At 39.2% G+C, this 71,818-nt stretch overlaps 4 protein-coding genes across 7 annotated transcripts in view; all 4 read right to left on the bottom strand.

The window, feature by feature from the left end:
* LOC121318001 (solute carrier organic anion transporter family member 1C1-like) overlaps positions 1-11,541 on the bottom strand; it is a 15,173-nt gene extending 3,632 nt beyond the window's left edge. Inside the window, exons 1-14 of one of the 2 annotated variants that reach the window (XM_041254153.1) lie at positions 11,475-11,541; positions 9,546-9,732; positions 8,079-8,220; positions 7,839-7,971; positions 7,176-7,297; positions 6,903-7,049; positions 6,718-6,816; positions 6,082-6,321; positions 5,824-5,988; positions 4,095-4,290; positions 2,675-2,837; positions 2,034-2,221; positions 1,561-1,625; positions 824-941 (exon numbers count right to left, since the gene is read on the bottom strand). In XM_041254153.1, the coding sequence (XP_041110087.1) occupies positions 824-941; positions 1,561-1,625; positions 2,034-2,221; positions 2,675-2,837; positions 4,095-4,290; positions 5,824-5,988; positions 6,082-6,321; positions 6,718-6,816; positions 6,903-7,049; positions 7,176-7,297; positions 7,839-7,971; positions 8,079-8,220; positions 9,546-9,662 (1,895 nt within the window). In that variant the 5' untranslated portion in view covers positions 9,663-9,732; positions 11,475-11,541. Of the gene's footprint in view, positions 1-823; positions 942-1,560; positions 1,626-2,033; positions 2,222-2,674; positions 2,838-4,094; positions 4,291-5,823; positions 5,989-6,081; positions 6,322-6,717; positions 6,817-6,902; positions 7,050-7,175; positions 7,298-7,838; positions 7,972-8,078; positions 8,221-9,545; positions 9,733-10,137; positions 10,171-11,474 lie in introns of those variants that run through there. The other variant, XM_041254152.1, reaches the window with a different exon arrangement.
* A 14,418-nt stretch (positions 11,542-25,959) lies between these two features.
* On the bottom strand, positions 25,960-42,476 carry LOC121317998 (solute carrier organic anion transporter family member 1C1-like). 2 transcript variants are annotated; one of them, XM_041254147.1, is made up of 15 exons: positions 42,282-42,476; positions 37,540-37,669; positions 36,699-36,840; positions 36,148-36,280; positions 35,371-35,498; positions 34,974-35,120; positions 31,980-32,078; positions 30,505-30,735; positions 29,980-30,144; positions 29,689-29,884; positions 27,952-28,117; positions 27,393-27,577; positions 27,048-27,112; positions 26,413-26,530; positions 25,960-26,314 (listed from the first exon to the last, which is right to left on the bottom strand). In XM_041254147.1, the coding sequence occupies exons 1-15, from the start codon at positions 42,371-42,373 to the stop codon at positions 26,089-26,091; spliced, it is 2,223 nt and encodes a 740-aa protein (XP_041110081.1). In that variant the 5' UTR covers positions 42,374-42,476; the 3' UTR covers positions 25,960-26,088. The 2 variants fall into 2 exon arrangements, with proteins under 2 accessions (XP_041110081.1, XP_041110082.1); XM_041254148.1 differs by lacking the exon at positions 29,980-30,144.
* Positions 42,477-44,888: 2,412 nt separating this feature from the next.
* Positions 44,889-57,879, bottom strand: LOC121318989 (solute carrier organic anion transporter family member 1C1-like). Its single transcript, XM_041256227.1, has 12 exons — positions 57,802-57,879; positions 56,448-56,589; positions 54,662-54,794; positions 54,020-54,138; positions 52,526-52,672; positions 51,993-52,091; positions 51,312-51,507; positions 49,516-49,681; positions 48,754-48,932; positions 48,147-48,211; positions 45,630-45,747; positions 44,889-45,262 (listed from the first exon to the last, which is right to left on the bottom strand). Exons 1-12 carry the CDS (start codon positions 57,877-57,879, stop codon positions 45,034-45,036), a joined length of 1,671 nt encoding a protein of 556 aa, XP_041112161.1. The 3' UTR covers positions 44,889-45,033.
* Positions 57,880-61,432: 3,553 nt separating this feature from the next.
* Positions 61,433-71,818, bottom strand: part of LOC121317999 (solute carrier organic anion transporter family member 1C1-like) — a 24,483-nt gene continuing 14,097 nt past the window's right edge. For both annotated transcript variants that reach the window (XM_041254150.1, XM_041254151.1), the window contains 5 exons: positions 71,691-71,818; positions 71,177-71,361; positions 70,112-70,176; positions 63,873-63,990; positions 61,433-63,357 (listed from right to left, as the gene is read on the bottom strand). The exon at positions 71,691-71,818 is cut by the window's right edge and continues 38 nt beyond it. In XM_041254150.1, the coding sequence (XP_041110084.1) occupies positions 63,132-63,357; positions 63,873-63,990; positions 70,112-70,176; positions 71,177-71,361; positions 71,691-71,818 (722 nt within the window). In that variant the 3' untranslated portion in view covers positions 61,433-63,131. The remainder of the gene's footprint in view (positions 63,358-63,872; positions 63,991-70,111; positions 70,177-71,176; positions 71,362-71,690) is intronic.

The following is a 71,818-nucleotide window of genomic DNA, read 5'->3' as shown; positions in this document are numbered from 1 at the left end:
GATCTCATCCGGCCCAGGGGATTTGTTTATTTTAAGAGCTCCTAGTCCCTTTAACACTTCTGCCTCAGTTATGCTAAAGTTATTTAAAACTGGATAGGAACTGGATGACATGTGGGGCATGTTGTCAGTATCTTCCTTTGTAAAAACTTGTGAAAAGTAATCATTTAATATATTTGCTTTTTTTTTTCTTCCTCTACGATTTTGCCATTTGTATCTCTTAAACATTTAATCTCCTCTTTGAAAAGTGTGCGACCAATAAATGCAGAATGTACCCATAAAGTATCTCACATGAAGCAAATCAGGGAACCTGGTTTGGAACATGTAATTGTAATTTTATGAGAATTGTCATGTATGTTTACTTTAGTATTAATATACACATTGCCTTCGAGTGCTTGACAGAATGTTCAGCATTGACATTTTCTGTAGTTTACAGAAAAGTGGATAAATATATTTATGTTTTCTTATTATTAATACAATGCCATTATGGCAAACGCTCACACACCTTAGACAGAGACATTTCATCAGCAGCTGCATTTCTATCTGAAGAACATGTGAACGCAGACATTGGACCATCTGCCCGTTCCATGACTCTCACATTGTTCTTAGCAAGAGTGACATGCTCCACCATGTGTTACCTGAATGAGACGTTGTTATACACCCTGCATGTTCCACCATGTGTTACCTGAATGAGACGTTGTTATACACCCTGCATGCTCCACCATGTGTTACCTGAATGAGACGTTGTTATACACCCTGCATGCTCCACCATGTGTTACCTGAATGAGACGTTGTTATACACCCTGCATGCTCCACCATGTGTTACCTGAATGAGACGTTGTTATACACCCTGCATGCTCCATGACCCCCACACTTCTTGGTCCCCCATTTTATGCATGTTGAGTCAATCAGGGCTCCAAAATAAATTGGAGCTGGGATCCCACCTGAATAGAAATCAACCGTCAATTCATTAACATGGGCCTTGATTCTCAAAGCTACTTCCTCCAAACTGTCAATAGCAAATGTCAAAGCATTTACTCCAGTCTTTATCTCGTATTTATTTATTTTATAAAAAAAAACATGTTAATGTTAGTAAATGAAAAACAAAACATTAGGAGTGCTTAAGAGCAACTGAAATGTGAAACTTGGTTGTTTATTTCTAGTTTTGTGAAATTAAGGTGCTTTACCGCTTTCAAAAAATAGCAATTAAAGACTAGAGTTGAAACTTTGAAAATATGTCCCTATGTTTCTTATTTGAGAATTGGTGTTTTATCTTTTAATTAGTATTTAAGACTTGGAGAATCTAGCCCATACTCTTGTTCATCTGCTTCCTTATTTTTAAATGGATAAAAGCATGTGTTTGCGATGGGACACTATTGATCTGCAATTAACAATATGTATTTGGAACATTGCAAAATAAATAAATCATATGAAGTAAGTAACATGGGCTACTGTGTGGCAGTATTAGAATGCATTTATAGATGTTAGTAATGTTCATGTTTTGAAAGAACTTCATTGCTACATTATCTTTCTTATTAGTAAACACAAATCAATGTAACCTACCCAGCAATCGGACTGCCATTGCGAGGATGCCCACAGACAATGATTTCAGGTCTGGATCAACACACCTGTCCATGTACAATACAGAGCGTTCGTTAGACTAACCTGAATCCAACACAAATACACTTCCTATGGACTGTACCAACAACTGCTATTGCCACAACTCCAAGTGGTACAAGATACACAGACATTACATTCTGATGCTGTTTGTGTTGCGTGCTAGTGCAACAGGGCTGAGCTGGGTACAAACAACAAGGAAGCGTCTAATTACAATGCAAGAGAGCCAGGTCTGTCTGCAAAATAGAATCTGGGAAACTGAAGAGCGGCTTCTGTGCTCAGGTCAAGGCCCCTTAACATAAAAAAAGCATGAAGAAGCAATCAGAATGATTGTAAATACCTTACAATGGCAACAGGACGCTGTTAATGAATCAGTTTGTAATAGTAGACATCACTGGGAGGAAGGAGGGCTGGTTTACCTGAGGGATATAATGTACAGTGGTGTGCTTCCCAGAGAGAAAATGAAGAAGCTCAAGGACTGGAACGCCAAGTAATATATGAACATTCTGGAACACTTCTCCTCTCGCGGGCACTGGCCCAGAAGTGCCGAGAAATTCCCAGATCCAGGCTTAGGAAAAGCTTCAATACACCTGCAGGCATGAAACGTCTACAGCAAGGGAAAGATAATGCAGAATGAAAGCATGTCATGAAGGCTTTCATTCCTTGCTTTCTGATGTGCTTTCGCTGCTGCAACTCATTCACACATCAGAACAGCAACATGGAACTTCCACTCCTGCTTTCAAGCTAACAGATGTGACCAAGCTCCTGAACCATGGAGGGGAATCCCAACCTGGACTGCTGGGGAGCCTGAACAGTAGAGGTTACTGAAGTATGAACGAACCCCAGGGAATTTTCCTCACTAAACCAGTGGAGGCACAAAAGCCATTGCACCGCTTCCTGTTGACACCCAGAGACCAGCAACCCCACTAGCATCGGATTCAAAACATGCTCCTTTGGCTTGTCCTTGCTTTACTAAGTGAGTCACCGTGGACCCCTAGACACACTATGGTGTAAGGATCAGATGGGAGCGGGAATGGAATACTGCGTAGGTTGGCCTCACCGTGTTTCTTCCACTTCCTCTGGATATGTTACAGCCAGCAAAGCAAGGGGAAATGTACGTCATCCCATTCTCTCCGCACACTGGCTCCCACTGGTTCACTGGGCAACCACAGCCAGAGTTACAGGCCACCGACACTCTGCTCTCCAAGTCTGAAATCCCTGTTCTGAAATATAACCATAAATAATTAACACTCAATAGGGTTACATTCAGAAACGCTAAAAGAAACGTAATCAATTCAGTGACAAACATTTAGACTAGAGGTCTTTTTCAATGTCTTCAGTTGAATGTCATTGATGTTTATTTATTTTTACATACAAGATTCCATTTGAACGATCGCCTCCCCACCCCCACGATAGATGATTCTCACCATTATTTTCCAGTTTCAAATAACCATGCGCTAATAATGCCTGAGGGGAAATATCGCTGCTCACATGAATAGAAAAAAAAACTGCCTAGAAGTAGTTGCTCTGTGCATTAATGATTCAGACAATTGCTTTCATCATCGATGACGAAGACGTGGAGTTCAGTGTTTAATATTAGACAGTAGACGTTGCAATCTGATTGATTACACTTTCCTGTTACACTACAATCCATATTTTGGATTATTTTTGTTTATTTAAAAAAAAATAATTAGATATTATTATTATTATTATTATTATTATTATTATTATTATTATTATTATTATTATTATTATTATTATTAATAATAATAATAATAATGCTACAGTGCTACTTTGGATGCTATGTTAATTTATTACTTCCTGTTGTGTTTTCACACCGGCCACTCTAATTCCTTGCTTAGAGATTATGTAAAGCCATTTATTATAGTGGATGGAAAATGTCATGTCTGTGTGTATATTATATATTTCTCAACTACAAATGTGGTTTGGCATGATGTGTTTTTGTACTGCACACTGTGTCTTTAAAGTTAAATGTTTGTGAAGATATTTGAAATGACAGAACAGTGGACATACTACAGCAGCTTTGTATTGTATTTCACCAGTCCAATATGTGAACTGCACTTGTTGATTCTTTAGCATGGCTGTGTGCTGTGCTCTACCTTTGAATTTTCAGCATGTCTAATTGTAAACATCATCTTCTTAATGTGAATAATGACCCTGCCTGAGCAAATGCCCACTTTTGCCTTAACGACAACTTCACGCCCCGTGGGTGTTGACGCGGCAGAATCTGGTTTATTTCCAGTTTTGCAAGTCAGCACATGTTAATCTTGGTTCAGTATAAGCAGCATTTTTAAAGGTGTTTTAATTTCGTCTGAATTCAAAACAATTAAATACTGCTGCTTTAATATAAAGAAAAATGTCAAAATGGTCAATTTCAAATCAAAAACATTTAAAAAATCTGTTCAATAAGGTTAGTGGTCATAAAAACAGTTCTAGATATTGAAAGCGAAATCACTCACCCTGCATAGGAAACTGTGAGTCCAGCGATCTCAGCATTGTGACAGGTTAATGCAAATAAAGGTAAGGTACAGAGGCAGCCAAGGGTGGCTGTACCCAGGGCTACCTTGGCAGCTCCCAGGAGATCTAGCTTAAACTTCTTCATGATAAGACCACTGAAGAAAATCCCCATGGAAAAAGCTGGCATGCTGGTAACACCTAAAGACCAAAGAAAGGAAAACACATGATTTCAGTCATGACACTCATGCGATAGATTTATTAAAACAGACTAGACAACACAACTACAATATACAGATTTTACATTATATTATTTGGCCTCTCCTTTCGAGGTAGCACAGCCCTTAAATGAGCTTGCAGATAAGTGGTGAGCCTGACCATAGGGAAGCCATGGGCAGGATGGCAGGATACTTGCCCTCCCCTGTTAAACGAAGCCAGAAGCAGGTGGAGGCTGGGGAGGAGGAAGTGAATTCTGACACAGAGTGGGGACATAATGGATTGAGCAAAGATTTGAATCCTTTCCTTGCCTATCATTGGATGTATTGTTTATCGAAGGCCAAATAAGATACTACCTATTCGACTGATGAATAATTAAGTGATTTGATCCAATGCTGAAGTGAGTTCCCTGCCAGAACCACCACTTTGCTTAATGGCCTTCAACTTCCAAAATGCTTGACATAGCTCTTGGAATTATCTGACAGGCACAACACACAATATGCAAGTTCTTCTAGGACAGTGTACATAGTTCTAGCATTGAATATATGGTTTGTATTCAACGCTGCGGAGCAAAATAAATATATATTCATACCCACACACACACACACACACACACACACACACACACACACACAGAGCACCAAAAGTAACTTATCACTTATATTTGGATAAAATTCACTAGATGTGATCGAAAAATAACAAACTGTTTTAGAGCATGTGCAGTCAATTTTTATTGTGCTGATTAACAATTGACATCAGAAGATGTTGCAAAATGATGTGTCAGTCTTGGGGAGGTGTTGTAACCCTTGGTCTCCCAGTTCCTGGCCGTTGATGTTGTTGACACAGTTTGTCTGGTTAGAACCATCTCGCCAGGTTTGAAATTGCTGGCTGTGAGCTCCAAAGATGGCGAGCCACAGTACGCTGCCCTCGTCCAGCCTCCAACATGCCGATTGCATGAAGGCGCTGCTCTCTTGACAGAAGCTGCATATTGTTTTTTTTTCTGTGTTTTTCTTTATTGCTTTTATTCAAGCTTGCAATTCAACAGCTGAAATTACTCCATATCCAGTGTCCAATCAACTATCTCATTAATTAGGTGATTAAGTGCATATGCTTCAGTCATAGTCACTCAAGTGTATCATGGTCAAGGATGAATGATCGAGTGATTTAAAAAACCCAAAAACATTTTGACAATGTCCATCATTTATATGCCTTATTTTCAAAAATAAATGTTATAATAGTGATAAGTTTCTTCTGATGCTAGGTTTTATATAATATATATCTTTTTCAGATCTCCTTTTAGAATTTTATCTTGCATTCATTCAAATCCAAATCTATTCCTTCAGCTCCCAATATTTGTGGAGGGCAATACACAATACTCCAAAACATTAGAACATTTTAATTGAGGAATTTAATTCAAGACTTAATGGTTATTTTTAATAAAAAACAAATTATTCTTATATTTTTTGTAGCTAAACACCTGTCAGAGTAATAGGGTCAGAATTGTATGCTGTACTTTACCTATTAAAAAGTTTGCTTTGGATGTGGATTCTCCAAACTGTTGTTCAAAATATTTTGGTGTATAAGTTATCAAAACAATGAAGGCATTGAACATTAGAATGTTCAAGATTAGATAGAATACATAGATCTTGTTTGTGAGCAGACGCTTCAAAGCTGGCAAAAAACCTGCAGGGAAAAAGGAGATTGTCATTAAAATACATAAATAATGTTGGGGGGGGGGGGGCACAAATACAAAATGTAAATATATATAAAACGTACCCTTTGCAACATCTATGATTTTGGGTTGCTCGTCTGTTGAGTCTGTTTGCTGGTTTCCTTGTAACAGATTTTGTTCTGCTGTAACGCTGGAATCTTTTTCCGGACCCCCTTCTTTGGGCAGAGTTTTGGGCAGAAAAAAGAATGGAAATGCAGAAACCAAGCTGGTTCCTCCAGCGACTATAAAGCCAAGCCACCAAGCACCGACCCAACGGGAATCCTTCATTGATATGGCAATACTTCCTGCAGGAACAACCACACAAGAAATTGTCAAGCCTACAGTAAATTTTATCAAACAAAAAGATAACTCTATAGGTATTTAAAAACATTTGTGTAAATGTAGCTAAGGTACAGTTTTAACTTGCTTTGTCATGCATCAATTATACATATTATATAATGACATACTGGGCATCCAATAATGTATTTATTAGGACTGTGCACATACTCAAACAATCTGTTTAATTTCCTTTAATGTGTTTGAAGCTGTTAGGTATTAACTAAAGTGGAACAAAACATCTTAATTACACAACACAAGCTTTACTGGAAGTAAAGTTACTAGAATGTTATGATACTGTTAACCGGCTGTCTAAGTACACAGTGGTTTTAAGCAATCATTGCAAACTCTTTCTTCCAACTTACCAAGATCAACAAACCCAATGTCTACATACAGCCTTGCACAAAACGCACCCAGCATGAACCCAAAAAGAGGTCCAATCAATGCAATGGTATGGAGGCACCCTGAAACACAAATCGGGAAAACAAACCAATGAGACTCCAGATCGGTTATCTAGATCACAGTTATCACGAGTCAAATGCAGAGTTACCAATGTAAAAGGCTGAGTTTTCTGGTCTGGCAAAATCATCAATGAATGAAATTCCCAGTGGTGCAATGGATGCTTCACCAACCCCTCGTAGCATGTTCCCCAGCAGCACAGCAACCCACATCAGGGAGCCTCTATCATGTTCACAACCTGGACAAAAGTGTGTAAAATAAAATCCATGAGAGGGTTACAGATGGAGATGCAGTTTCGTTTTTTTTTCTTTTTTTTTTTTGTCAGCAGAGGCTGAGCACAAACTAACGACCACGCATGCCTTACCAGCTATTCTGGAAGATTGTTGCTGGGCCTGAAGCTCTGTAAGCTGGCCTGGGTCTTGTGAACACGGGAAGCTCACTGTGCTGGAGTTAGTTGAAGCTGATATTGTTGTTTCGTATTTATAGCTGTGAAGAAAATCATCAGAATAAAAGGCATAAAATACAAAACAAGCAGAAAGCCAATTAGAATAACTTCCTTCTCTAGATACATTAAAGGTTTTGAGGAACACTTACAAGGAATAACAGTTTATTACAACATGTTCATAGTGACAATACTGTACCGGCGTGTGCAGTCTGGGATACTGGGGCTGCACTCTTAACCCAAAGCTACCTTGTCCAGACTTGCTACCTTGTCCCATTCTACTTCTTCGCTTTCCAGAAAAACTGCTATGGGTTTTATAGGGTTCTATAAATAATGAACTGATTCATTGGTTCAATTCAGTTAAAAGACCAGGAAGAATCTAGCCCTTGAAAACCAGTATTGTACACAACTGAATCACAAAGTTCTAAAGCAATTAGAATGATTCTTACCAATACCTTCGTTCGTGCTCTTTAACACTGAATTGCTACTTCTTTAATAGCAGTCTAACATTGTTTATAGCATCCTATAATATTCAATGTATTGAGCGTTTATAGAGCAGATATGTTTGATGCAGAGTTGACTTACTGTCCCATGAGGAAATGAGGTAGCGCTGTGAGTAAAGTTCCAATAGACATCAGCATGCATGCAGCACCGATTATTTTTGGTCTGTGAAACTTTGCTCCAAAGTAGCTTACCAATGGCAACACAAGCAAATTACCTAAAATAAATACACAAGCTGAGTTCTGGTCCCTTAAACCAAGCAGACATGCCCATAGGATACAGTGTAAAATTGCATAGGAAATGGGCTTTTGAAGTCATACGTACCCATTTCAAAGCTGCCATCAATAACCCCAATAACAGAACTGGGAATCTCAAATCTCTTCTCTATCTGGGTAATGGAGCTTTTCATGTAACTTCCAGATAATGTTTTGGAAAAGTATGTAAACGATAGAGCTACCAAAAACATCTGTCAAGAAAACAAAGATATACAAACAAATAAAATGACACTTTGGATTAAGTGTCTAACTGCATTGTAGTTGCACCAGCCGGGTTTCCACAAAATAAGTCTCTCCTTTCGGGTAGTGTGGGTTTCCATGCAGTTCTCTTTTAGCCAGAGAATCTTTTTCCAAATGGAAATAACTGAATGAATATAGAAATACGAGTGGGTATATATTTATATATCCAATTTGGCCTTGCATGACATTGTGCAGCTTTTTTAAACTGGCTTTCCACTATGTTTTTAGTTATTCATCAAAATCAGTGTACTATTTTGAGGCCGATAGTTTTTTATTTCAGCATTATGACATAATCTTCACAGTCCTGCCATGCGGTGTGCACACAGAACCTGCTGTACAGTTTAAAGCTCATCATTGATTGTATCGACCGCACTGAAGGCTACTGTGAATGTATTAGTTTGAGATGCGATGGCGTGTGCTACTGTGTGTATAACCTTGATCTCCCTTTGTGACACACTCATAACAAGCACACAGAGCAGCCTGTGGAAGCTGTGTTATAAAGTTCAGATCCGATACTGCACAAAAGAGCAGCTCCAGGAAGTATTGGGACACCCCTGCTAGTTGTGGTGATGGGGGGGGGGGGACATTTGTTGCCTGTTTCCCCCCCCATCGGACTGCTTGCTTACTAAATACAGATATTTATCTTCAGATCATTTTAATGAGTAAGCTGTATTTTACCTACAAAATATCTTTCTGCATCAGTAACTTCGATAACTGGGACAGGATTCAGTTACTTTTTCAGAAACCCATGTTTGAGGTAAGATGAAAAAACAAATATCCCAACCAGCCATTCTGTAATGGTAGAACATGGATAACATTTGGGCCTCCTCTGAATTTGCTTTTCCTTTAAGACAAGACAATTATCTAATTATACTAAGGCAGCTTGCTTGTGTGGAGGGATACAACAGCCATATACATTTTGGTGTAATAAGTGTTTACTGTTTGATACAGCCGCATTATAAAATCACAGGGCAGACTGATAGCACACAGTGCAATGAGATAGTTGGTATGCCTTTTTAAATTGGTAATATGCTAGACTTATAGACGTGATCAACAATTTGTTACAAAGGAACATGGAATGAATACGAGTAATTAAACCTGCATGAACTAACAAGACTGAATTCTAAATGTTACCATTTCAAGCCTTGGTTATTACCCTCTTGAGTTTCCTCTGGGTCAGTCAGTGTTCTTATAAAGAGCTCTTTTGTAGTGGTAATCTTTACAAGTACACAGCTACAGCACATACAGCACAATGACCAGGAACATTAGCACATACCTTTACATTGCGAGTGCAGCATGTTCTTGTTTTTGCTTCTGATGGATCTTCAAGAGGAGGCAGTTCTTTCTTTAAAGGAGGATCAGGAAACCCCTCTGGTCTCATCTCCACTGTCATTTTTCCTGAACAGGTTTGAGTTTTCTGTGAGCTCTCCAACTGACTGTGGCCAAATATGCTTTTACACTGGCTAGAAAGAATTATTAACAGCTGTAATATTACTACAAAAGCAAAAAAGCTAAATAACCTGACTCAATATCAAAAACTTTGTTTTCCTACTGTCAAACAGCGAAGGATTTTTTCAAATCTCCCATTTCACTGCTGAGATATTCCCTTCGCAATGTATCTAGTACCTCACGGTTCAAAAACAGCTCTGATCGACTAGCTGTGCGTTTCGCTGCTCTGGCCTTGCATGTATCTGTTGATGGTGAAATCTCAGTGATCACATTGTAGGGGAGGTCACAAGCTTTCCATTCATACCTTGACTTTGTTTGTAGCCTAATCCATTGAAGAGTAATCGATGTGCGTACGTAAACAAGACACATATTTACAAGCGAGAGCGCACTGTTACGCACATAGGATCAAGGTTTCTTACCGTTTTCTGATCATTTTTCAACTTGTAAAATTTATAAAATTGAACGAAATGGGAACAGTGTTCCAAAGCATCCCAAAAGAAGTAGATTCTGTCTTTTCAAAGTTTTGGAGGAGATGGATAATAGTGAAAGCGATGGCGAAAAATGAACTTTCTTGGTTGAAGAGCGTTGATTCAGCGTCTGTGAAGCAGCATTAGAAGATAGATTGGAGCCTCTTCAGGATTTGTAAGTATAATGGATCCACACTACATTTATTATTATTATTATTATTATTATTATTATTATTATTATTATTATTATTATTATTATTATTATGCCATATAAAAAGTTATACGTGTTTACTGTAAATGTTATTAGAAAATGCAACCATTTGACTCTCAAGGGGCACATAGAAATAAAAATGTTTTAACAATTTTTATTGCATAGTAAAGAGCAACACCATGTCTCACCTGCAAGCACTGGAAAAAAAATCTGGCTCTTTTCATGTGCTACAAGGTGAAAAAATGATGATAGAATATTTCTTTGTTTATCTCCTTCCAGTGTGGTACTGAGTAAGACTTATATCAAATCTGAGGTTTTAGTCCTACTGGCCAGCGGGTTACCTTGAATTCAAGCCCTGAACCATGCCTGTGCTGTGTATACCTTGGAAGATAATGTGATTTATTTAAGGTCATAGCCCTCCAGGCGGAAATTGCCTGTGGGAGGCTGGGGGTTTAACGGGTTAACTGCAGGCAGGCTAAACTGGAATCATCTCTTCAGTTACTATGCCCATGGTATTTCATAGCAATATACAAGTAGTGATACTCCATGTAAAACCATTTCACTATCCCTTCATTTACATTCATGTGAAAATTCTAGTAATGTATTTGTTAATGTATTAATTAATAACTAGAATGTATTTAAAACGATGCATTCTGTCAAATTTTTTAACAAAAGGCTGCACTGTCATTCAAGTTTAAGAGTTTCACATTATAAACACATTTTGGAAAATATTGAAATACTTTATACTGTAATGTTTTATTTTGTTTCATAGGATTTCTGTTTACTTAAACATTTAGTTTGCAACATTAAGTAATGCTTTACTTTTATTTCCATTAATAATAACCACAATCATATATACAAACGCACCATTTCATTCTAAATTCATATTGAGCTCATATGAATTACACATCAAGCAATGATTATGGGAATAAATCATTCTTAAGCAGCTACTGTGTAATGCTATTCTTTCTTATTGAAATCTAAAATAAAGCAAAACCAGACATGATTAAGACCGTCACCAGGAGAACTACACATCATCAGAATATAATAATATCATTATTTCATTTACAAATCTTACTATTTCAGTTGAGTCCTCTGGATCAGCCCAAATAAAGCTACTCCTGGTTCATCTGCAACAATACCTTCTAAGCTTTCAGAGATAATTAACTAGTATTGATATTTGCACTCCTATTTGTCTAGATGTCAGACATCAGGCAACATTATTAACCATACAGGATGATCCCTCTAAAAAGACCAGACTTGGAAAACCAGTATTGTGCCCACCTGGATTAAAGTTATAAAGCAAGTAGAATGATTCTCATCAATACCTTACTCTTAACAAGATTTAACATTTAACTAAATATTTAACTAAATCTTAAATCTCTTAACAAGATTTAACATTTAACTAAATATTTAACTAAATCTTAAATCTCTTAACAAGATTTAACATTTAACCAAATATTTAACTAAATCTTAAATCTCTTAACAAGATTTAACATTTACCTAAATATTTAACTGGCCAGCTAAATCTCTAAAAATGATTAAACGTTGAACTAAATATTTAGCTGGCCAGCTAAATCTGGAGTTTGTATACAAATGAGCTCCGCCCCCTTTGTTCTTTCACACGATTTGATCGGCTCTTGTAATACTGAAGTTTTCATATTCCGCCCCATTAGCTTTACGAGAGCCAATCAAATCGCTAAAGCACAACGTGGGCGGAGCTCATTTGCATACCAACTCCAGATTTAGATGTTAGCTTGCATAGTTCAGGAGCCGTGCAGCAGGGGGCTTCCAATTTCCTGTCAATTAGTACCTATTCTCTATTTAAGCCCTGATCACTTGCACCTTTGCTGTCTAGCGTTTCGTTTTTGTAGCAAACACTCGGACGCCGTCTTTTTGTGCTTCATCGCTAATCCACCTTTCGTTGCCTTTCACTGGAGGTCAATTCTCTGCGCAGTGCTCCCAAGATATTATCAAATATTTTCCTACCTGCTCTGGTGCTGCTTCTCATCATTCAGCTTCTCCATTCGGCTGCAGGAGCTCCAGCTTTAGTCTTTCCTGCTTTTCTGCCTCCAGCCCAGCAACAGCACCGTCCGAACCGCAGCTTCATTTCTCAACTCGTCCGCGTCTTTATTAGACAGACTGGCCCTCCACTAAAACTTCTAAAGCTCCTTCAACAAGAGGTCAACATTCCCGTGGTCAGTGTTTGTCTTGCCATAGCTCCTCTATTTAATCCACCATAAATATCTATCAGCTGAACATTTCTTTACTCTTCGCTCAAGTGCCCCTCCTCCGCTCCCAGAGCCAGCACAAATTACCGTTCCTTCATGGGATCCTGCCCTGGATTTCTATTGGCTACATTCAACGTTTTAGGGACCTGTTCATTCAGTTTCGTGCTCCATTTCGCCGTGTGGCGGCTTGTGCTTTCGACTCGTCAGAACAAGATCCAACAACACTGCTGTTCTGCAACTTTCCATCGGCGCCTCTCAGTCCGTGGCTACCACGGCACACCCTCATTGCCTCACTTGGAGATGCTGCGCTTTTACAAACTGCGAGGGCTCGTTCAACTTGTCGAATTGTGACATCTAAATACTGTGTTAACGTATTTATATACATGACTAACTGTCCTAAAACATGTAACGAAGATAATAAAATCTAAAAGGATAAGCAACTGTTGTTCTACACCAACAAGGATTTTAATCACAATAAGCAAATACCCAGCTATCACTCAAGCCAATCGTTAATTCCAATCATAACTGCTAGATGGCAGTATAACACCACTCATTTTATACAGTCTCTAAGCTGGTTTGCTATCACTGTGAAGCTCACCGCTCCAGCTTTTCTATACATTCCTGCAGTTTGTTGTCATTCTGACGGATTTGCAGGAGATCCCCTCCTCCTCAACCTTTTGTAGCAACTGACATTCTTCAACTCCAACTCTTCCCCTCTTCAAGGACCTGGTCATGAAGCAACCTTACTCAGTTGTTTTCGAGATGCTCAGTATCTACCATCATAGTAACATCCTGCTTTCCTGCATCACGTATCCATTCCTGTGACTCATTCCTGTTCCCAGATTTGTGTTTTCTCATCTGGTGCTGCTCTTCCAATCAGATCAGCTTCATCAAAGTCATCATTTCATCAACGCGAGCCGCTAGTCAGCCAAGAAACCATGTCCTACGATTTATCAACATTCCAGTCAATGTCCTCCTACCCCAATAGAAAATAAACTGCTCCCTACCAATCAATATGTTTTGCAGATGCCTCGGATCAACACATTCTTCAATGTCTCGGGTTCTGCAGTGGTCTCAAATCTCTGCAATCTTCATCTCTGCCCAAAAGCAGCCTGTGAGGCGTGTGAGTACAAATGGATTTTCCAGACAGTGATTTACGTGTAACAATTAAAATTTTATTTAATATTACACGAAAAAAAAAGAAAAATAATAAAGAAGGATGTGAGGGAGGGAGTGCGGGAGTAATCAAAAATAAAGGAACGGAAGCCTCTTAGTCCTCTTCGCATTCTGCTTAAATCCAGAAATAAAACAAAAAGGAATAAAAACAGAAAAGAACCAAGTTAGTAAGGCCATCCTTAATTTCACTTGACTCCAGTGGCTGGAATTTACATACTCGTACTTCCGCCCGTCACCAAGGTGCCGCCCCTCAAAAAGATGACTTTTGTCATGGTCACAAGACCTTGGTAAGGGAAATCCCGAGTTGGTTTGATGCCTTCTACTGTTGGGAGGCTGAGTTGCTGACCGAAACCCCTTTGACTCATCACACAGCCCCATCTCTGGCTCCATCTAAATCAGCCTTAGCACTGAAAGACCAATATCTACTGCATTCAGCAGATCCCTACTCTCTGCAGCAGACCACCGCACTCTACAGATGGTAGTCATCCGTTCTCTATTGCAGACCTCTGCTTCAGCAGATCTCTGCTCTCACAGCTGGGCCTCTGCACACTACTGACAGCACTCCATTGTTTTCTTCCTCAGACCTCTGCTCTGTTCAGCAGATCCTACCCTCTACTGTTAATTGCTCCTCACTACAGCAGATCTCCACTCCCTCTTCAGATCGGTTCACTACTGCAGCTGCAAAAGTCGCTCTAGTTTACTATTTAAGTCTACAGCTGCACTTCTCCAGAGCTCCAGCCTTCCTCCAATACGTAGATCGTGGCAGCATTCCCACAATCAAGGCTAACACTAATCTCCATCTAATCAAAATACAGGGCACTCCTTCAGCAATCCTATTCATCTCCGCTCATCCTCCCAAATGTTACAGCATTAATACTTGGTTTGAGACATGGTACGAGACTGGAAATCTGTCTTGATTATGAGTTAAGGATTTCCACTATTAAGAGAATGGCTGGAGTTATTCTCTGAATGTATGTTTACCTTTTCCATTTCAAGCAGACATGATAGTAGCAAACAGCTGATCGATCCTGTATTAACTAACACATAGGATGGCGGCATCTCATCTGCCCTCATTTCTAGAATATGGGGCGCAAAGGAGCCGTGCTTCCCCAGTAGCCGATTCATGTTCGTTCAGTCCAGCTGCCACCTCAGCCCTCAGTTCCAGCTCTTCTTCTGCCTCTACTTTCGGTATCCAAGTTCAGTCAGTTGGTCCCATTTGATTCCACAACCCCCATTCAGAATCCTCAGCTTCTCCAGATGCTATTTGACTGAAACCTACTCTCAGTAACTCCTTTCAATCTGCTCAGCATTACATGTCTGCAGCCCTCCACCTTGTTCAAGAGCTCCTATTCTACAGCCTGCTCAGTGTCTTCAATCCTCTGTGTCCAGATTTGAATAATCATAGCCCTTCAATCAAAACCTGGCTCTCATGGGCCGTGCTAGGGATTCTCTCCAACTCCCTCCAGTCTCTCCATATTCAGCATACCTTAAGAGCTTTCCGCCTGCCTCACCTTCCTCTGTCTATATCAACATATATTCTCCATTTGCTAATTCCCACTCTTCTGAAAAGCCGTTTCTCCCCCTACAATGATTTACCCATGGAGATCAGCTGCCTCTCTGCCACCTTCCATGCTTACTCCATCACTTGGCTGCATACCTCAAGACGGATCAATTCAGCGCGGTCGGTCCACTCACACGTCAAGTATCAAGTTCCCTATCTCTCTTTTCAAAGTATCTCCACAGCAGGAACCCCCCCCCCCCCCACTCCCCCCCTCAGACCATCTGTTCATTGATTCCTCTCACTCCTATCATCACTCGCCTCGTCTCGAGCAGACCTCCCTCCATTCCTCCTCCCTTACCTCCAAGCAGGCCTCATTCCTCTCCACCCTCGCCTCGTGAGTAGGCCTCCATCCTCAACTCCACCCTCTCCTCCAGAGCAGGCCTCCCTCCTCGCCTCCTTTCATGGCTCCCTCCTCTCCACCCTCGCCTCCTCGCAGGCCTCCCTCCTCTCCACCCTGCTCCTCCAGAGCAGGCCTCCCCCCCTCGACTCTCCCCTTCCCCCCCAGCCTGATCACGAATGTGGGGGAACTGGTCCTCCTCTGCAGTGGATTCCTACATTCATTCATCCTTCCCTGATATAGTTGCTGCTCCTTCTAAAAATGCTAGAATCATCTCTACTCTTCAGAAAGGCTGCTTCTCCCCCTATGAGGATCTACTCATGGAGACCATCTGTCTCACAGCCTTCTTTGACTTTCTCAGAAGCTCAGAATTCACAGTTCCCTCAGCTTCTTGCTTCCCCTCAGTGGATATTCGTTTATGTGACCTCTCTTCTATTTCCAACTTCTATTTTCTTACTCGGCTGAGCACTTCAAAGACAGACTAACTCCGGCGCGGTCAATTCATTCAGCTTTTCAAGGTCTGTTCTCTGCCCTTTTTCGGCAATGTCAAGGTATCTCTCATGCAGGAAACCCTGCCCCCCCCCCCCCCCCAGACCCTCTACTCATCAATTCTTCCAGATCTATTGTCACTTGTCTCTTGTTCTCAACCCATCTCTCCACCCTCCTCTCCAGGACAGGCCTCCCTCCTCAGCTATTTCACCCCATTCCTTCCGTATCGGTGCAGCCACCTCCGCTGCAAGGGCCAACATCAATCAAAGCCTGATCAAGACCATGGGGCACTGGTCCTCTTCTACAGTGGATTCTTATGTTCATTCATCTCCCTCCGACATAGTCCCATTCCAAAAATTGCTAGTATGCCTGAAGTGGGGGCTACCTGTCTGCTGGAGCCACTAGAGGTTTTCCCCTAATTAGCTTCAAGGGGTTTTTTCCTCTCCACTGAGCAGCAGGTATACACATAGTCATATCCTACTAAATTTACTAACCATTCTCCTGTTTGTCCCGTTTGTCTTTCTAGTCTTTTGTTTATGTTATGCGCTGGCATGTGCTCTTTTGTTTGTCTCACGGTGTGGGAGATTTGGTGAGGAGCCGGGGGTCCATCCTTTTGGGGGGCAAGTGACCATCACTTCCCCAACCTCCGGGCAGGCTTCAGCCTCCCTTGACCTTCAGGGGGGTTCTCACTGTGTGAGTCAGAGCGGACCCCCGGCCACACTTTGTTCTTTCGCAGCTCCTGCGCTTATCTTGCCTCACTCAAGGCTGTTCTATACTCTGTCTCAGTTCGGGACATGGCTACTCAAGCTCGAGTCCCATACTAACCTTTATGCCTTGTTCTTATCTCAGGTCCCAGGCAGCATGAAGTCTCGGTCAATTGGGGGTCTAACGAGTGCCCCTTTACAGAAGTCTTAGATGTTGGGTACCTCTCCCTCTCTATCTCCTTTCGTGTCCCGGTCTTCTGGGACCATCTTCCTCTGAGGGGCAGCTCCCCAAGTCATAACCCTCATATATGTTTTAGGTTGCTAGGTCCTGGGCTTGTGTCGGCATCGCCGCCATCAGTCAGTGATCACTTTCTGTCCTAGCTTCCATGTCCAGGTTCGCTGGTCTGCTACTAGAGTGGGCCTTGCCTGCTCTTCTATCCTAGGCTCGGTCCTTTCTAGCTGGCTCTCTGTCCTACTTACCGCTCCCTTCTGCTTCTTCTGCCCCATCCTTACACCCCCAGCTCATGCCTCGTGAACTGGCCAGTTAAATATTTAGCTCAACGTTAAATCTTTTTTATGAGATTTAGCTGGCCAGTTAAATATTTAGGTAAATGTTAAATCTTGTTAAGAGATTAAGATTTAGTTAAATATTTAGCTAAATGTTAAATCTTGTTAAGAGATTAAGATTTAGTTAAATATTTATTTAAATGTTAAATCTTGTTAAGAGATTTAAGATTTAGTTAAATATTTAGTTAAATGTTAAATCTTGTATTTTTTCTGCTTGTTGAAAGAACATCCCTGTTCTTGTACACGCCCTCTCAATGTTATCTGTCAATGTAGACTATTCTGCTTCCTCGCTGTCCTATCTATCTATCTGAATTTAGTATAGCAAATAAAGTAAAATAAATAAATAATTGAGATTAGGATTTGCTATCAGCGGCAACAGTAACCACAACAATAGCAACTAGTCTCCAGTTTGAATGACGAGTTGAAATCAAACAGCTGCACGCAGTCTGATTACTTTCAGCAACTTTATTTACGCATATCAGGCATGTCGCAGCTCTTCTCTAAAGACAGGAGGAGGAGGCTTTGACTTTATGAACTCACACTGTGAACAGGTTACACAACAGCTCGATTAACACTTACCGCAGATAACTAGATATTTGAATTACTAAAACTTTTCATTTTATTTATTTTGCTACTAAATATTAGGACCTAATGGTAACTTAAATACTGAAACCTACACACATACATGAACATGCACTCAAATCCATATGACAAATAATAGGTTATCTGTACTTGCATTCTTTACATGCTTTACAAACAGTTCACAATCCAAGAACCTGAACTGTAATTGAAATGAGTTTCCTTGAAGGGACTGGTGATTAACTTTGCTAGCTTGTGATTACACACAGTGTAGTGTGGGTGTAAAGATGCACAGAGATTGCAATGCAAGTAGGTGATAGAAACTTTTGTTATTACATGCAGTGCTAGACTGTGTCATGCATGCTGACATGCTGAGAATTCAGTATTGTTAAATACTAGGAGATAGAAACCTCTCCTGTTGTGCAGCGATTGTGCATGCGGTGGCGGTAAACTCCAGTCCTGCACACTGAGCCAATATGCTTCTGTTGTGCAGTGATTGTGCACATGCCGGCAGTAAGCTCCAGTCCTGCACACTATGAATTGTCCTATTATTAAGATCTACAATATGTTATCTACCCCAGTATGAATTGTTCTATTATTAGCTAAGGGCAAAGATGAGTGGTTTATTTTTAACACCATTAAAAAATATGTTAATATTAAAAACATGTTATTTGATGTTAAATAAACTTCTTTGTACAAAAGAAAAAATAGATTCATTCTTTTTCCTAAAAAAAAGTTTGAATACTGTAAGTGGCTTAAAACATACCTACTTTGAGAAAACGTAAATTATGCTGCTGCAGATTTGAATTGAGATATTGAAACTTCTATGTTGACAGTTTCCTTCAGAACTATTATCAAAACACTGTATCAGTTGAAAAGATCTGCCTCAGACACTGGTGAGATTGAAGTATCATCGTTTGGTTTAGAAGCAGGTTTGCAGTTAAAAACAAGTCGGGAATAAAGATACCACACCTTCGAAAGGCTGCTAGATTTAAACAGATTATAAATTGGTAGAAGCCGTTTTTGGCCTGTTATCCAAAAAACCCAGCTTTGAGGATGGACCAGGTGGAATTGTTTAAACAAGAGTAGATTTGTATCAGAACTGCCTGACCGCAGGTCGAAACAATGTTTCACAGACTTTACTGCCTCTCTGATCCGTTCAGTACCTGTCAAATAACAAAATACTGAGAATAGAGGTAAAGTCAAATTTGTTAAGAAGTATCAGGATACAAACCTTTTTCTTCTAAATAAATGAAGGGTTATCAGATACAAATCTCTTTGCTAGATTAACTGAATGGACATGAACACATTTTTCAATGAGATGGAACATTGTCATTGATATTGGAAATGCTTATAACAAGTTGGAACTGAAAAGTCCTCCAAGGAAATACTACGACCGAATGGAAAACTAAAAGTGCTTGAAATACCATGTAATGAGAATACCTGATTTAAACAAATTAGGACAAATTATCTATCAAATTCAAATTCAAAAGTGCTTTATTGGCATGGCAACATTAGCAGTATTGCCAAAGCAGATAAAGTTTAAGTATATAATATAAACAATACATAAACATTCTGAGCATCAAAATCAAAAGTAAATAATGAAAAGGAATAATTAAATAAAGAGGTAGGAATGTAACACTGAACACTGGTAAATAAATAAACAGACTGCAGCCCCGTCTCACTCCACAACCCACAATTCTGTACTTTTGTTACCAATTTTTACACCACACCTATTTTCTGAATCAATTAACTTTATTATGTCATATACTTTGCCTCCTACATCATTTTGTAGAATTTTACCAAATAGTCCGTTGTGCCAAATTGAAACGAATGCTTTATTTATTTATTTATTTATTTTTAAATCAATGAAACATGCAGATATGTTTCCTTTGTTTGGATGACTTGTTTGTTTATTAGGGTATGTTGAGTGTAATGTGGTCAATGCTCTGTAAGGAAGGTCAGTATTCAGGTGTTAATTATACTGCAGAACACCTTCTCCAGGTTACTGTTCACACAGATACCTCAGTAATTATTGGGATTTAATTTGTCTCCACTTTTATAGACAGGTTATTTGCCCTTGGTTCCAGATGTCAGGGAATCAGCCAGCGTTCTAGATGAGGTTAATCAGTTTGAGCAGGGCCTCCTGCAGCTTGGGGCTGCTGTGTTTCTGCATCCCAATGCTGATGCTGTCAGGTCAACAGGCTCTACCAGGCTTGAGCGCCTGCAGCATCTCCTTTAGCTCCTGCGGATTGATTGGAGTGTCTAGGGGAGTCTGGTTCTCTTCTAATACATGATTCTAATCTTTTCAGTTTTTCTTGAATACAATTCTGTTCTGCTGTTGGATCTTTCTCTGGTGTTTCACTATACAGGTTTTCAAAGTAGCGTTTCCAGATAATCCCAGTTTGAATTTGCTAATTCTTGAGTTTTGTTTTTAACTGATATTGTTATTGTTTGTTAATATGTTGTTGCTTTATTCTTTTTTCGGGTGTGTTTGTAATATTTTAATGTCTCACAGTAAATTTGGATTGTTTGGATGATGTTTCCTGTTTAATAACTGTCAGCTTTTCCCTCACAGTGTTACATTCATAATAAAACCATTTCCTCTAGGTTTAATTTGTAGGTGTTCTTTTCAAAGTGACTATTTTCAATATTGTTTTTAGGTTCTTTGCTGCCAGATTGACTCCATACCATCAGGTTGAAATGGTGTGCTTTGGAAAGTGCTTGTGAGATGTTTTATTTCATCAGTGTCAGCTGTGTTCTTGTATTGTATTCTTGCTGCTTGGAGCCCATATGTAGGAGTGATGAAGCTTGTACAACTTGCAGGGCTGTGCCTGTGTGCTGTTGGGCTGCTCTGTTCCTCTAATCAATTGTAATACTATTTGTAATGCATTAAACATGTTAAACGTTTGATGGAACCTGCTTTAATAACTCTAAAATGTGTTGATACAATTATTAAACCTATGTATCTTATCTTAAGACATTTCTAGATATAATATACTGTACAAACTTAAATGTTCAAATCACATCTAATATTTCTATATTATAGATAGGTTTTAACTAGCTTTGAGTAGAACTTGTTGGGTATTTATCAGAAAACTAATGATACTATGGATTATTTTGAAACAATACTTGTATGAATCTTTGATAATGTTTCTTAATATGGTGTAACTTTGTGTTCTTTAAATGCATGGTTAAATGAATATTAAAGAGGTTTTTTTTTCTCAATGGAGTCTGTCATTATTTTTTGGTTTGTGAATGCACTAGTCAAGTACTTTGAATGAGCCTTGAATTTATAAATAAAATTATATTATTATTAAGAACTTTTAAATAGATCCAGAAAGTATAATTCAAACGTAGCTTTAGCATTTATGTTAAAAACTTTTTTTTTTAATTTAGCCATGGTATTGCTATTAATTTTGTTGGAAAGAAATATGAAATATGAATGTGGTAGGCCAAATGTAGAATAATTACCACACTATGACTTGAGAAAGAATTTTTAATTTGAATTGTAATAATAAAACCATGGATATACAGAGCTGGTAATATGGCATGTGCAGCTGTGGCCAAAAGTTTTGCATCACCTAGAATTTTAGGAGAGTCATAATTAAAAAAAAAAAAAAATGAACATAATTTAAATCTTTTATTTAATATCATGTAATCAAAGAAACTACAAAATGATTTTGCAAAAGTCCACCGAAAGCCATAATATTAGTACAGTAGTTCATGTTAGATTTTGAAATGTCATATTTTTCAATGTTTGCCAGTTTTTCGGTACGTATATGGAATACTACAAAGCGACATGTAATTCAGTATGTTAAACTAATATTATTTAGCTGGTTTCATTTTCTATATCCAATTCTATGCTGTTTCAATACCATGAATGAAGCTTCCTTAAGGAATCACAACGTTGTGCTAGGCAATGCATGGTCACTTTTACTGAGGGCTCTTCTTAACAAACACACACACACACAGCCAGAGATTCCATCAGTACCTTGGCTGTATCATGTGTCACTTGCAATCACACAGTGCAAAGGCAAAGTCAAAATTCCTGAGCAATTTAACAAGCAATGGTTTACCTACCTTTCTATAGGAATTATTTCTTGCTAGTGTTATATGACACATTATTCTATTCACTCGTACAATTAGCTTTTGCCCTTTGCCTTTAAAAAGGGGGTACTTGAACTCTCTTTGTTATATCTGTCACCTCTCAAGGCAGCGGTATGATAGAGAGGGGCCGTGAAAATGCATTGGACGCTATGAAGAAAGGGTCACCACCTCATTGTTCAATTACAAAATCAATCAACAGCAAAGTAAACACTGAAAAAGTCCTCCTTGAATCAGTATTAGAGGAACTTTTTTTTTTTTTTTAAGTAAATGATATGTTCAGCCAATGTCAACAAGAGTTGGTTAGGAGAGTGCAATTTTTAATCATGTGCGTATTCACTGGCAGATCAAGCAGGGGCAGACAGCATTCAGTCCAGCAACACTACCGCAGAGCAACTCAGAATACCCTACTCGGGTGAATTAGAATAATACAGTCATCACAGCTTTGATAATGAGAAAACCACTTGAGGCAGATTAGAGTGTGACAAGTGACTTCCTGCGGATGATTCAGCCGGTTATTTATTTGTTACTTTGTTAGTTTGTTAGTTTGTTGTCTGGTGCATTTAAACTCCAGCACAGTTTCAAGTTAGTTGTACAGCAGGCAGCAGCATATATTCAGTGTTATATATATATGTGCCAGTAGCACTGAAAATGTTCTCTTCTCTGGGTCACGTTTTTAAAGGGGAAGGAACCCGAAGCTATGGCCAGCTTGATCACCATATATAAAAAGGCTGATACCATTTTTAGACCACATGTTTTTATTTTATATAAATTTACCTGCATTGATGTGAAGAAAAAAAACATTGGTCTGAGTGACGTGTAGGCTGGTGAATTTAATATCAGAATTACAGTACATATCGTTGGCACTTCCTGAGTTCTGAAGCCATTCTTTCTGAATTCAGCCCTGTTAATTCATGTGGGTTTAATTACTCGTATTCATTCCATGTTTAATTCATGTGGGTTTAATTACTCGTATTCATTCCATGTTCTTTTGTAACTAATGATGTTGATCCCATGTATAAGGCAAGTATGCATGCAATAATGAACACTTCTCACAATTCCCTGGTGGGTGAGTGAAAGTTGACAGAAGAAAAAAAGAATCAATGTTGTCAATCTCCCTCCCGATCGGAAAGGACGCTGTGCAAGGTTGATAGTAAGAACATAAGAATATAAGAAAGTTTACAAACGAGAGGAGGCCATTCGGCCCATCTTGCTCGTTTGGTTGTTAGTAGCTTATTGATCCCAAAATCTCATCAATCAGGTTCTTGAAGGACCCCAGGGTGTCAGCTTCAACAACATTACTGGGGAGTTGATTCCAGACCCTCACAATTCTCTGTGTAAAAAAGTGCCTCCTATTTTCTGTTCTGAATGCCCCTTTGTCTAATTTCCATTTGTGACCCCTGGTCCTTGTTTCTTTTTTCAGGCTGAAACAGTCCCTTGGGTCAACACTGTCAATACCTTTTAGAATTTTGAATGCTTGAATTAGGTCACCACGTAGTCTTCTTTGTTCAAGACTGAACAGATTCAATTCTTTTAGCCTGTCTGCATATGACATGCCTTTTAAGCCCAGAATAATTCTGGTTGCTCTTCTTTGCATTCTTTCTAGAGCAGCAATATCTTTTTTATAGCGAGGTGACCAGAACTGCACACAATATTCAAGATGAGGTCTTACTAGTGCATTGTACAGTTTTAACATTACTTCCCTTGATTTAAATTCAACACTTTTCACAATGTATCCGAGCATCTTGTTAGCCTTTTTTATAGCTTCCCCACATTGCCTAGATGAAGACATTTCTGAGTCAATAAAATCTCCTAGGTCTTTTTCATAGATTCCTTCTCCAATTCCTTCATATCTCCCATATGATATTCATAATGTACATTTTTATTTCCTGCGTGCAGTACCTTACACTTTTCTCTATTAAATGTCATTTGCCATGTGTCCAGTTCTGAATCTTGCCTAGATCATTTTGAATGACCTTTGCTGCTGCAACAGTGTTTGCCACTCCTCCTACTTTTGTGTCGTCTGCAAATTTAACAAGTTAAACAAATTTAACACTTCCCCATAGACAGGCCGACTTGACGGTGGGTGGAAGCAGGAAGTCGGCCATCTTGGTGGGGGCACGCAGCTGTCAGTACACAAAACAACTCTGCTGCGGGCCAAGCAGCGATTGGTTACACTGGGGGCCGGGCTGATTGCAGGGAGGTGTTGGGTAGTACAAAGGGGACACAGCTACGCAGGTACTAGCCCTTGCGATGGGAACGTAACCTACGGCAGGAGCGCTGTTTGTTTTGTTACATTTTGTTTTGTGTCTGTAGAGGAGGAGTAGGGTCCTGGGAGCTGCCGCTACCGAGCCACCACACACCCCTGAGCACTTCTTTCACTGCGCAAGCAAAACACCAGCACCACAACTCCCAGGATTCAAGGAGCACTGTTTCATGCACTGTTGACCTGGATTGGGGAATTATTGTGTCTTTTCGTTGGGGTCTGCAAGGCCACTGTGCACCCCCCGATGCCATCACTGGTAGAGGGGCACCCCTTTTCATTTATTGTTTAATAAAACACAAATGTTTTAGGAGAATTACTGTTTGGACAGTCCTTTTGTACACCACACCACTCTCATCCAAATCGCAATGCTCTATATATGTGATCGACGAAATGTATCCAATAATAATCTACGTAAACTATGGAATGAGGTGTGGGTCCCAGAGTTACCCCTCAGGATCAGCATATTATCAATCAGTAATTCATTAACTGTGACAGATAACTTCTTACATAGTTAAATAAGGGTCAGTAATGGTGTACTGCCCATGTCAAGGCTTAGAAACATCCCCATGGGTTTACTGTAAATGGGTACGTGTTCACATATTGCTGAATTGACGATGGCTTCTTAATACTGTACTAGTGTGTTACTCCCACTTAAAGGAGTGCTAACCATGGATTTAAAATCAAATTGTTTAACGCTTATTAGCATTAGCACCATTTTACCAGTTCCCTTGCTGAAAATTCAATTGCTGCTTCCTGGTATCCTTTTGATTGCTGTCAGACAGCTCCACACCCATGTAGGACTCTGTTGATTGCTGTCAGACAATGCCACACCCATGTAGGACTCTGTTGATTGCTGTCAGACAGCTCCACACCTATGTAGGGCTCTGTTGATTGCTGTCAGACAGCTCCACACCCATGTAGGACTCTGTTGATTGCTGTCAGACAGCTCCACACCCATGTAGGACTCTGTTGATTGCTGTCAGACAGCTCCACACCCATGTAGGACTGTTGATTGCTATCAGACAGCTCCACAGCCACGTAGCCCATTTCACACTGAAAAAGGCTCAAGGAATTAGTTAGAAATGTAAATGGTTGTATTGTATTGGCCTAAGTTTAGGTAAACAATTTGTTATATTAACAATTCTTCAAATTAAGTAAAGGAAATATTTAAACGCAAGACATTCCAGGAGCCTTGTGTACACTGGTTACAATTATGGTGTTTAAATGGTGGATAGTCCACAACCATAATAGGAAAAGAGTGATCAGCATTATAGATTTATTCAGTTGGTCTGTAGATACTGCTGGAGCCACAGTGTTCTCAGACTGGAGAGACTGATCATCTGCAACTCCATCAAACACATTGATTCAGATTAATATTCAATTTATTTTATTGTCATAAGATTTGTTGGATTATTTTATAAGAAATATACAGTATATTGCATAGGATTCCAGAAACATATTAAAGTTGAAATAAAATTATAATTATAATAATAATAATAATAATAATAATAATAATAATAATAATAATAATAATAATAATAATAATATACCCTTTCATATTAGTATTTCAGCTTAATGGGTTCTATAATTGCAGTCTCTTTAAAGTTTTGCATAGTGCTCAATCCTGCACCTGCTGGGTGACTCTATTGTATTTCAGATGCATGTTGATCCTGTGTTACTCTGGGCTGGCTCCTGCTTCGTGCAGGCAGTCCACCAGTTTCATGTCATGGTTTAACTCAGCTTCGTCCACGTGGGTGAATTCAATCTCAGTGTGCCCGTCTGCATCGTCTTGGGTCTTCTTCTCCACACGCTTGAACTGTTTCCTCAACAACAGAATGACGGCGATCATGAAGAAATAGGACAAGCCGCTCAAAGCAGAGATCAACCCCAGGTAAACAAGCCTGCAAGAGAGGACAATGTGCTGTGTGATCTGTGTGTGTGTCTCTGTAGCTCTGCGTGTGCTGACAGAGGGGGCTGTGCTGATCCGGCGTCCACTCACCTGTATGCATCTGAATTATACATCCTGCAAGCTCCTCTGCCACCACACTTTTTGCTGCCCCATTTCAAGCAGGTGGAATCAATTAGCGCTCCAAAATACACTGGAGCCGGGATGCCACCTGCAATGAGAGCAGTCACTTAGTAAGAAAACAGAGCATATTCAATTGATCTGAACCAGGACCAATCTAAATGCCACTGCTGTTTAAATTGTTAATAGAGGAGCATGCCTGTGCTTTTAATGTCAGACTTGGGGCATGTGTTCTTTGCACGGGATGGCACCTGTCACTTGGTACTTGACAAACCCAAAACTGTTGCTTTCTTTTTATGTGATTTATAATTTCTAATCATCGGTATTCTTCTCAAGTAAATTTTTTAGGAAAAGCAACTACAAAATGCCCGCTGCTCTTTAAACTTCTTTCTGGCTAAACTAAGTAAATGTGGCATTAGTCCTCTATCACTCACACAGGGCTCATATAACCAAAGACTGCTCAGTCCTCTCTGTCACCCAGGGCTCATATAACCAAAGACTGCTCAGTCCTCTATCACTAACTCAGTGCTCATATAACCAAAGACTGCTCAGTCCTCTCACTCACCCAGTGCTCTTATAACCAAAGACTGCTCAGTCCTCTCACTTACCCAGGGTTCTTGTAACCAGAGACTGAATTCCTACAGCCAAGGACTTCAGGTCCGGTTTGATGCACCTGGAATATAATATTTCCATGGAAACTCAATGCTAGGAGCAGTCATATTAGGACTGTCAAGCGATTAAAAAAATGTATCTCAATTATTAACCATAACCCTAACCCCAACCCTAACCCCCTAATTATTTTCTGATGCAATTCTGTCCTTGTATATTGTGCAGAAAACTTTGCACAATAAGTACATTGTAACTATGCATAACATTTTGTGTAAGTATGCATGTTTTACTAAGTAACTACTATGTAAGTACACAGTAATTGGAGATAATGCATGAAGATGTACCTGATTGTCACAATGTATCCCGGCGTGGCCCCCAGGGCACTTATAAAGGAACCTATGACTGATACGGCCATGTAGTAGATGAAGCTTCTCCTGCAGTCATCTTTCCTTGGGCATTGGCCCAGTATGACTGAGATATTTCCTGATGGAGGAGCTGCAAATGCCACACAACTGCAGTTGTGAAAGACCTTGAAAGACCAACACTTAGTCAGACAAATCAGTCTATAACATGAAAATTGCCTTGTGAATATAATTTTGTTGACTGATATAATTACAAGGTAACAGTACTTTAACAGTAGTTATCATCTTAAACCACTGTCTTAACCACTATGCAAAAGAGCCGGGCTCCTCTGTGCTGCTGGTTATAGAGCGTTTAACCTCATCACATTTTACCGGCAGGACTCAGAATTGGTAATGGCAGTCCAGCTGCCCATCACACTAACGGCCCAGTTATTCCCATGTTATTACATCCTTTTGTCTGTCCTGTAATCTAAAGTGCTGCCTGTCATATTTAGGAAAGCTCCTCAACTTTGCAGTAGGACTAAAATGAAAGTGGTCTTACTGTAGTTTTTCCAAATCCTGTTGTCTCTTTACAGCCAGCAAGGCATGGAGACACATACGTAACCCCACTGTCTGCACACACAGGGTCCCATTGCTTCAGTGAACAAGTGCAGCCGCTGTTACAAGCAGAGAGTAGCGTTTTTTCATTGTACGAGATCTGGCTTGTTCTGAAATAAGGTACACAAAGTGAGTGAAATCTTGTGAACACATCAATATCAAACAAAAAAACTAAACAAGGGCCAGTTAGGAAACCCATGTCTATTAGAACATAGACTAGATAACACTACAACATCGTACATATTTTATACACTATCAATCAATCAATCAGTCAATTTTTATTTTATATAGCACCTTTCATAGTGGACCACCATCACAAATCAAATCCATAATACTTTAAATAAAGAGAAATACATAATACATGACACTAGATAATACTACAATATTATGCATATTTTTTCACACTAGAGAACAATATTGCATTATACATAGTTTATACTACATTCTTTGGCTTTGGCCTCGCCTTTTGAGGTACCCAAGCACATAAATTAGCTCACAGATAAGGGGAGAGAGAAGTCATGGGCAGTGGGGCAGGATAGCCAAAAAGCAGGTGGAGGCTGGGGAGAAGAAGGTGAACTCTGGGTCCCAGTGGGAACCTAATGGATTGAGGGAAGATATAAATCCTTTCCTTGCCAATCATTGGATGTATTGCTTATCGAGGGACGAATAAGATATTAGCTGTTCAACTGATGATTTGATCTGGTATTAGAAGTGCCTAAAATATGCTTGATGTTTACGTGATTGGATCTAAGGTTAAAGTGCGTTGCCTGCCAGAACCACCATTTTGCTTACTGAAACATTTTTAAGGAAAGTTGTCTGTTATGTATTTTTTACATGCATTTATTACTAGAAATGATTTGCATTAGTATTATAATAAATAAGCATGGTGGTGTGCCATGTATGAGAATGCTGTCTAGAGCTCTTAATAAAGACAGAATTTGTAGGCTTTCCTAACATTGAACTAGTTGATAAAATTCAAACTGACACACTTTCTTAGTCGTTTGACAGTTTCACACATCCCTTATATTTTTCTCTTTGGTGTTGTCCTGTGCTTTTTTGTATCCATGACGACTTACTGGATTTTCTTTGTCCAGAGTGATGCAGGAATGATTACATTTGAAAAGGACTGCCCAATGAGATTCAGTTCTAAGAATGATCATTCAGTGCAATGCCCTCAAACAGTGAAGTCATTGCTATATTAGTACCATTACATACGGTTCTAATCAGTGCACCAGTGAAGGCCAATAGATTTGTCAACTTGGCTTAGTTTCCCCTTTAACCTCCAGATACCAGGTCAGAGTTATTACCAGAAACCTGGATCTCCTCCCAATAGTCTATCGTAGTCATGACACCGCCATGGTCAATCACATCCAAGTTTGTGTGCCCATCTATACTTACACCTTTCCAAACCTAGGTTACCTAGCAATGTTGATGCTAAATCATTGGGATCCTTTACTTGACCAAGTTTAGAGATCAATCAGAAACTAGGACAAGCATTGATTCATTTCCCTCATTTGTAAATGTTCTTACATTACTTATGTTCTTATGTAGATCTTGGGATTGCAAGGAAAAGAATAGGTCCCAAGATTCCTTCCTTCCCCTCGTACACACAGCCACTTTGGTCCCAATCTGACCTGGACAGGATGGCTTACTAATTGTTTGGTAGTTTATAGGTACATACCCAGTATAGGATATCGTAAACCCAGCTACCTTGGAGTTCTCGCACTTTATTCCAAACTGAGTCATCAATAGAAGGAAAGACACGAAAGAGGTTCCGAATGACAGCTGAGCACCCGCAACCACATCAAGCTTGTACTTTTTCATGAGAAGTCCACCAATGAAAATCCCAATAGCAACTGCAGGTAAATTAAGTACTCCTAGAAAAAAAAAACATACAAAATAATTTAGAATAAGCATGCAAATAGAAGCTGTTTCAATTGGAACACTTTGAATGATCTGAACGAATCATTACCTATTAAGAAGTTAGCTTTGGATGCAGATTGTCCAAACTGCTGCTCCATATATTTTGGTTTGAAGGTCACTAAGCCAGTGAAGGAATTGAACTTTAGGACGCTCCCACATAAAAGTAAGAAGTATGGTGGAGTACACAACAGCTTTTTCAATGACAGAAGAAAAGCTGAAAGAACATGCTTACATTAGTCTCTGATTTGTAGTCCTGAATATCATGCAGTGTTAAGAACAAATTCCTTGCTTAATGTTGCTCTCTCAGTCCTATAATGACGATTGTTTTGATGCTTTTTATTCACGCAAATACATTTTATGATTGATAAACATATTTCATCAGAAAGAAAAGTTTTAAACATACGCACTGAGAACTAACCACAGCCTGTTGATGCTCTAATACCTTTCTATATGCTCCAATGCACAGTGTAAAGAAAGCATGTGCTAACAGGATTCCTTTTCTCAACCAAAAAGTTACATTTCCCCTTGCTTCAGAAGAGACTTTGGTAGCAAGCAAACATTTGTTTTCACTTACCTTTTGCAATGTCAGCCAGTTTTAATGGGAGAGGTCTTGCATTTGTTGTTTCCTGGCGTCCTTCCTTGAGACAGTCCAACTGTTCCATTTTGTCTTCCCCTTGTTTGGGAAGAGACTTTGGGAGGAACCAGAATGGGAAACTGGCGAACAGCATGATGACTGCAGATACAAGGAATCCCAGCCACCAGGCTCCCACCCAACGTGCATCCCTGGGGGTTATGGTCACACTTTCTGTAAAATAACAGGCCTTGTTCAAAATGTACTGGCTTACATGCTAATCAATTTATGCTAAAGTATGTATGTACGCATTTACAGCTACAGCATGGCAAAAAGTTTTGCATCACTCTACAGAATCGAATGAAACATGAACATATTGAATTACATACCACTTTGTAGTTTTCCATAAACTTCACGAAAAAATGACAAAAATGAAAAAAAAGTGACATTTCCAACTCTAAAATGAAATACCATACTACTATTATGGCTTCCGGCAGACTTCTGAGATATCATTTTTTAGTTTCTTTGATTACATTACATTAAATAAAAGATCTCAGTTGTGTTCATGTAGTTTTTTTTTTCTTTGTTTTAATTATGTCTCAATCCTAAAATTCTAGGTGATGCAAAACTCTAGCTGTATATATATATATATATATATATATATATATATATATATATATATATATATATATATATATATATATATATATATGCACTGTATGTATTTATGTGCACTATATGTTCATGTGTGCACTAATGTTTTACGTATGTTCACTGCATGGCACTGGTTCTTACTTATATACAATCAATTTGGAGCCTGTTATAGCCTGGATTTCATATATCTATGGCAGGCAACTAGAACAGAAGAGCAGCTCTTCAGCTCAAATGAAAGTCCCTTCACTCAGAAACCCTGCACAAGGCAAGAGGACAGTACAAAGAAACTGCAATGTAATCTGAAGGGATTTTCTCTTTCAAAAGTATGGGACTAATGTACAGAGGGGTACATGTCATGCATTCTCTGAAATGGTGGTTCTTCATGTTCAGATGGTTGCAAATCATACATAGAGTCAAACCATGCCAAATATTGAAAATATTATAAACAATCTAGGGACACCCAGTCCATGTTCATGTATTGTTTATTCAGGTTCCAACCACCCCACCCCCTTCCCCCAAGAAAATGTATCACCAGCAAAAAAAAAAAAAAAACTGAACAACCTTGAAACAAGTTGCTTCAACTTTGTTATGTGTTTAGGCCAGCACTACACAGTTACATTTTGCCTAGTTTCCAGTATTGATTACAATGTTTACTTGTAAATACAATCTTCTGTATATTTTGCAAAAGGAAACCGTCAAAAGGTGTTTTATAACAGCAGGAATCCCCCCCCCCCCCCCCCCCCCTCCCCCAAATTGCATTTTAATGTAAAAATCTTGAAGGTCCTGTCTATGTGGTATATTATTAGGTGTGCCAGGTTACTCACCAAGATCCACAAATCCTATGTCAACATACAGTTTTGCGCATAATGATCCAAGCAGAAAGCCGAACATCGGGCCGAGGAGTGAGACTGTTTGTAGGCAAGCTGAAAAAAAGGGGGTTCCTCAGGAGTCACTGGACACAAGCAATGAGCATGTAGGACTAATAGAGTGATGGTGACTATAGCAACAAAGTGATAAAACTGAGGCTCACTGCTCAAGTAATTAACCTGCTGATTCCAAGGAGCTGGTCCCACAATTTTTTATTATTTTTGAAGCAGCGTGAAACTAATATGTGTTTAAGTTGTAATCATCCTGAAGGTCACAGAAAGGAGCAGTGTGAAACTAACATGTGTTTAAGTTGTAATCATCCTGAAGATCACAGAAAGGAGCAGTGTGACAGGGGAGATCTGTTCTGGCTATCAGGAGCATGCATGATCCTGCAGGGGGTGGTCGGGAGGCCTGTGGGATCTGCCTGTCAATCATGGCAAGGGTGAGGGTGTATCGCCTCTCTCTCTCTCTCTCTGAGTGACTCTTTGCTGTTCCTTTGCCCTTGCCCTTCTAGGAGAAATGACAGTAGGAGTGGGGTTTGTACACTATAAAACAATACCGCCAGTGTCTGAAATGAGAAAAGAGGGCAAGCAAGCCTGGCTGAGGAAGGCAGCCTCTACAAATGATTTAATACTTTATTATGTACCCAAGTGGCACATGGACAGTTTAGTTAGGGAAGTCTGGGCAGCCCCGTGAGTGATAGTGAGGAAACAACAAAGAGTAGCTGAAACCCGAGCCGCACCGGAGAGCAGAGGCTGTGGGACTCTACAAGAAGCAGCACGTTTTGTTTGTAGCTTTGTTATTGTGTTTTATTTTCCTTTTTCCTTTCACCTTCTGTTTTGAATATTATTTTCAGCACCTGCATGTGCATGATAAATTGCCTGACCAGGGAACCTTACCATTGTTGGTATTGTTTGTCCGTGGTACAACAGTGCCCCTTTGTGCCTTAAATAAAAATTGGACGCCAGTGAGGTGATTTCAAATAAACTTTATGTCTCCTGTGTGTTCAATGAAATCCCACATCCTTCCACAAGCAATCTGTTGTTTTAGTGAAATTGACAGGAAAAGGAGAACTCAAAAGAACTTAAAAAACACCTACTGATATTAAATCCAGTAAAAAAAAATAAAAAAAAAACACTTCAATAATTCAATAAACCTGGAAGAAAACTTAAATGTTGTCTAAAAGATTTAGAAATAGGACCTATATGAACCTGAATCACCATTGAAGAAAGAAAAAGTATTGAAAGGAAGACATTGATGAATTAACAGTGGACTAATAACAACAATACTTTTTTTGTTTTAAAAAGAATTGGATAGGGTTGCCTGACCGAAAAATGGCATCTTAAAATGGAGTGAATTTATTGAACAAGGAACTGAACGGAACTGCACCCAAGCCATCGCCCTACTGAAACACTTCTGTGAAGTAAACTTGGGAATTTATAAATGTTTATATATGTTTATGTTTAAACAGACCTAAATGTCATATTTTTTCAGAAAATCTCTGCCCGACTGGGAAAGATTTGAAAAGACCCCACTGATGTTCCAAATTAAAACAATCTGTGTAGACAAACGGTCTGTCTCTGGAACCTACTCCAAAGCACTTGTGTATTGAGATCTGTTTCCAATACAATAGAGGCAATGGCCGTCTGTTTAAAATGAGCAGCTCTGTTTATTTTTAAACTGACCAGTGAGCTGGATGCTGTGGTGTGTGTTTGTATCACGTGTCTTTTTTACAGAGACCCAGGATTCGATTTGAAACAATCTTTCATGTGTGTTCTTAAGCCATTGGCTCTCGTATCTGTTTTCTAGCTTTTGGTAAAACGTATAAAAGACATAACATTGCTGTTTGACTTAGTTTGTCCCCTGCAATCTTGAGGTTGTCTGGGAGAAGTTTATATTGAAGAGTGGCAATTAATTTAAACCATTACACCTTTAATTAATTGCGTCTTTAACTGGGTATTTAAACAGCAGTTCTTCCTACATACAGCATGCAGAGAGTCAGACTAGATTGTGCTTCAGTGTCTCATACCATGTTGGTGGGGGTTTTCTGAGATCCGCCCTGGTAGAGGTGAGACCTGGCATAGCTGAAACCCCACGACATGGCGGTGAGCTCTGCCAGCCCTCCCCCTCCCCCCAAGGGAGATGCAGCTGCAGAGGTGGTGAGGAGGAGGTGTAGTGAGACAGAATAAAACCAGGGCTGGACTAGGGGTTTAAATAGCAAGCGGATTAGACTAGAAAAGGGAAGAGCCCTTGATTCGGGCCCCTGGACCACACCATGGTTCCATATATTAACAAAATGAGGTATTTAAAACAAATAACAGGTGGATTGTAAGAAAGACTGCAAATATGACTGTGTGATGAGTCAAAGGGATTTCGGTCTGTGATTCAGCCTCCCGACAGTATATGGCATCAAACCAACTCAGGACTTCCCTTACCAAGATCTCATGACCATGGCAAAAGTCATCTTTTTGAGGGGCAGCACCTTGGTGAGGGGCGGAAGTACAAGTATGTAAATTCCAGCCACTGGAGTCAAGTGAAGGATAAGGACACTTGTCAGTTGGGGATTGGTGTTCCACTGACTACAGAGGCGGGACATTACATACTAAAGGGAACGTACTACTGTGTTCGGGGTGGGTCCGAAAGTAAAACAGGAGGAGTAATGGGTGGAGGGAGAGTCTGGTTTGATGCAGCGGGATTTTTTAAAAACACTAACATTTCTTTTGTCTTTTTTTTGTTTATGTATGGTTCGCCACGAAGACGATTAAAGATGAGTTCTCACAGTCTGTTTTGGATTTCACCCCTGCACTCCTTCCCTCACACCATTTTGTTTTCTTTTGTTATTTAATTATTTTGTTGTGTATAGATAATAAAAATAAATTATTTTATTTCTGTAAACAAATTACTGTCTGGACATTCCATTTAATACACTCTCGCCTCACAGACTGACTTACCAATGTAGAAAGCAGAATTCTCTGCTTTCGCAAAATCATCAATATATGAAATCCCCAAAGGCATAACGGGTGTTTCCCCTATTCCACGTAAAGCATTTCCCAGGAACACATAAACCCACATGTAGGAGCCTGCTTCCTTCTCACAGCCTGCATGAGAGGGGAGGTTTCACAGTTAAGCAGGAATAAAGAAATGAAAGGATATATATATATATATATATATATATATATATATATATATATATATATATATATATATATATATATATATATATATGTGTGTGTGTGTGTGTGTGTGTGTGTGTGTGTGTGTGTGCGTGTATGCTGGAGTTTTATAGAGCCATCCAATATGTCACGTTGTATCACACACTGCTATCAGGCAGCTACATTGATAACATACCTGCATTCATACCCTCTGAAGACCTCCCTGGTACCACAGCCCCCCCAGACTGGTTCTGGTAGGGTAGACACGGCGAGGTATTTCTGGTGACATTAACTGAAGTTCTAATTACTGTTTCATATTTATAGCTGCAAAGACACCACAAGCACATTTCAGAAATACATAATTTCAACAGGAATATTGATTCGCTATTACTGATTAATTGGTAGATTTACAATACAGGAGTCTATTCCCAAACATTTGTGGGTATCAATTAATAGCCATGTAATTACAATGTAATAACTGGGTAGCTATGGTATAAGAACATAGGAACACAAGAAAGTTTACAAACGAGAGGAGGCCATTCGGCCCATATTGCTCGTTTGGTTGTTAGTAGCTTATTGATCCCAGAATCTCATCAAGCAGCTTCTTGAAGGATCCCGGGGTGTCAGCTTCAACAACATTAGTGGGGAGTTGATTCCAGACCCCCGCGATTCTCTGTGATTATGGTAACTACTGTGTAATAATAGTATATGGAGCTGGCCTTGTGAGCAGAGTGTTACTTCATGTAATAACGTGCTAACACCAGGACACACTGTTGTAATTATACAGTTATTCTTACCATGTAAGAGCAGGAAAACATACTAATGTTATTACCATGTTATTACACTGTTATATACCCTATAATCAGATTTTTTACTTCTAGTTTGTTTTTGTTTCTTATTTTTATTGAGAATTTCCTATAAAATCAATTATGTTTACTTCCATCTGGCATGTATTTAATCAGTCTTTACTTACCGGCCCATAAAAAAGTGAGGCATTCCAGTTAAACAGGATCCCAGACACATCAACAGACAGCCAGCTCCTATTAATTTTGGCCTGTGAAATTTGACTCCAAAGTGACTTACAACAGCAAGGAACAGCAAGTTACCTGGAAATGAGAAAGTGTTTTCAGTGGTGCCCTCTTCCTATACTGCAGTAGGAGCCTGCAGCTTTGTGTGTAGTTGTCTTTTTGCAGTGTCAACGGGAGACTTGAATAACGATTTTATGCACATGTTAATTATTATTGATCTTGTCATTTTTGGAAACACTGCACTGTAATTGCACAGTAATCGCATTTGAAATACATTTTAAATACCCACATACCTACATGTGCAAATACAGTGCAATTACAAAAGACACTATAGCAACTACAGTTTCATTCTTGCAATAAAGCATGCCGCGGCATTAAATATGAGTAATTAGTTATTAGACACTAAATGTCAACTATTATTATTATTATTATTATTATTATTATTATTATTATTATTATTATTATTATTATTATTATTATTATTAAAAGCACTTACCCATTTCAAAGCCTCCATCAATGAGACCAATGTAAGAGCTAGAGAGATCAAAGCGTCTTTCTATCTGTGTGATGGAGCTTTTCATGTAGGTCCCCGACAGAGCTTTAGCAAAGTAGACAAAGGACAGGGCCACTAAAAACATCTGTGAGGAAAACAGCAAGCCAACACAGCGACATGTTATGTCTCTGCCTGGATTTGATTTTTGTGCTGAAGATCCTTTTGTTCTTGATTGGTTGTTTTAATAGTTCTTTTTATTTAATCTGTGGATATGCATGTCTTTCAAGCACCACATTACAGCAAAGGAATGAGCTGGAGGTGCTGGAGGTCACTTTTCATGAGGAATAACGTCTGACACAAGAAATAAAGGGTAGCACTTCACATGAAGTGCCTCTAATTACTGTGTATTTACATAGTATATACATGTGTACTTACACATAATTACAGTGTTATTATGCATGATTACATTGTACGTAATTTGTACATCTTTTTGTACAATATATGTAAGTACACAATTGAATTTGAAAAGGGTGAGGTTTAGACTTAGGGTACGAGTAAGGGATAAGGTTAGGGTTAGGGATAGCTGCTATGTAAATACATAGTTATTAGAGACACTTTATATCAAGTGTTATCATATAAAGAAGTACCAGAAAGAAAAGTGGTTCTTGAAAAATCGGCATGTTTGCTATTATATTAAAAAAAAAAAAAAAAAAAAAAAAACTGATCATCACCAGAGAGGTATGAAAACAGGCTTTAAAGCCTCTGTTGTCACCCCTCCAAACCATTGTTTTAAGAGAGTTGTTACTTCTTGACATTGTTAGTTTTACTCTGTGTTTCTGTTTACCTTAAGTTGTGAACAGCATGTCCGTTTTGTTATCTTGCATTCCCTGATACAAGGCTTATCCACCTCCGTCTGCTGTCCAGAAGGGTCTCCTACATTGTTTGCCATTGTTGTCTCTTGGGTTAGTGTGTATCTGTTGGAAATGTGTTCTCCTCTGAGTATTCAGAATGCCTTCAATCAACATGTAATAGATGGCTCATGGTATTTTAATTAAACATGATTAAAAAAAACCTTTGATCTATACCAAAAGAGGGTCAGCCCTACAAAGATAGAAACAAGCTTCAACCCAAGGCTAGGACACACACATTATTATCACAGGTGTCAGGACCACAAATAAGCAGATCAGCAATCCATGCATCAACAGCATGCAGAAGAGAAGCAAAGCTTTAACTGCTTCACTGATCAGTAACATGAAAACCAGGACACTACCCAAGGCTTGGAAGCCCTGTGCTAAGGAATGCATGCACCACATTGTATACCTATATGTATGTATAGATACATATTACTCAAGGTAGCACTCTTTACTCTTTGAAATTCATACATCCATTTTCTTAAGAGTAACATTAGTGTTATGCATCTGAACACGAGACCCATAGAAATTAAAATGCCTGTAGCCTATAGGCTGTCTCTGAATATGTTTTCCAGACAGTTTGAAAATGGTCTCTATGAAAGTCACTATAATAAAATAAACATACGAGTATCGCCCTAATTAAAACACAATAGAGCTCTTGCAGTGTGTTTTATACACAGCCAGGAACCCCAAGATCTATGATAAAGTCACCCAGACCTGAAAGCTTTGTCACTATAGACAAGGCGGAGGTGCTTGTGTGTGTGTGTGTGTGTGTGTGTGTGTGTGTGTGTGTGTGTGTGTATAGATAGATAGATAGACAGATATATATATATATATATATATATATATATATATATATATATATATATATATATATATATATATATATATTTACATACCCCAATGAAAATATATAATTTCTCGAAATTTCTCTAAACAAAGAATTATACGCAAAATCTTTTGTAGCAAAAGTTTTACTTTTATGGATGAGGAAAAAAGAAGTAGAAATATACATCTACAATTTATTTCAGCATTTATTTATTTTTTTGCAAAACTCCAAAAACACTAATTCAAAAGTATTCATACCCTGACAAGGACAATGAAATTAACAGCTAGTTGAGGCACCTTTAGCAATAATAACCTCTTTTAAACAATCAGGATATTTGTCAATGAGCTTTTGGCACGATTCACACAAGTGATTTTTGACCATTCTTCAATGCAAAATTGTTCCACTTCATTCAAATTCTGAGGACTTTTCTCATACCAAAGATTCTCAATCAAATTTAGATTGGGACTTTGACTAGGTCATTCCATAACCTTGATTTTATTCTTCTTTAAGCATTCTGAAGTAGATTTTGATGTGTGCTTTGGATCATTGTTGTGTTGGAACATCTAGTTGCGCTTTAAACCATGTTTTGTAGCAGAGGGTTTCAGATGATTGGCCAATATCTTTTGCTATACTATGGAATCCATTTTACCATGCATTGGAACTGAATTTCCTGTGCCATTAGAGAAAAACAGCCCCACAGAAGGATATTACCACCTCCACGCGTGTTCTTTTCTTTGTACGTTTCACCAGACTTTCTCCAAACGTAATAACTATCAGTGTGACCAAATAGCTCAATTTCTGTTTCATCACTCCACAAAATCTTTGATCAGAACTCCTATCCATCATTCAAATGCCGTTTTGCAAACTTTAAGCAATTGTCCTTGTGAAGTTTTGAGATCTTCAGCGTGCAATACTGGACCTGTGGTTGAAACGGAAACCCGAGTCCAGCTTGCAGCCAGTTCACTTTGAATATCTTTGGCTGTCAATCTCGGATTGTTATTAACCTTCCTCACAATTCTTCTACTTGTTCTTGGTGAAAAAACCTTCCTTCTTCCAGACCAAGGGAGTGTTGTGACAGTACCACGAGTCTTGTACTTCTTGATAATAGAAACAATAGTTGAAATTGGGATAAATGCTTGGAAATCTTCTTGTATCCTTCTCCAGCTTTACAACAATAAATCATTTTCTGCCTAAGGTCTTCCGATAGCTCTTTACTTTTCCCCATATTGACTTATTGGTAATGACAGCAATCATCCTATGTCTAACCCTTTTATACGCTATATGAATGTTTACCTACAATCCAGAATTTTCTAGACTTTCTAGAATTTGGTTCTGCATTTTTATATTGAAATTTCTAGCACCTTGTGGACAATACTAGCATAGCATGAGCATTTTTTGGAGTTTTGGAAAAAAAAATTCCTGAAATAAATATGTATCTATTTCTTGTAACTTTTTTCCTCATCCACAAAAGCAAAACGTTTGCTACAATAGATTTTTCCTAAAATCTTTCCTGAGAAATTCCTAGACATGATAAATTTCCATTGGGGTATGTAAACTTGTGATTACAACTGAATATATACCACAGACCCAAGCATACATTAGTGTTGAGCCCTGTTGTTTATATATATATATATCCACAGACCCCAAGCATGCATTAGTGTTGAGCCCTGTTGTTTATATATATCCACAGACCCCAAGCATGCATTAGTGTTGAGCCCTGTTGTTTATATATATCCACAGACCCCAAGCATGCATTCGTGTTGAGCCCTGTTGTTTATATATATATATCCACAGACCCCAAGCATGCATTAGTGTTGAGCCCTGTTGTTTATATATATCCACAGACCCCAAGCATGCATTCGTGTTGAGCCCTGTTGTTTATATATATATATACACAGACCCCAAGCATGCATTAGTGTTGAGCCCTGTTGTTTATATATATCCACAGACCCCAAGCATGCATTAGTGTTGAGCCCTGTTGTTTATATATATCCACAGACCCCAAGCATGCATTAGTGTTGAGCCCTGTTGTTTATATATATCCACAGACCCCAAGCATGCATTAGTGTTGAGCCCTGTTGTTTATATATATATATCCACAGACCCCAAGCATGCATTAGTGTTGAGCCCTGTTGTTTATATATATCCACAGACCCCAAGCATGCATTAGTGTTGAGCCCTGTTGTTTATATATATCCACAGACCCCAAGCATGCATTAGTGTTGAGCCCTGTTGTTTATATATATCCACAGACCCCAAGCATGCATTAGTGTTGAGCCCTGTTGTTTATATATATCCACAGACCCCAAGCATGCATTCGTGTTGAGCCCTGTTGTTTATATATATCCACAGACCCCAAGCATGCATTAGTGTTGAGCCCTGTTGTTTATATATATCCACAGACCCCAAGCATGCATTAGTGTTGAGCCCTGTTGTTTATATATATATATATATCCACAGACCCCAAGCATGCATTAGTGTTGAGCCCTGTTGTTTATATATATCCACAGACCCCAAGCATGCATTAGTGTTGAGCCCTGTTGTTTATATATATCCACAGACCCCAAGCATGCATTAGTGTTGAGCCCTGTTGTTTATATATATCCACAGACCCCAAGCATGCATTCGTGTTGAGCCCTGTTGTTTATATATATCCACAGACCCCAAGCATGCATTAGTGTTGAGCCCTGTTGTTTATATATATATACACAGACCCCAAGCATGCATTAGTGTTGAGCCCTGTTGTTTATATATATCCACAGACCCCAAGCATGCATTAGTGTTGAGCCCTGTTGTTTATATATATCCACAGACCCCAAGCATGCATTCGTGTTGAGCCCTGTTGTTTATATATATCCACAGACCCCAAGCACGCATTAGTGTTGAGCCCTGTTGTTTATATATATATATCCACAGACCCCAAGCATGCATTAGTGTTGAGCCCTGTTGTTTATATATATATCCACAGACCCCAAGCATGCATTTGTGTTGAGCCCTTTTGTTGGCTACATGTTACTACTGTAACACACATATTATTTTATTTTGCTCATTAGAGTGGTTAAGCTGTTCTCCGAAATAAACAGAGTGGAATTCCAACTATTGGGTTGTCATGGCAATCTCCATTGTTATTGAGTATTGCAACTGTTAACCACATAATGAATTATTTTGTGACTCTCTGCTTTGTCTTGAGATATATACAGTTATATTCTAACAAGGAGCCTGGGCTGTCTGTTCAGGCTGTGGGAATTCTGGACAGTCCTAGAGCAGATAGAAGGACAGATTTCACATTTAGAAGCAGTAATATTATCTCATGACTCCGATTTGAAACTTTATTCTTGTCACGTAGAAAAGTTTTCAACAAGAAGAGCATATGCAAATTGTTTAATAAAATATATCAGATTTTAAATGAATGTACAGCTAACTAGATATTTAGATCATTAGACGTTTGTCCCAAAGCATTTTATTCTGTCAATTTAGTTTTCGCTCAAGAAAAACACTGCTTTTGTTCTTAAATCAAACCAGGTAATGGATGGTAATCTCATGTATTCAAATCAAGCACATTTGTCTTTTAAATGGATTTTAAAGAGCTATTTAACGTTTCAATAGGAGTACTATCTGTTATCACATGATACACAGAGTATAAAAACTGAAATACTTAATCATCACACATACAGGTTTAAAGATCATACATATTTCTGAGAACACTTCTTTTGATGATTTTCTTCAGAGACTGTTAAAAACTAATGAAAATAAAACTAAACAGAAGGGAAAGAATGCTGCAAGAATATTTTGGTTTTTATTTTGAATATGTATGTTTTCTTTGTATTTCCAGAAGCTGCATCTTACCTTACGTTTCCGAGTGAAAGGGGTCGGTCCTTAAAGCAATTACTGAGCAAAGCAGGGGCTCCACTGAAGAAACATTCCATCATATTTCTCATCAGCCACAAATAATTAACTCTTTCATTATCAAGACACAGAACTGAATAAATAAAGCTAGCCTTCCCTATCCAAGTATTTATTGGAGATCAACTAGATTTAATATGAAGTTATCTGATCCAACAGTAATAATAATAATAATAATAATAATAATAATAATAATAATAATAATAATAATAATAATAATAATAATAAAAACTTTTGAAATAGTGCAAAAGCTAGAGTGTACATTAAGCCCTTTAAAAATGAATACTAACTAAGGGAGCATTCAAAGGTAATACATGCCGTCAGATTTTTGTTCACTGCTGGGTGTGCATGTAAAAGCTGCATTCCTGAAAAATGACCACTAGGGGTGTGCAACTGTAAATCCTGTCCCCTCTGAAACTGTGATTTTGTATAGGGATTTCCCTTTTGCTTCATTTACAATGGGGGAGGGGGAGGGGGGGGGGTCAATTCTGAATCCTCCTAAATTCAAGAAATTCCACTTTTAGTTGCAGTTGTTTGCTATTTTAGGGTCAAGAATACTTGTTTCAGATCTGTCATGGATACAACCATTAACACAGAACAAAACAGCTGGTTCTTATCTGTTAATACGCAGGTCTGTTTGCATGCAGGAATTTCCATACAGGAAAGGGTCCCATTCTCTCAAGAGGTGAACCAGGTTTTCATTCAGTTCCAGTATTATATGCTGTGTAATCAGTGAAGCTCTTGTCTGCCAAACAGTTTGGGGAAGCAAACTTAAGGCATTTTTCCTGAGTTAAGATATTCATGAAAGTTATTTTGATAATTCATATTGTAAGAGGGTCTCTTTGATGAACCTGGAACAATAGCGTGTGCTTAGCACAGAGTGGTACTGACCTGCTCTACTCTACTGACGTCAAGAGGAGCTTTCCTTTCAAAGGGGGGCTTAAAGTACTTCAAATCATTGTAAGCGGCTGTAACTGAAAGTCATTTTTAATTATTTATCAGTTGGTGGTCAGAACATACTAACACTTCCCTGATATTTCTTTAAAAGGATTTCCAAACTTTTTCCAAACATTTTTCAAGATTTTTTACTTAACAAAATTCTTCTTCTATTTATTTTCCCTTTAAAGACCAAATCAACCCAGAAGTCTAACAGGACTGCTAACTAATGCTAAGAATCAGCAGCCTTACTGGTCTCCTTCTCATTATGATAATTATGTCTTGTTTGTTTCTGATGCATCTGCCCATGCTATAAATACTGGATGATGTGAGTTTCATAACTATATAATCAGTCAGGTTCGTTTCCTTTACCAGCAGATTTGGATCGAATCAATTTAAATTGTGACTCTGTCAGTCTGCAATGATCACATATTCTGCATAAAGAGTGCAGGACCAGCATCATGGCCAGGTTTCATATTTATTACACTAGTGCAACTAGTATGCTGACTAATCTAGACACCTGTAAGGTCTATGTATAATTCTAAGTGTCTCGGTGCAACAGTAATAGAAGTATCAGTAATGGCCTGCAAACCTGTGTGCGGATCCCTTCACTCTCCCCCATTGTGTGTATCTTCAAGCGAGACTAAAGAAATCCTATCAGAAGATGTGGTGACAGCGCTCACATTGTAAAGAGACTTTGTGATTATTTGAAGCAGCCAGTTCCAGTTGTTGTGAACCCTGGGGTCCATGATTAGGTAAGTACAATTAGAGTGTTTCTGTAATATCAGTCTAACTTACAAAGTTGCTGTAAACACCCTTTTTAATGCAATTCACGCTTGATTTGTAGTACTTATGATGCATGACATCTGAAATATTAGCATAACCCCTCCTTAAATACCATAGAAATGACATTCATTGGTGTGGCACATGGAAGTTTGCTGTAAATCAATGTCAGATTTTTTTTTTTCTTCAGAAATATTAGCGCTGCAATCACAGCGTGCTACTTCTATTGTTTTTTAAACATAGCCTGTGTAACAAGATTATACTAACCCTTAAACACACTGCACAGCATTGATCAGCTTTGAGCCACGCCATCCCTAAATGGACAGAAAGAGCACTTGAATCCAGTACTAACCCTTAAACACACTGCACAGCATTGATCAGCTGTGAGCCACGCCATCCCTAAATGGACAGAAAGAGCACTTGAATCCAGTACTAACCCTTAAACACACTGCACAGCATTGATCAGCTGTGAGCCATGCCATCCCTAAATGGACAGAAAGAGCACTTGAATCCAGTACTAACCCTTAAACACACTGCACAGCATTGATCAGCTGTGAGCCACACCATCCCTGAATGGACAGAAAGAGCACTTGAATCCAGCTCATTAAATTTTGTACTCATTTTATATCATCTTCTAGTGGCAGAAACTCCATTGTCTGCCAAAGTTCTAAAACAAATGATATGCTATTATTATAAATAAGTTTGTTAATTCAAATTCATATCACAAAGGATTAATAGGAGCATAATTTACCATTGAAGTCATATTGCATTAATAGAAACTGGACATCAGCTTCTGATACATTCTGTGTGTATTCATATTGCAACCTCCACCTCCTGGCCCAATACTCTCAAATTAATAATATAAAAAATAAAACAAAATTAAAAATCCCAGGTTCAATAGTCACTTTCATTGGCTAATATCATTTGTGCAGAAAAAAAAAAGTGTAGAAATGAGTCCCACCAATGAAGTTTCTGTCTAAATGCCGCTCTCCCTTTCCAGCAGATCTTCCTCCTTTGGCATGATCTCATGACAGTCCTTGTGACTGCCAGTGTCCTGCGTTTCCTTTAAGTTTGCCTTGCCTTCATCTTCAGACATGTTGTCTGTTTGATTCTCCTGAAAGCGCCTCTTCTGCAGCGTGTACAAGACAAACCACAGCAAGTATGACAGGCAGTACAGTCCATAAATTAATCCAAGGAAGATGGCCCTGCAAAAGTGAAACCATAGATGTGTGTTATTGAAGCTCTAATCCGACAAGCTGTTACCATTCCTGATGCAGTCCATATCCTGTAGCATTTCAACTACAGATTCCTGAGAGTGTTAGGATTGTGCCTCAGGGGTTTGCATGGATTTGACCGGGGCTCCCCTTCCTTCTCGAAGTGCGGCCCGGCATGGTAGGGTGGCGAGCTTCGTCTGCCCCTAAAGGCTGGCACAGTTGCAGAGTCGGTGGGGGAGAAAAGGTGGTTGAATAGGGATTTAAATAGAAAGGGTATTGGTGAGGGAAAGGGGGAGCCCTAGCTCCTGCCCAGCCTTGACATATAGATGTAAAACAATGAAAAGATTGTAGCGCTTACTTGAATGCATTCGAATCGTACATCCTGCAAGCCCCTCTGCCTCCACACTTGTTGGACCCCCACTTTAAGCAAGTCATGTCTATGAGAGCACCAAAATAAATTGGAGAAGGGATTCCACCTGCAATCAGAAAGCACTGTTAACTGCAGGCCTAAAGCACCGCGCATAAAAAAGGCATATGTATGGAACAGGGGTGGGTATTGGGACTGAGGATCTATATTGCAATATATTGCAATACTGTACTGAGCTGAGGACAATATTGCAATATGCCTTGCGATACCTATTGGAATTCAACACTGAGTGGTGCTGATGTCAATTTTTTGCTACCAAAATAAATCTACATATATAAACTGTGCTTGCTGTCATTTTTATGGAATTTAAAGTACTAGAATGTAAGATGACACATGAAACTCATTACATTGTCCAGAACTGTCGGCAGATAGACTTCAGTGATGGTTAAACGCATGTGACACATCTCAGATTATTTCATTCTGGCCCGTTTCAACCCTTGTGTCTTTTTTTGTGTTCCCTGAAAAACTGACAATATCAAATACATATCTGAAAGGACTGTTTAAAATAGGTAGGCTTCCATTTAGATGCACTGTATTGGTTTTGTTGGTACAGTGCTATATTTTTAACAGAAGTAGTATTTTAATTCAGAACGATATAATTCTGAAAGTATCACTTGCCAAAACTAAAGAGAAAACAGTTAACTGTAATACAGTACATACTTTTAAATCCGGCACAAATTGTAACGGTATGTAAAATTTCACATTAACGACCTAACAGCAAAATAACATCTAAACATTATTCATGCACAGAACTGCGTAAAATGTAAAAGGCAAATTTTGCAAAACCAAAAGAATAAAAAAAAACAACAACACAGTTTCCAGAATTAAAACTGTATCCAAAGTCAGTATTCAAAATTGCAGAATATAGTGCTCAATAAGGCCCTAATGTCACGGTTCACTTGCAAATGAAAATGCACAAAAGCAACAAAAGATCACTAATAAAAAAATAAAAAAAAAAAAACATCACAGCTAGCCTATTCGTACGCCAACACGAAGCGGCAGCCAACCGAACAGCCTCGCTACCAAAGAGCCGGGAGTCTAGCAGTGGGAGTCCAGCAAGGAGAGACCTGCGAGGAGAGGCTGTTGGAGAAAATCCGAATATAGCAGGGCTCTGGAAGACACCAACTACTAGACAGGCCTGCATCCTCCCCCAACTGCTCCTGCTCCCACTACTACTGATCCTATCTGTCTCACCTGTCCTGCTATGACTCTCTCTCACATCCCTGTTATTCTGTCCTCTCATTCCCATCCTGTGTTCTCTCTAACCTCATCTCTCTGCCTCTCCTCCCCTCCCACTCTCTCCCCTCCCGCACTCTATGTTGCCCTCTGGAACTGTCACTCTTCTGCTAACAAAGCTGATTTCATCTCTGCCTTTGCCTCCCACCTGTCTCTCGATTTCCTTGCTCTCTCCTGATAACACTGTAACTCCTGCTGCCCTGTCCTCTCTCTACATCCTGTCCCATACTCCGTGTCTCTCTGGACGGGGAGGTGGGACTGGTCTTCTCCTCTCTCCCTCCTTACTCTTTTCTGTCTCCTCTGACCTCTCCTAACTCTCTGTTAACACCTTTTAATTTCACACTGTCCAACTAACCTCTCCCTGTCAACTCCTGCTAATTGTACTGTACCGTCCCCCTGGACCTCTCACTTACTTTCTTGATGAACTCGACAATCCCCACCCCACCCTTCCCCCACCCATTCTGCCAGATTCCTCTCATTCACTCCTTCAACTTCCCTTTCTTTCTCTCTCCATCCCCTCCACTCTCTCTGTTACCCCTCTGGACCTCTCTGATCACTATTTAAACTATTTTTCTCCCCTCTCTCCCTACTTCACCTACCCCCACTGTCACCTCCCACCGTAACCTCCACTATCTCTCTCTCCCCCTCTGTCTTTGCCTCCACTGCTCTCTTTCACCTCCCTCCTGCACAATATAAGACTGACTGATTTGGCATTAGACAGAGTCTTAAAAAAAGGGCTGTGATGAATAGTCAGATAATTGCAGCCCTTAGAACTCAATGTCATGTACTCCTCACGCTGCAGACAGGCTAGTGTGAGACAGGGAGTCAAGCAGCATGGTTCTACACTGAAGTGTGTATGCATGAGCTTTCCAAGACGCTGAAGGATGCAGCAATCAAATAGACTGCAGTTTTTGAAGCCGAGCTGGGTGTCTTTAGTTTGTTGTTTGACATTTTAATGCTGTTATAAACAATACTGTCAATAGAAGAATCTGTAAGCTGCTGCTGGTTACTGTAGTTCTAACTATTATTCATGAATGCTGCAAAATGCTATATATACACCCTCATATATGAAGAAAAGTAATTGATAAACTGAAAACTCACTATTTTAATAATTAACTACATTATAATTAACAGTATTTGTTAAATATTGACATGGTCTACAATACAAATAAAAAAATGAATACAAAATGAATGCTGAAGACGTGCTCTTACCAAGTGTTCTTATAACTAAGGTTAGGATTCCGAGGGCTAAGGACTTCAGCTCTGGATTAATAGACCTGAAAAACAAGGCACAGGCTCAACAGATACAGAGGGGGAGAAGTCCCCTGTCACCCCTTTTACTATGTAAATAGGGTTTTTGCAGTTATGGTTTGAAAACCCCATCCTGGATAGAAATATGTACTTCCCCATCCAAAAAACTTTCCCCGTGTATACTGAACCATGGGTGAAACTGTGATAAGATCAGTGTGTGAAAACACCATTACCAGCCCTTACTGCAAAACAAGCTTAACAGAAACACGATCAGTGTGAGAAAACAGCATTACCAGCCCTTACTGCAAAACAAGCTTAACAGAAACACGATCACAGTGTGAGAAAACACCATTACCAGCCCTTACTGCAAAACAAGCTTAACAGAAACACGATCACAGTGTGAGAAAACACCATTACCAGCCCTAACTGCAAAACAAGCTTAACAGAAACACGATCACAGTGTATGAAAACATCATTACCAGCCCTTACTGCAAAACAAGCTTAACACAGAGCATCAGCAGCATGCAAGTATTCCAGCAGTGTTGTAACCAAGGTAACAATGTCTTACCTAAGGAGTATGATGGTCCCTGGGGTGGCACCACAAGCAGAAATGTAAGCACCAATTACAGAAACAACCAAATAGTAGGTAAACATCGTTCCACAGTCCTCTCCTCTAGCACACTGACCCAGAACCACTGAGGTGTTTTTAGATTCAGCTCCCATCGCACAGCTGCAGTTATGAAAGACCTAAACACAAACCCAGTATAATTCTACACTGAGAAGATTGTATATGAAAGTTAACTGGAGAGCCAATATGTTTTTACTACTTACGGAATAAAAACAGTAACCCCATTGCAGTCAGGAAACTCATACAATACATTATTTATTAATAAGCTAAAAGTAGACTACATTACTGAATTATACATGTTTTCACCCTATATTTGGCCTCGCCTTTTGAGGTGTCCTTGCCCATAAATGAGCTTGCAGAGAAGTGGAGAGGCTGACAGTAGAGAAGCCATGGGCAGAGGGGCAGGATAGCTGCCATCCCCTTTAGACGAAGCCAAAAAGCAGGCGGAGGCTGGGGAGGAGGAGGAGAACTCTGACACACAGAGGGGATGTAATGCTTTGAGGTACGATATCAAGCCCTTCCTTGCAGATCATTGGATGTATTATTTATTGAATGGCAAATAAGATACTAGCTATTGGACTGAAATGTTTCCTGAGTATTGGAATCACCTCGGATATGCTTGATGCTTACGTGATTTGATGTGAGTATTAAGAGAGGGTTTGCTGCCAAGATTGCTTATTGCAGGACACCAGAGGATCTTACCATGTGTTTCCCAGTTCCAGTTGAAGTTTTGCAACCAGCGAGACAAGGGGACACGAATGTCATTCCATTGTCAGCGCAGACAGGATCCCAGTATTTCACAGAGCAGGCACATTCAGAATTGCATCCGGACAGCAAAGTGTTTTCCTGATATGAAACATTGTTCAACCTGAAAACAAAAAATATTATAAAAATATAACAAATTCCATATATGCTAAAAGCTATGACTATTAGTACTGTAGTGCAGTTATCACTTTGACTAGGTGACACAGGATATGTATATATATATATATATATATATATATATATATATATATATATATATAGTAGCAAAGCAGGGCTCGCAACAACAGTCTTGTATACCAGTTGGTATGGGAATAATGGAAACACACACTGATGTCACAATTCAAACAGGGCAAGGCCTGGTTCTTTATTCTCTCCCTGTTTCCAGGTAGAGTGATTGTCAGTTTAAGTAGCAAATTCAGTACAAAATATAGGTTTTCATATAACAGCAGGGTCTGACAGCTGACAGGATAGTCCAAACCTCCAACACAGGTGATCAAGATTTCACAGCACAATAACTCTCCTTGTCTCCACACACAAATACAGCAAACAAACTTCTCCTCCAAACACACACCACCCCTTTGTGGCTAATCCTGCTCTACTTATACAGGTGGTTAGAGTTTAACTGCCCCATTAACAGATAATCACCACCTTTTCACACCTTTCCCAAGATACCTGTCTCTGGGCAGATTTCCCTGTCAACCATTTTGTGAACTGGTCGGCCATTTTGTGTAATCGTCAGCCATATTGTATGAGGGCACAATCCCAACAAAATGCCTGCCCTCACATATCTCCCGTTGATTATCTCTATCGTTATCACTATATATATATGGACCCATGGATCAAAGTGATTTTAAACTCATGCTGTCAAGGGCATTTTGAAGCAATTTTCAGTTGTTTGGTGTGATGTTGTTGCTTGAACATTGGGCTCTGGAAAACAACAAGCAGTGAAAGACACTTAGAAGTTACTTTTTCTCTCTCTCTCTCTCTCTCTCTCTCTCTCTCTCTCTCTGCACTTTATCACTTGTATGCACTTTCATCTACTTTTATGCAGGTGGAACCAATCAGCGCTATCACAGTCAAAAAGGTAGCAGTACGGCTGTCCAATAAGAGCCATCACAAAGCTCAATCAATCAGAGTCTGCATGCTGGCCAATAGAAGGTTACATGAAGGGAGGCAGAATGAGGGATTGGAAGGCCAGCAGCAGCAATGAGAACAGTAAGGAAATGGGAAAGTAAAAGTCACTTTGAGGTTACTGTCACTAAAAGGTTGATTAAGAGAGGGGCACGTTCTGAGCAGAGCTGCTGTAGCTGGTGGATGATGGTTTCCACCCAATGCATGTATTGTGAATGTTATGCGTAGATAGTCAATTGTGCTGCTTATGATATTCAAATAAGCATTTTATAACACACATCACCCGCCATTCAATTACTTGAGTAAGCCATAATGTCCAGCAGATGGCAATGGTGTATAAACTATTAATGTCTAGTACACTTTATAACAATTGCAGAATATGAGGTAAATACACTGCTAATATACAATAGAATACACTGCTCTTGTGGCTCTCCACTGAGATGTTTGTAGAATAGGGTTACTGGGCGTCCTGGTACTTCAAAACAAAAAAGTCTGTAAGAGCAGTCGATACATCTTCATGTGTCCTTTTTGATGGTTTAAATGATTGAACATTTTACTTTTTCAGAAACTTGTAGCTATAAAAAGGAAATATATATACATACCCTTCGTAGGAAACTGTGAGTCCTGCTACCCTAGCATTCCCACAGCTTAATCCATAATACAACAGGCTGAGAAGGAAAGAGATGAAAGAGGATCCAATCGTCACTCTTGCAGCTCCGATCACAGTTAACTTGAGTTTCTTCAGGACAAACCCACCAGTGAAGATCTCGAATGCCACAGCAGGTAAGTGCAGGATTCCTGAGCAAGGAAGGAAAGCAGAAGAGATATATCCTTATGATCTTCATGACTGTCTATGCAGTACAATTAGGAAACTGGGAAATGTTTTTCAGTTCCACAATGGTTTTACAAGACAATATGTGGATCTGATTACAATAGAGAGTACTGTCATTTTGACCTAAAGAAACATGTGCTAATTATAGCAAGTCATGCAACATTTTAATTACTGTACATAAAAAATATTCACTAGCAGTTACTTACCTATTAAAAATATGGCTTTGTCTCTATCCTTTCTTTAATATGTTATCTGATGGCTAGTCTTTAACTGTGTTACAAAACAAATTATACTTTTGTTTTCCAGCTATTTAAAAAAGATGAATCATCCTTTATTTAACCAGGTAAATCAATGGGAGAACAGTGAACCTTGCTAAAATGTTGAAAGAATATTTATCCCAGTACTAATTTTAAAAACTCAAACTAAATCTGAAGACAAGAAGAGAACTTACTTAGATTTACAAATCCGCTATCCACATACAGTTTAGCACACAGTGACCCCATCATATATCCAAACACGACTCCCAGAATCCCAACCGTCTGTATGCTGGCTGCAATAGAACAGTGTTACCAAGCAAGTAAGCAGGATGAAGCATTACACTGTGCACTTCTTCCAATTAAGTATTGAGTACCTTGTTTTTCTAAGGTGCATTGTTGGGATGAGACACTCCTCGGTAAAGGGGCTCATTATAGACAGGGGAAAAAATAAACACAAAATGTGTTATGTGGAGATCACAAGATAAACAACCCCGGAACATTTCACACAGTTATGTGATCACCAGATAAATGATCTCAGGAATATTTCACACAGTAATGTGATTACCAGATACATGATCTCAGGAACATTTCACACCATTATGTCCTGATCCACTGTACAAATGCTCTTAAGTGTAGTTGGTACTAATTCTAATGGGGCTTTAGTGGGGACTGGAATCTTATTCTATACTTTAAAAAAGCATTTAATTACCAAGCGCTGTGTACTTACCTAGGTAAAAAGTTGTGTTTTCTTCTCTTGCAAAATCATCCACGTAGGAAACCCCTAGGGGCATGACCAGTGTTTCACCAATTCCACGTAACATGTTTCCAAGAAACATGTAGATCCACATCGATGAACTAGCTTGCTTTTGACACTCTGCATGTAAAGATGATGACATAAATAAATAAAAACTCTAAAGAGGGTTTCTGCAATTCCTTTTTATACATCCAATAGAAGCCTGACACAACGTAAATCTTGTTTACATTTCATATCATCGTACAAATGCTTTGTAGTTTATTGTACAACACAGTACAAGCAATATATATTTTTTAATGCACAGCAGGTGTATTTACTGTTTATCCAACAAATTTGCTTCAGTTTAATCCAGATTTTATGAACAAACCGCCACCTTTCACAGTACAGTAATCCGTTGCGTATCCACCCATCACATATCCGCACTACCCATTTATACACCATGATAACCCTTTTCAGCAACGTCAGCTTATTATTTAACAGAGATGAGTTCAGATATTATTGAGTCTACCAAAATTGTCATACACTGTGTTGCATGTGCTCCGTGCACTGCCGTTGCTGGTAGAGTCACACAAGCTGTTTAGTGTGTTAATATGTAAATAAATCCTGTTCGCCTGCAGGGTGTATCAACTTCAGTCTCCGTCTCGATCTCCTGCCTGTCACTCAGCAGCAAATGCATACGCCCACACGGTAGACAACTACTCTGTCACAAGTATTAATACCCTGTATCTTTCAAAACAAGGGATTTAGGAGAGCTCCCTAATAAAAGCTGAATCTCAAAACAATAGTTGTGTGAATATAGTAATTGTTATAGCTGTGTATAATGGTATTTAAAACAGGATTCATTCTTTACATATCCGCACTTACTCTGGTCCCATCGCAGTCAGATATGCGATGGAATATTGTATGTAGAATGTGCCTTGTACCAAATGTGCCCGGTACACTTCATGAAACTTGGACGCCTCGTTCCTAAGATGCATTTTAAAATAGAAGATGTTCAAGCTTTACTGAGGTAAGTTGTCATATTTGCAAAAGACTGAAGTTCTAATGGAGTTTTTCCAATGTTCTCTTTTGTCAAACCCAGGCAGTACTTTTATAACAAATGTAAAAAAGTAGGAATTACTAGAGGATTTGCTCTTGAACAAAGTAAATCTCCAGGGGATCAATTACCAGATAACAGTAGTTATTCAACTTATTCAGAGTTTCTCACAAGTATTGCGTGGTATTTAATAAAGAGAACTTACAATCCATCTGAAACGAATTGCAGGTGTATGGGGTATTTAAGTATAAATGAGTCTTTGCTGTATTTACAAACATCCACGGACATCTAACACCTACACCAGATCACCTGTGAACTCAAGTGCTGGTTCCAGTGCGTCTGGGGACACATACAAGTTCTAAAGATGCTATCAGGATGCTGGTCAGGTGTGAGGAGCTTACAAGTGAGCGTGCTCTGCATGATGTTCCTACCTGCCACTGAGATCTCTGAGTTAGCAACTTCATCTGAGGTAATGGCTTGGTTTGGCAGGCAGGGTAAGAAGTCTGTAGTTAAATTCACTGAATGTGCAATCGATGTTTCATGCTCGTATCTGTGTGATAAATACAGCAGCAACAAAGCCAAGGGAAAGCAAGTTTGAATTTTTAGAAGCCAAATCAACAAGACTTTCCAGCCTGCCCATTTTTGTAACATATAAACCAGGAATCTATGTGATGAAACCATCTCCAATTCAGAGGCACCTCTCTTTTTAAAGGACAATAAGGGACCAACTAAATGTTGCCTTAAAAGAACAGTGGCCAGACTACTGAAGGAACACAGTCGAAACATTTTTCTAATAGTGTATTTTCAATTCTGAAATAAATCCTGCAAAATGAATTGACTCAAAATTACTGCTGTGTAAAAAACAAATATTTAAGAGCAAACTGAATGTTGCAAAACAAATATATTCAATTAGCCCCTTCTCATATAGTTTACCATCATAACTTCACATACTAAACTAACAGACTTGCTTTACCACGCTAGTACTCTACTCGCCATGGTTTTACTTTTACAGAAATATTAATAAACAGAAAAGCTAAATGCTGTAAGTGTAGTGGAGTCAGGGTGGTACTTACTTTCCCATTATGAAGTGAGGTATTGCAGTCACGAAGGACCCAAGGGCCATCAGCAAACAACCTGCCCCAATTAGTTTGGGTCTGTGCAGTTTGGCTCCAAAGTAACTAACAAAAGCTATAACTAGCAAATTACCTGCGGAGGAACAAACAGTGACAACAACACAATTTAACAGGGCAGCGTGAATCCGCTGATGGACAGACACACAATAGCAGGGCTTCTTAGTGTCGGATCGCACCAGATCCCAGATCCGGAACCTTTCTTAATTTGAGAATGGTGAACCATATCAAAAAAAGACTGAAGATTATGTTAAAACGCGCCGAGGCAAAGGTCAGCATGCAGCTACCGACGCAAATCACAAGAAACCCTGATCCACAAGCAGATGAGAACATGGGAGCTACTGTAAATCAAGATCAGTACATTAGGTCTAGAAACTAAAATGCCATCCCTCTCCATTAATTATAAGTTTGCCCTTTTTGTTCACAAATGAACCCTGGCACAGCAGATTTCGAAAGTGTTTTAACTGTGGAATTGTAAGTGTTTCCTAGGCAGGTCTGACGGGTTGTACACATACATGTTTAAAATGCATGCTCAAAGATGGCCTAGATGTAGCATACATTGTTGTGATACAGTATGTGTTCTATTTACAATTTATAAGGATAGAGATAGGGTTGATCAGTTTGTTACTGCAGCTGTTCTGCAAAATCTGAATAATTTTAAAAACAGATTTATCCTGCAGTATGATTAAATGACACATCATTGCGTTCTGTATGAAATGTGCTAAATCTAAATTCACTTAGAAACTTTCATTGGTGCCTAACTATCTTTAAGGGTGTACAAAATCAAATGCTTGCCTGTGACCAGTCTGTTACAAAGTTGATCATTACAATCAACAGCTAGCCTTAACGTCTACATTCCACCTGTAGGAGGTCCACTGGGAAGTGTTCCTCTGCTTATTTTACTCCATCAAGCTGGAATACCCTTCCTGCTGAAATAAAGGCACGTGTCACTCTTCCTGTTTCTAAGGATCTGTTATTGCAGCACTTGTAATTGTCTTCAAGTATTCGGCTCACGGTGTATCATTTTATCACACTGTATATTTACTGTGCGAATCTAGACAATGTGGGGAAGCTATAAAAAAGGCTAACAAGATGCTCGGATACATTGTGAAAAGTGTTGAATTTAAATCAAGGGAAGTAATGTTAAAACTGTACAATGCAGAAGAGAAGAATTATTCCGGTCTTAAAAGGCATGTCATATGCAGACAGGCTAAAAGAATTGAATCTGTTCAGTCTTGAACAAAGAAGACTACGTGGCGACCTAATTCAAGCATTCAAAATTCTAAAAGGTATTGACAGTGTTGACCCAAGGGACTGTTTCAGCCTGAAAAAAGAAACAAGGACCAGGGGTCACAAATGGAGTTTAAACAAAGGGGCATTCAGAACAGAAAATAGGAGGCACTTTTTTACACAGAGAATTGTGAGGGTCTGGAATCAACTCCCCAGTAATGTTGTTGAAGCTGACACCCTGGGATCCTTCAAGAAGCTGCTTAATGAGATTTTGGGATCAATAAGCTACTAACAACCAAACGAGCAAGATGGGCCGAATGGCCTCCTCTAGTTTGTAAACTTTCTTATGTTCTTATGCTTATGAATGAACAAATGTGAACTGTTCTCTACCTGTTGTCCTCTAGGACTCCCTTGGGACGAGATGGTCCACCTCAAGGCTCTATCCTGCACTGAAGATTTTTGAATAAATAAATAAATAAATCCATAGACAAAAATGTACCCATTTCAAAGCTTCCATCAATGAACCCAATTAAGGAGCTGGGGATATTGAAGCGTCTTTCTATTTGTGTGATTGAGCTCTTCATATAACTCCCTTGAAATGCCTTCGCAAAGTTGGCAAAAGACAATGCCATCAGGAACAGCTGCAAGAGAAAAGGAAATTGAATGAATGTGTGCTAAAGGTATCCTGTACAATGAGTGTTAAACAACCACCGTTTGCTCTGATTATAACCTCAAAGCATTTACTCCAACACGTCCTTCACACAATTTTTCAGAAAGGAAAAACACACCCAATAAAGTTACAAAACCAGACATAAACAACAAAGACTTTTAATTCAGGGGCTTCAATAAAGTATTAATATGTTTCTTATTTAATTTTAGATGTTTAATTTGTGTTTTTTCTTCATTCAGGGTCCGAGTGGAACATGGTTTTAGCCTTAGACTTTACCTTTAACCAGCTCAAAACAAACAAACCATTTCAACATGGCTGAATGGGCCTTCACATAATTACCTCAATGATTTTACAAAAAACAGCCTGACCTGTTTACTCCAGATTAACATTGCTGTTTGCATAAACCTGGACAACCACTGGCAAGTCAGGGGCTATCCTGAGTGTGTATCTGTGGTCACGCAGCCTTCACTGATACGTGCCAGACTCAATAGCAATGGAGAATTCCACACTTCACTGATAACAACTGAAATTGGAATACTGGAACCCAAATAGTTTGGGTACAGCTACATATCTAAATACCGCCAGCATGAAAACAAACATGTCCAAGTTTCCTGAAATATGTCTCTGAGCAGTTTTTAAGTACAGTTGACCCTGTCTCTTATGGTGTAAGGATGTTTTATCTGGAGCACTATTCATGGGGCTCTTATAACATAAGGACAGAGTGAACTATAAATATTAACTGCAATAGGACATGTTTCAAGAAACAGAGGGTATGTGTTAGATGCATTAAAACATCATGTTTTATTTATATATATAATTATATATATATTGGTTACTTATTCTTATGATTTTTAATTGCCATTTTTTTATTTAATGAATTTGTTTCCTAAGTAGAGCAGAAAAGGATATCTTTTAGTCATATTTCAAAAACAGGTTTTTTTTTTTAATCTCAAAGCATTCTTTTCAGTTTTTTTGTGGTGAAAAAGCATCTTTTTTTGGATTGTATTCTGTATATTAGTCTCATGTGGAGACATTTCAAATGATAATTCCTGTTTAAAATGTACAAATCTCCCTTTTTAATTGCCAAGAACACTTTATACATACCATGTACAAATCCGTGTTACAACGTAACTTTTACACAGAGGAGTGTGTGTGCAAAACACCAACACATTGGAATACTGACCTTGAGTTTGGAGCAGCAGCGCTGTTGCTTCTTGCGTGCCACTATTGGCGATGATGGGGCTCCATTGGCTGGCTCCATCATACAGTAGATTTGGCTTGGTCTTCCACCTCCAATCAGAATGAGTTTTAGTCTACTTATTGAACACAAAGTTAAAAGAAGAAAACTGAATATTAAAATTATCATTTTTCATAGGCTTGTTTTTAAAAATGTAACATGTATGTATTTGTTTATAATATTTGTACATAAATCCAGAATATGGCAAAAACACAATAATGAATCAATACAAACATAATTAAATACATACATGCATATTTAACAAAATATTGTTGATATGATGCATTACTTTAAAACTGGGTTTTCTTTATCTGCAAAATGTAATATATCAGTAAAAAATGCAATGCATTCATCTTCACAGAAACTGGTGCTAAACAAAGGTAACAGCAAGCATGCCATGAATAAAGTCAAAAACCCTCAATAGCATCTTTAACCTTTTCTTGTCAGCATGTTTAATTGTATCTTAATACTTACTGAGATAAAAAAGAAAGAAAAAGAAGAAAGTGTACCTGTAAGATTCTGGTGGTCTCTCTTCTTTATTCTCTTCTTTAAACACTTTATTTTAAGCACTACATATTAAGCATTTATTATGTTCTTATTTGTGACTAATTATCATATAAACAATCATGCATAGCCTCCTAATAAGGGTTTGTTAGGTACTTATGCTTATTCTCCAACATGCTTTACTTACAGGTTACTGGACATTAATAAAGGATGTGCATGTCTTATACTGAAGTGAAGACTGTTCTGAGCCATATTAGGTCCTACTAGCTGCTTGTATATGTTTAGTACCATGGTAATAAAGCACCAAACAAAGTGGACCATACATGGACAACACTCTATCCTAGAGCTGGACTTTGCTTCCAATAAAGGGCTGAATAGGAGGATGTTGGTCATTAATAAAGGGTTTTACAGCCCCTATTCTGAAATGAAGGTCTTTAATCAGTTGTGCAACCTATATAGTGAAGTGAAGACTCCAGACACCCCGTGAAGCTCTTACTCACATTAATGAACCTGACAAAATAATAATAATAAATAATAATAATAATAATAATAATAATAATAATAATAATAATTAGAACCGCAAGACAGCTTTACAGCTTCCAAGCCCCAGTATCAGTACCCATCTGTGTGTTTAGTTTTCAATGTGCCAAGTTTAAAATCAGCAACTTCAACTGTTCCACAGAAGAACATTTAGAAAGTTTTTTTTTTCAAAAATGCGTCAGGCAGCCATCTTGTTAACTCAAGTTTCTTAAAAGTCAGTTGTATTGCTACAGTGTCAAGGATGATGCTTGTGAAGTTTTGAGTTAGTCAAGTAAACCGTTTGTCAACTGAGGAAGTTTTAAATTTCAGACGTAAATGTACATCTGGCAGCCAGCTTGTTTTATAAAACATAACCATTTTCACATATTTGTATTCTATTGTTACTAGGATGATAACTACCAAGTTTGGAGTTTGTTGGACAAAGAGATTTCAAACAGCAGCAGTTTGTTGTTAGGGACCCGTTTCAATAAGATTTGTGGCAGCCATTTTGACATGAAAATTTACCACAGCAACTTCTGCTTCGCAAACTTGATGCGGATTTGGATGCTGATGATATATGCCAAGTTTCAGGTCAATCGCTTCACCTGTTCCCAAGAAGAAGATTTTGAAACGTTTCTAAAAAATGCGTCAAATGGCCATTTTTGTTTCCAGTCAACACAACTTTTTAAAAGTCAGTTTTATTGATAAAGTATCAAGGAATATGCTTGTGAAGTTGAGAGTTAGTCAAGTAAATCGTTTGTCAACTGACACAGGTTTAAATTTCAAATATAAACGTATATGTGGCGGCCATCTTGTTTTATAAAACATAACCATTTTCATATATTTGTATCCCATTGTTACTGGGATGATAACTACCAAGTATGGAGTTTGTTGGGCAAATGGTTTTCAAACAGCAGCAGTTTGTTGTTAGGGGCGCGTTTCAACAAGATTTGTGGCAGCCATTTTGACATTAAAATTTATCACAGCAACTTCTGCTTTGCAAACTTGATGCAGGTTTGGATGTTGATGATTTATACCGAATTTTAGATCAATCGCTTCAATGGTTCCCAAGAAGAAGATTTCAAAAGGTTTTAACGAAAAATGTGTCACGGCGCCAATTGCAAGGATGCAGCAGCAAAACTTTCAGCATCCGACAGCCAATGCATCCAGCTTGTTAGCTGCCAAGCCAGAACCTGATCAGACTCACAGCTTCCAAGCAGCAGCAGTTTAAAGTTTTGGGAAGAAAAAATAAAATAAAATCTTAGCAAAGGCTGGGAAGCCTAATAATAAGTTGAAGTAAAAAAGAAACAGACAAAATCCTTTTAATTAGGAATTTATTTAGTTTTTTTGAAAGAATTGTTAAAACTTGTAACAAATTGCCATATAATTATTTTCCCAGTAAAACATACAATCTTAAATTGGAAATCATTTTTCCAAAAAAGGTCAGATACATTACACAAGAATATAAGAAAGTTTGCAAACGAGAGGAGGCCATTCGGCCCAACTTGCTCGTTTGCTCGTTAGTAGCTTATTGATCCCAGAATCTCATCAAGCAGCTGCTTTTTTTTTTTTTTTTTTGAACAAATGTTTTTTATTTGTTTTCCAGAAAATATAGTAACAATCAAGCAGCTTCTTGAAGGATCCCAGGGTGTCAGCATCAACAACATTACTGGGGAGTTGGTTCCAGACCCTCACAATTCTGTGTGTAAAAAAGTGCCTGCTATTTTCTGTTCTGAATGCCCCTCTGTCTAATCTCATTCTGCATTCTTAAACAGGTATAGCACCAACTGGTGCAATGCATAATGTATTTTCTTTTTTCTACGGCCATCAGCAGTCCTTGTAAAGCGGTAACAGTAACCTGTTAGTAAGGCATGTTTGGGAGAATAAGCAGTACCTAACAAACCCTTATTAGGAGGCTATGCATGATGTATTGTGTGCTAATTAGTCCCAAATAAGTACATAATACATGCCTAATATTTAGTGTTAAAATAAAGTGTTACCCGAACATGTAAGATGCTGATAAGCACTGTGTCTTCCCTCGCCCAACCTCCCGCAGGAAAAAGATGCTGGCTGAACTTGAAGGCTATGAATATATTATATTGTTCAGGAAATATCGGCAGTTAGTGAATCCATTAATACACAGCAATCATACAAAAGCAATTACACATAGAGGTGATCTTTGACTTGTGTGCAATGTCCAGTTGCAGACTGGATTGTGAACTGCAGATGGAACCAGCTGCACCCCCAGTTTGATAGTGGGAACAAGACAAGAGTTTTACACACTGGTTTCATGTTGCAGTTGGAAACTTGGCTTAGCGGTTGGCTTTGATAAAAAATGAATGCGGTGCTGTATGTTTCTTCCCAGAGTTATGGCAACATTCCATAATACTTTTCATCCATAGGCCAATCCCTGAACACATCACAGAACTGGCAACAGCAGAATGCTGTAATCCCCTTCTACCACACACACAGCCCACCTCTTAAATGCTTGGCTGCATTCAGAATCTAACTTATGTGAGTTGTGTCCTTATTAAGATAGTACAGTGGAATATCATTATTTTGCTGGACTTCTTTATGGCATTGTGTAGTACATAGAGTATGCTTTGCTAAACAAATTGAGATACATCTAAAAGAACAAAAACTATATCATACAAACTCAAATGTAGCCACTGTGGTTTGCGGCAATGTAAAACATGCATGCATATATATATATATAATTTTAAAACTAACTTTTCAATATAAACACTGCATGGGCTTTCTGGGGTGGCGCATTTTCTATTGAAAATACAATGCACTGTAATACTGTTGGCACAGTTGGCTTGCACACTGCAAGTATTTTCCAAATCATCTTCTAAAACTCACCCGGTGAGCCTTTTCTCAGCGGCTGTCATAGTCTCTGCCTCTGGGGCCGGCTGACATCTGCGCAAGAACGCTCGCTGTGGCCGATAGCACAGCAAGTACACAGCTTGTGATGCACTTGAAAGCTTGCTGGACAGAGGGGGCGCACTGGCACACTCAGTTGGGGAGGGAGCACAAAGCAATTGCAGGCACAAACAAAAGCCCCAATGTGTTCCAACAAGCAGTCTTTGTCAAGGGACTGTGCAATGCATTCTGCAGCTTCGGTGTGATGAGCGTGCACTTGCTTTGTGCAGCACTCAGCTCGTTATTTCCTTTATTTTATTTTCAGTAATAAAATACAGTTCCTCAACTGAGCTTTAACGGTCCATGTAAAAGCCTACATATGGGATTCTTCAGTAGAAGCACTGCAAGGATCAGCACAGCAGAGTAAACACACAGTGAATCACTGTATACTCTGGGAAAGCAATTGCAGTATATTTCAACATTAGTTTTGAATCGCATTGAAGTCAATGGGAAAGTCCCACTAAGGTATCTAACACGATATATAAACTGTTTAACTGTTTACAAAATTGAATTGCAATTTTTTGGGGGCAAAAACAACTTGTTTGATTTTCAGCTTGTTTCAATTAAAATTTTCATTTCCATCCCATCTGTCTTATTGGGGAGGAGCCTGAATGGAGGTTTGCTACACTTGGGGCTGCATATTGAATACAGGGGTGGCTTTAACATTGAAAAGGTAGAAAACCCCTGGCCTAACCTATGTGGCTGTGAAATGGACTGAATGAAAAGGAGTATTAAGCAGCAATATTATGTAGCTGTGAAGTTTAAAAAAAAAAAAAACATAATACATGTTATAGAAAACTCTGAATGTGTTTCAACAAAACTGTAATACAACTGTAATAAAATACCCTGACAGTCTCTCATTGTTCCGCTGCACTTCTGCTGCAATATGACATCTTTATCAATGATGAAAACTATCTCATAACAACACAATAATTATTTTGGTCTTTGTTCTTTGTGTTTGGAAACACACCATCTTTAAAAAAAAAAAAAAAAAAAAACACAAAAAGATATACATTTCCATACATCATTCAAAAGCTTGTTCACAAAATAAAATAAAATAACAGAGCATTTACATTCTTTGCTAAGAAACAAGTAAAAACAACAACAAAAAACAGTTCACAGTTTAGACTTTTTGTAGAAACTCTTCTAGCATATACATTGAAATGGTGTTAATTGATCTATTTTAAAATCTTTATTTTACATAATCTACATTACTCCAGTACAAATATATAACGTATATAATGTATAAGAACTTTGAAGAGGACTGCCATTGCAGGGTCCCATCTGACTGGCATGCTTTCAGATATCATGCTGGCTGTATCTAACCCACTTCACAGGCGCGTCTCCTTCCCTGTATAACAGTCCGCTGTCCTTATCAAACGGTCGCTGTTAAAAGAGTTAAACTCTTCCTTCCTCAGCGAGTGCATCTCTGCTGTGCTGTTAGCTAAGCCGCTTTTCTCTTTGTGTTTGTACTGCCTTTTCAAGAGAACGAAAACGGCAAAACAGAAGAAATATGACAGTGTCCGTAACCCCAACGTCAATCCCAAGTAAACAATTCTGCAAAGATAACAAGAACACACGAGGGGTTACTCAGATACTTGCATTCTAAGTGGGAGCTGTAATCTGCTGCAATCACATTTTATCAGTACAAAAATGTAATTGGACAGCAAAAGGCCCAATGAAGAAAGCAAACTCATTAAATAAACAGTGCACATGGGATCATTTTTTATTTATTTGGATTCAAATAATGTTGAAACAAGCATGTCAGTGACATTCATACCTGCCACGGCTGTCAATCAAAATTGAGAGCTTCCAGAGACACATTGCAACGTTTAGACTTTCAATACTGTCACTGTGACAACTGGACAAGCGGATCTCAATTGAAACAGTGCTGAAAAGAAATACTGTGCAACACTCTTTAGAAGAAACCCCTACGGGGAGGGACTAACTCTTCCAATTCATCCAAACTGAACACCACACTACTGCTGAACTCACACGCTGACGAAGACATTCGCCGAAGCAGTTGTCTACTTGACTTGTTTCTTCCATTTGGAACTCAGTTGAAGTGTTACCTGTAAGCATTGGTGTCATATATCCTGCACGCTCCCCGCCCGCCACATCTATTGTTTCCCCATTTCAAGCAGGTGGTGTCTATGAGGGCTCCAAAAAAGATAGGAGCTGGAATTCCCGCTGTATAAAAAGAAAACAGACAAACAATAAGAAAACTCTCAAAAGTGACATGTTTTAGTTTAGATAATTAAAACCACCAAGAGTACAAAGAAATAACAAGCCTTCCCAATGAACAAAGCTAATATAGCATAGCATTGGGTCTTCATGATCAGGAAACCAGAGCATCACATGGCAGTTAGTTCAGTGGTTATCAACCATTATAATGTTGCATTGCACTGGGGTGCTAAGCGTAGACTAGTGTAGACTGGAGAGCTTAAGCTAACTGGCTTAATAAAATATATAACTGAACAAGAGTTGTGTCTGTTGATAGAGCAAGGTGATAGTTACACCACTGACCAACTGGCCTGATCTCTCTCTCTCTTTCTCTCTCTCTCTCTCTCTCTCTCTCTCTCTCTCTCTCTCTCTCTCTCTCTCTCTCTCTCGTAGTGCATGCTGGGAGTCTGTGCTCAGTGAGTGTAAGCAGGAATGTTTGAGTTTGTGTACGGTTTTGCTGTGCATGAAATCTATTTTTTCTTTTTTTCTTTCTTGTGTTTGTCTATTGTTAAAGTATTTGTTGTTTATTTAGTTGTTTTGTTTTTGGGCCATTATGACCTCGTTGGGAGGAAGATCACCTCCCAGCTTTTCATATGATTCTTTGACTGGGAGAAAGGGGCTGAAGATTGTGTCACAGGAGCAGGTGTCGGTAGAGGACTGCTTTGGCCGTAGGAAAGGAGGTAGGTTTCGAGAATATCATCTCTGCCTCAAGAATGAACAAGAGTATTGTGATGTTTTTAAAGACTGAAGCTCTTGTTAATGATATTGTGGAGAAAGGGGTTACTGTGAAAGGCAGTTTTCTGCCTGTGCTTCCCCTTGCCTCTCCGGTTGTTAAAGTAACCATTTCAAATGTGCCTCCTTTTTTAAAAAATTCACTACTGATTAATGAACTAAGCCGACATGGTACAATCATGTTGGCAGTACGTAGGGTGCCACTCGGCTCCAGCGCTCCGGAGTTAAAGCATGTCATGTCATTCTATAGACAGTTTTTATGATTCTAAATGATTTAGAAAATGATTTAACCCTTGCAATGAAGTATAAAATTGAAGGCATCGACTATGTGGTTTTTGCTTCTTCGGATTATACGCGCTGCTTTAACTGCAAAGCACAGGGAGTTATGAGGAGGAACTGCATGAAGGGGGAGACTGGAACCTGCAGCAGAGAGGAGGGTGGGGTGGCAAGGCAGGAGACAGGGTCAGGGAGCACAGAGAATGTTCATCGTGAGGGAGGTGAAGGAATAATGTTGACTCAAGTGAGGCTACATCTGGGTTGCAAGGTGCTCCTACTGTGAACAGCGGGGCGACCCTGGCGGAAAAGTTAGTTGTTAGTGAGACATCAGGGGAGTATACAGTGAATTCCCCAGCTGAAAGTGTTGACCTACAGGCCACTCCTGTGGAGAGCAGTGGGGCGGCCCTGGTGGAGAAGCTAGCTGTTAGTGAAGGAGTGGGGGAGACTGCAGTAAAAACCCCTGCTGTAAATGTACCAGTCAATAATATGATGAATATAGATGAAGATCAGGAGGGGTTCAAAACACCAAAAACTAGGAAAAAGAAAAGAACGTTAAAATCATCTGAAAGTATGACAGTGCAAAAGAAAAAAACGCTGGTCGGCATAGTCAGCAAAGAGCTGAGCTGAATGGGGCTGCAGTGGATCTCCGTGCTCTGATGTCACAGGCTCCTGCCCAGGCGGAAGAGTCTGCCTGCATTGAAGCACAGTCTCCTCGGCCGGCGAGCTTGCAGGTCTCTCGCAAGGACTCTCTGTTGAGCTCCGCAGCTGGTGAGACAGGCTCTGACAGGGCAGGGGAAGGGGATTTTACTGATGATTTGCAAATTGATGATAGCAGAGTATATAGCGCCCAAATTGTCATTGAGGATTGTTTTCCTGATTTGAAGCAGTTTGAATCGATGGGCAGGCTGATATTACAGAATGCCAGGTCAGCTGGGTGTAGTGAAGCTGAATGTTACAGACTAAAGAAATGGATAAGGACTGTCCGCAGTGATTTAAAATAAGTACCAGGTTGGTTTTTTTTTAATTCCCCTTTTTCTCTGTTGTATTGTTGTCGTTACTGTATGTTTTTTTCTTGTTTCTCTTTCTACTGCTGCTTTCATGAACTCTTTAAAAATAGGCAGCCTCAATGTAAATGGCATTCGTAGTTTAAATAAAAGAGCGGCAGTTTATTGAACAGAAAAAATTAACTGTAAGTTTCTTACAAGAGACTCATTCAGACTCATGCAGGGGTAGCGATTTTACTTTCGGAATATTTTAAACCTGATTATTTTAAAGTAACTGATGTTTTAAGAGGCTGGATTTTAATGATGGAGGCCAATTTTAAAAATAACTTTTTTTATTAATATATATGCTCCTAATAATGCTCAGGACAGGAGTGAAAATGTAGACAGGAACAATTTGGAGCCCAGTCCACAGTCAGCAAAACAGCTTCTTCACATTATTGAATTTGCTAGATGTCTGGAGGAATGCAAATGGCACTGCTAGACAGTATACCTGGTTAAAACCTGGCCCTAATCTAATTTCAATGGCCAGGCTGGATAGATTTGATTAAAAGCTGTTTTATCTCCCCCAGTGGTTGGTCCAACCATTGCCTCATTACATTGTCCTTATTCCTTCCTGTAAAAATGCATAGTGCTTATTGGCTCTCTAATAATGGATTATTACAGAATGGGTATTTTAAAGATTGTTTTAAATATTTCTGGACTGAGTGGAGAAAAAGAAAACCATGTTTTGAATCCATGAGGCAGTGGTGAGACATCTTTTGTCAGCAGTACACTGAGAATGCTACAGCCAGCTTGAATGACTCTATGGAGAAGCTGGAGGTGGAGATTCTGGGGCTTTATAAAGACCTGGAATCTCAACCAAATAGCAGGCTGTCAGAAGACCTGAAATATAAAAAACAGTCATTGGTTGACCTACTGGACATGAAGGTACAAGGAGCACTGGTCCGCGCCCGGTTCCAGGGTTTGACAGAGGTGGACAAGCCAACAAAGTCCTTCTTTGGGTTGGTGAAGAAAGCAGAGAAGAGCAGGGTGATTCACTGTTTGAAAACTCCCGCCAGTCAAATGCTGGAGGACCCAGTGGAGAGCTGTAGGTTTGCTACAAGTTTTTATAAAAGCTTATTCACATCGGAAGCTGAGAGAAACGCACAAGAGATCCAGCTGTTCCCGCATGATCTCCCACAGGTTCCACAGGAGGAGACAAAAGACCTGGAACCCCCGCTTACATATAAAGAGCTCACTGATGCAATGCAGCAAATAATAAACAATAGAGTGCCGGGAATAGATGGCATCACCCTCATGGAATTTTGCAAAGAGTTCTGGGCCCTGCTGAGGTGGGAGCTGTATATGGTGCTGCTGGAGCATCAAGGACGGTTTGCTACCTTTGAGCTGTCGGCGGGCGGTAATCACCCTGCTCCCCAAGAAAGGAGAACTGAGCTAATTAAAGAACTGGAGACCAGTGTCCATCCTCTGTCTTGATTATAAGATCCTGTCGAAAGCCCTGGTGAACCTTTTGAAGAAAATCATGGAGTCAGCAGTCCAGTCAGATCAAACTTATTGTGTTCTTGGAAGGTCAATTTTTGACAATATTTACTTAATTCAAGACCTTTTGGCAGCCTCCAAGCTTTTCGGCTTTAAATCCAGTCTGATTTCCTTGGATCAGGAGAAAGCTTTTGACCTGGTCGATCACCACTATTTGTTTAAGGTGTTAGAGGCCTTAAGGGTCGTCCCGCGCTTCATAGAGTTTGTTCAGTTGGTGTACTGTCATGTTTTCAGTGTACTGAAGATTAATGGTGGCCTGAGTGAACCCATTCCAGTACAGAGAGATATCAGGCAGGGCTGCTCCCTGTCTGGTATGCTCTACTTCCTTTCAATTGAACCCCTCCTACATAGGATTAGGCAGTTATTGTCTGGCATCCCGATCCCCACCAACCCTTCCCAGGCTGTCAAGGTCTCTGCCTATACAGATGACCCCGACAGTGTTTGTGTTCAGTAGGCAGGATGTGGAGATTCTGTGTGACTGTCAACGTCAGTTTGAGAAAGTCTGCTGAGATTAACTGGAAAAAAGCAGTGCCCATTTGGTGGGGCCTTGGGGTGATGCTCACCCCCCTGACCTCCCAGTAGGGCTACAGTGGAGCCACTCGGATCCTAAGATCCTGGAGGTCTTCCTGGGTAAGGAGAGGGATATCCAAAGAAATTGGGAGGGAATGATAGAGAAGGTGAGGGACAGGTTACAAGCCTGGCACTGGTTCCTGCCACAGTTGTCATTCACAGGAAAGGTTCTAGTAATTAATAACCTGGTAGCCTCCATGCTGTGGCAGAAATTAGCGTGTCTCGGTCCTCTGCCTGTGCTTATTAAAGAAATACAGAAAATGCTGCTGCAGTTCTTCTGGCATGGGATGCACTGGGTAAGGAAGTGGATTCTGTACCTGCCCGTACAGGAAGGGGGGCAGGGTCTCAATGACATCAGCAGCAGGATTTCAACGTTTCGTCTGTAGGTCGCCCAGAGGTTCCTGTACCCCCCCTGCCCTGGATGCTGTTTGCAGCAGCTATCCTGCAGTGCATGGGGAGACTTGGGTATGATAGACACTTGTTTGTTTTGCATATACCAAGTTTGGATCTGACTCTGCTCCCTCGGTTTTATAGGAGTGTTTTCAGTGCTTGTCAGTTCTTAAAGATTTCTAGGAATTTTAATGATTTTAATTGGTTTTGGTTTTGTAGAAGAGCTCTTAGTGTTTAATCCCAGTTTTAGAACAGAGTTTTTAAATTCTAAAAGTTCTATTTCTTTACTAATTAGAGCAGGCTTAAGAAAGGTGAGGGATTTTATTGATTTTAATAGTTTTAGCTGGATAAGTGCAGACACCCTATCTACTTGTCTAAGTTTCAGATCTGTAATAGTCTTAACAAGTTTTTTTTTCAAATTTGAGAGAGTTCCTCCCTCTTGCAGCAATAGAGAGAATAAACTAGTTTTTTCTCGAGCATTGTCGGCCAGACAGTGACACTACATTCCTCTCTCTTTTAGTGTCCCCTTCTGTTGATCAGGACTCTGATAAACCAGGCCACCTATTGAACCTTACCAGCCTGTCTAGTCTCTCTCTCTCTCTCTCTCTCTCTCTCTCTCTCTCTCTCTCTCTCTCTCTCTCTCTCTCTCTCTCTCTCTCTCCCCACAGTAGATATGCATGAAGTCTGTGTAAAAGTACAACACTATCCACAGCTGCAGTTTCTCCCGGACACCCCGTGGAGAGAGCGTCTCACTGTGGAGAAGAGCGTAAGACCTGCATGGCGAAGCATCCAAAAGGTCAGGGGATCTCCAGTGGAGGATCCTCCATGCCACCATTGCTACCAATGCCCTTTTGAATATCCTGGACCCCTGGAAGTGCAAGATCAATGCCCCTTCTGCACTGAGAGAGAAACAGCATTTCATTATTTTCTTTACTGCCATAGATTACAGACGTTGTTCTTTTTCTTTGGGGTGCAGTACAGACAGCAACATAAGTACCATTGCCAACTGACAAATTTTCTGCTGGGGCAGGCCAAGCTAGCTATCTTGAAAAGTAGGAAGAGCAAGGTTGAGCACGGAAATGCACAGAGCACTGTCTCAGTGTTTTTATAAAATATCTAAAGACTTGAACATATTCATCTTGATTTGGGGTGTCTGTGGTGTGCTCTGTGATACTGAAAATGAGGAACTGGTTTTATATTTATAAAGGCTCTTTAAATCTCATGATTTTTAACTTTTAATTAGGGTTTATTGTGTAGTTATAGCAGGTTTTAGTCATAATCTATAGCTATTTAAATGTTTTTTTGGATTGTGAGTAGATTTTTGTTTTATTTATTGTTATACATGTATTTACTTTTTTAATTTCCTGGGACATATTTTAGTATCTGTGGAATGAGAAGAGCTTTCTTGTTTTGTTAGATTTTTCTTTATCTGATTTGTTTATTGTCTTCATTATTCGTTAATAAAGGAGTGTTAAAAGTCAAAAAGTCTCAGTGTCTCAGTCTCTCTCTCTCTCTCTCTCTCTCTCTCTCTCTCTCTCTCTCTCTCTCTCTCTCTCTCTCTCTCTCAAATAACTCACCAAGTGTTCTTGTGGCCAATGTGTGAAAACCCAAAGCCAACGATTTTAATTCAGGCTTAATGCACCTAAAAAACATAAAACACAATATTAGCTCATCACTTTTAATAACACAGTGAAATTATAATACAGAAGAAATACTATGGGCCTCTCCACAGAGTAATTAGTGAGCCCCACACAGATCCCACACGTACAGCTGGTTTTGATTTATATATCACACATGGTGGGCTTTTCGGTGCTGGCATCTAGAATCGTACCATTAAAGAAAGCACTGCACAGTATGGGGGAAATTCACAAATCTGTACATTAATATGGATTTAGTAGTTTATTTGAAGATTCGTAAATTCAATGTTTTGCTTTTTCTCAGTTCAGAAAAAAATAGTGCTATTGACACAGGCTTTGTTACTGTAAAAAAAAAAAAAAAACAGAAAAACAGCTTTTATCCAACTGCAATTTGCAGTCATTCTCACAAGGTTGTAGCACTGATCTTTTCACACTATCAGCTCAGACATTTGCTCTATTTCCATTACATTAGGCTTACACCTCCACACTGAACCAAATGCAATGTTCAGCTCAAGATAATGCTGAAGCTCTCTTTTATTTCTGTACTTCTTTTTTTTTTATTTACTTGAAACTTGTAAATGTTTATTAGGTAGTGTGACAGAAATACAATGAATCTTGGTTGCAAATCTCCCTCCCAACCTGTGAGGGCGCTAAGCGAGGACAGAGTTCTTTGGATGGGCTGGCCTGACAGTTCTTTCCCCAGGTCAGGAAGTCGGTTAGTCTGGAAAAAGGCCAGACTCGGCTATCATACTGTGTATCACCCATAACTATACAGCAATCAATAACACGGTACTATTGAACATTTTGCTTGCTTTCAGGAGACTGGGTTTCTGGTCACTGCACGGCACACCAGGGGAGACTTGCTGCTTGACACAGCAAAGTTGTTTCAAACTAGGTCCCATGGTCTTCCGGGTTTCTGAAAAAGTGGCTTTGTGTTCCCTCAGCTTAGAAATTTAAATGTAAGCAGTGTCTGGGAAGGTTGTAGTTAAGTATCAATTTGATTACCGCATGAGTAAGATGTATCCAGGCGTGCCCCCCAAAGAAATGACAAAAGAGCTGAGGACAGACAGAGCCAGGAAATAAGGGAACACTCTATCACAATCCTCTCTCTGCTGGCAGTGTCCCAGGACAGCAGAATCATTCCCTGAGGCAGAGCCGGGCTCTGCCACACACCTGCAGTCATCAAACACCTGACAAAAAATAAGGGGGAGCACAAAAGAACTGTAAGCTAGGTGTTCACTCTTTGATGTCCTTATCTACAATCTTTGATGTCCTTATCTACAATCACAGAATCATGTTCGCAATAAGACACAGATATAGGTTTCAAATGTGCAGTTCTCAAAGAAAATGTTATAGTAAACACAAGTGCACATTTGAGATCTATGTAGCCAATAGAAGTGTAATTAATTTGTTAGCTACCATATCTTTAAACTCACAACAGCTTTCATATACCACCAGCAGTCACAGAATAGTTAATGTGATAATGTATTGCACTGTATTTACTGTGAAATGCTCTTACTGTGTTTTTCCCAGATCCACTCGATGTTTTGCAACCAGCCAGGCAAGGAGAGATATAGGTGATTCCATTGTCCCCACAAACTGGATCCCACTGATTCACTGAACAAATGCAGCCCGAGTTGCAGTCCG

Source organism: Polyodon spathula, chromosome 7 (assembly GCF_017654505.1).
Source record: "Polyodon spathula isolate WHYD16114869_AA chromosome 7, ASM1765450v1, whole genome shotgun sequence".
In the NCBI taxonomy this organism is placed as follows: domain Eukaryota; kingdom Metazoa; phylum Chordata; class Actinopteri; order Acipenseriformes; family Polyodontidae; genus Polyodon; species Polyodon spathula.
This window is presented reverse-complemented; position numbering and strand designations above follow the sequence as displayed.

Coding starts and splice junctions, on each gene's coding strand:
- LOC121317998 (XM_041254147.1), bottom strand. CDS start 42,373: ATGAGAAATATGATGGAATGTTTCTTCAGTGGAGCCCCTGCTTTGCTC. Junction 28,118..29,688: donor TTTACGATATCCTATACTGG/GTATGTACCTAT, acceptor ACCTTATTTCAG/AACAAGCCAGATCTCGTACA. Junction 26,315..26,412: donor TATAATTCAGATGCATACAG/GTGAGTGGACGC, acceptor CCTCTCTTGCAG/GCTTGTTTACCTGGGGTTGA.
- LOC121318989 (XM_041256227.1), bottom strand. CDS start 57,879: ATGGAGCCAGCCAATGGAGCCCCATCATCGCCAATAGTGGCACGCAAG. Junction 51,508..51,992: donor TAGCGGATTTGTAAATCTAA/GTAAGTTCTCTT, acceptor TTCCTTGCTCAG/GAATCCTGCACTTACCTGCT. Junction 48,933..49,515: donor CTGGAACTGGGAAACACATG/GTAAGATCCTCT, acceptor GTTTGTGTTTAG/GTCTTTCATAACTGCAGCTG.